Genomic DNA, 67,930 nt, shown 5'->3' with positions numbered 1-67,930 from the left:
TTACAATACCATTATCTCAAAATCAAATAAATCCGAGCCCGATTGCATTTCTAATGCTTGTTTATTTTGAGAGGGAGAGTACCGATACTTATCAAGAGTGATGTAATACTTTTAATTGGAGAGTACCGGCACTTCTCAGAAACAAGCAGGTATTCTGGTTCAGAGTACCTGAGTAGTAAGCCGGGATACCACTCATCAAAAAATCCTGGTCGCAATTTTGACATGTCTGGTCGCAAAAGGCTGGTCGCAATTTTGACAGCTTTTGACATGTCTGGTCTTAAACTTCTGGTCTCATTTTTGACAGTTTAAGACCAGGACTGTTTAAGACCAGGGTTTGATCTGGCCTTAAACAGTCTGGTCTTAAACTTCTGGCCTTAAATTTAACAGCTAGGGCAGCAAAAACATGTGGTAATTGTGTATGTGTTTAAAAGTGCATAGAAAAACTGCCTGGTTGCAGGCTGGAATGTCTGGGCACTTTTAAAACTGGGGGTTTGCAGCCTGCTGCTGTTTGAACAGCTGCTGGGGCAGGCCTGAGTTCCCCAGCCCAGGGCCTGGGAAGAAGAATGTGTCATGTAGGTGTCAAAGCTGTAAAGGGTCCTCACAGTCTTAAACTCCTGGTCGCAATTTTGACAGTTTAAGACCAGGACTGTTTAAGACCAGGGTTTGATCTGACCTTAAACAGTCCTGGCCTTAAACTTATGGCCTTAAATTTAACAGCTAGGGCAGCAAAAACATGTGGTAATTGTGTATGTGTTTAAAAGTGCATAGAAAAAAACTGCATGGTTGTAGGCTGGAAATGTCTGTGCATTTTTAAAACTGGGGGTTTGCAGCCAGCTGATGTTTGAACAGCTGCTGGGGCAGTCCTGAGTTCCCCAGCCCAGGGCCTGTGAAGAAGAATGTGTCATGTAGGTGTCAAAGCTGTAAAGGGTCCTCACGTCTTAAACTCCTGGTCTCAATTTTGACAGTTTAGTTCCAATTTGACGTGGCTGGCAGGAAATTTGACATATGAGTCCCAAGGTAGATTCTGTTCCCGGGCTCCCTAATTCCCAGGAGAAGGGGTCACGTAGGGGTGAAGAGTTTTACACCGGCCCCCATTGTCTAACCCCACTCTTCCCAGGATAGGCCTTGAGTTTGAGTAACAGGTGTCAAAGTAAACAATGTTGTACTGTTTATACTGTACAAGGATAGAAAAAAAGGTTCCCATCCAAAGGCCACCATGACATTGTTCTAAACACCCCTCAAGTCATAAAGGGGTGTGGGGGGCTTCTAATTAGCATGCTAGGACAGGTATAAAAAGGCCCCTCATGGAACACTGCCAAACACCCATTCAAAAAAACCCCTTTGAGGAGCGACTGGCGTGGATTGTTCTGCTGTACCTGGAGGACTCCTGCATCTACAACCCAGTCAGAAAACCTTTGTGGATTTCTACACCATCAAGCCCTTCAAAACCTTGGGGAGTGACTGGCCTGGATTGTTTTGGAGCCAACCCAAGGAACTTAAGGCAAGAATGGACCGGAGCAACTTTTCCCAGATTGACACCGCCTGTCAACATGTAGAGAAGGTAAATAATGGATGGCGCAATGGTGTATTAGGGTGTACATGTAGTTTGGAAAAAAGTTGCACTTTTAAAAAATAGTACTATGTAGTGTGGATTGTAAACTGTTAATCTTTAAGGCGATGTGCTGTGTTTAATGTGAATAAAGGTTTTGTTGAAGGATGGAGTTTAAAAAGACCTGAATTGTAATGTAAAGGTATTTAAAATGAATAAAGGTTTTGTTGAGTTTAAAAAGCTATGTGTGTAGGTATTTAGTGTTAATGGGGTGGTGACGTAGGGTAGAGTTTGCAGGCTATGTATTTAAGGGGCATAATGTTGTAGGCCTTAGGAGGGTACATGCAGAGTGGAACAGGGTATTTTACAGCTCATAGAAACATTTAACCACACTGTAACGGTACCATAGGGGCTTTAAATAATATACAGGGCATATAATTAAAAAATTAATAATGCCTGGTTGCACTCACCAAACCGCTGTAGAGAGTTGGAGGGGTCCATGGAGGGCTCCGGGGTCCTTGCTGCTCCTTGGGGGGTCCTGAGGGCCTTGTATTTAAAAAATAAATAAACCCTGGGGCCAGTTGTCCAGGGGGGCTCCTGGTGGGGCGCCATAGTCCCTTGGGGTGTCCTGGGGGTCTCTGGGTCCCTAGTGCAGCGTTATTTTTAAAAATATGCCCCCAGAGCCCTCGTGCCTCGGGCGCTGCTCTGGGGGGTGGGGGTCGCGGTGTCTCTGGGCCTCCGCGGCCGTTCCTTGTGTAAATAAAAGGCCCCCAGAGCCCGCTTGCCTCGGGCGCTGCTCTGGGGGTGGGGGTCGCGGTGTCTCTGGGCCTCCGCGGCCGTTCCTGGTGTAAATAAAAGGCCCCCAGAGCCCGCTTGCCTCGGGCGCTGCTCTGGGGGTGGGGGTCGCGGTGTCTCTGGGCCTCCGCGGCCGCTCATGGTGTAAATAAAAGGCCCCCAGAGCCCGCTTGCCTCGGGCGCTGCTCTGGGGGTGGGGGTCGCGGTGTCTCTGGGCCTCCGCGGCCGCTCCTGGTGTAAATAAAAGGCCCCCAGAGCCCGCTTGCCTCGGGCGCTGCTCTGGGGGTGGGGGTCGCGGTGTCTCTGGGCCTCCGCGGCCGCTCCTGGTGTAAATAAAAGGCCCCCAGAGCCCGCTTGCCTCGGGCGCTGCTCTGGGGGTGGGGGTCGCGGTGTCTCTGGGCCTCCGCGGCCGCTCCTGGTGTAAATAAAAGGCCCCCAGAGCCCGCTTGCCTCGGGCGCTGCTCTGGGGGTGGGGGTCGCGGTGTCTCTGGGCCTCCGCGGCCGTTCTTTTTAAAAAATAATCCCCCACGAGCCCGCTTGCTGCTGGCGCTGCTCGAGGGTGAGGGGTGTAGGGCTCCGGTGTCCTTGGGGGCTGTGAGGGTATATACCAGCCCCGGGCTCCACGTGGATCCAGCAGCAGGCAGCATGGCGGCGTGAGCTTCTCCGGGGCTGCTGTGTAAGGACCGCCCCCAACAGTGATGAGTTGGTGACATCACTGAAGGGGCGGCCCTAACCCTGCAGCCCCGGTGTGGTTTTTTATTGAGAATTATCTAGCGCTGGGCTTTACCCCGAATGTGTCAGGGCGCTTCACAATAGCGGGACACGCCTGGGGCATAGCGCTTCACATAAGAACTTGCTGCAAAAACATAAGGACTAAGGATTACATGCACTACATAAAAAGATACAAACAGGAAAACACACCACGGAGCTGCAGGGCAGGGTCCGCCCCTCCACTGATATCACCAGTGATGAGTTGGTGATATCACTGGAGGGGGCGGACCCTGCACTGCAGCTCCGAGGTGTTTTTTTTTTTTTTTTTTTTTTTTTTTTGTTTTTTTTGTTTTATTAGCTAGTGCGAACTGTACACGAAGGCTGGCAGAGCGCTTTATATATGACCCATTTGTAAGACATAAGCACTAAGAATTGGATGAGTTATATAAAAAAGATACAAGTAGAAAAAATGTAGCGCAGACTTTATCCCAAGTTGTCAGAGCGCTTTACACAAGAACCTGTTTGCAAAACATAGGGACTCAGGATTACAGGTGTTACATAAAAGATACAAACAGAAAAAATACTGCTTGTTAGCGCAGACTTTACCCGAAGGTGTCAGAGCGCTTTACATAAGACACAGTTGCAAAACATAAGGGGAGTGACATGTGTGCCGGTTACAAAAGCAAACGTTAAGTTACATGAGTAATAAATAAAGTGACAAGTGTGCAGGTTACAAGAGAAAACAAAGTACAGTTAGAGCTATAATACTGTGATATAAGGCAGACACTCGAGCACAAGAATAAGCATTATGTAGTCAATTGTGGCAATGGCGCAACTATTTAAAGCACTCAAAATGTGAGAGTTATTAAACAATGTGTTACAAGAGAAAAGTGGCATGTACATGTTACAAAAGAGTAACCGGTATATAGGGTAGTGGTTAAATGTCAGAAGGGCCATGTGTACCTAAAGTGGTTTACCCCATAAGCAAAGGATATGGCGCAGGTTGTTTTTTAACATATGTTTTAGCGCAGCACTTGCAACGCTTTTTTAAAAATGTGTGTTGGTGCACCCCGCTTATCAGGTTTTAAATGTATACAAGAATTGTTTGAAGTTGTGATACTTTTGTTTAAGAAAGGCGTTTACTAAAACCGCTGCTTTTTTTTTTTTTTTTTATTTTTTTTATGTTTAATACAGGTGCAAGACCTTGCAAATGCAACCGTCACCAATGTGCCCCCTGGGCTGGCCCCAGCTGTAATAAATAGCAACGCTGGGCACTTGTCAGCCCCGCAGCCTGGTATATATATATTTAAAGCTATGTAGTTCTACGTAGTTTTGTACACCAGTCTCTCAGAAGTTCTCTTTTTTCTAATGGGCTCTCATGTGTGTATGCTTTTACAGCTTATGACCCTGACCTACAACAAGCTTTTGACGATTTTATGGAGTACATCGAGGCTCAAGACGCTCTGAACACTGTGCAAAACACTTCAGTTCCTACAGGTAAATAAAAAGACAGCTGTTATTTAAACTGTCTAAGACGCTGGGTAGTTGGTGGGGTAGGCCAGAGTCCTGACCCTGAGGATGTATAGAGGTAATCATCAGAAAAGATGTCTAATGTTGGGTATTATTTTTTTTTACAGGTGTCCCTACGCTATGCCAGGACGTCGTCAAGGTCCAAGAGGCGGCGCATGGTTCAAAAGAAAGCCCCTTGAAGAGGAAAGCTTCAACTTCTAAAGTGGGACCACTGTCAAAGAAAGGAGCTGCAAAAAGACCTCTTTCAGGTGTGTTTTTTACAAAAGGGTGTGAGAAGTACTAGAGGTGTTACAGCTGCTTGTAGCAAAGCCTATATCAAAAAAGGTGGTTGTGTAGGACGTAGTCCGCTGGTGCTTGTATGTGTTGTTTTTTTTTATGCTTTCTCTAATATATATATATTTTCTGTTTATATTTTAGAAGCGGCTCAGAAACATGCGGCTGAAGAGAGGTCGGTGGCGCCCTTAATGGACATAACAACATCCGTCCAGAACAACGGAAGCGGCGCGAAAGGCGTGAGTAGGCGTGTACGCCAGGAAAAACTCTCTACCTACTACACACCAAGCAACACGCTGAACAACCAGCTACAACAATCTATTCTGCACAGGGGTGGGGTCAACACTGGCGGCCTGCCTACAAACCAGGCCTCCCTTAAGAAGAAACATAGGGACTCAGAGAACCTCCCCAACCCTTTAAAACGTGTGAAGGCCTGTAAGGTATTCACAGATCCCCAAACAGAACAGTTAAACATGAAGAAGAAGACACCGGAGGTGCTCCAAGAGGGTCAGGCAAAGCTCTTAAGTCCTGAGAAGAAAAGCCCTAGCACCCCTGAGCCCCAAGCTAGCCCCTTAGATTTATCTATAAAAAAGGATGCTAAGCCCTTGAATGAGACCTATACAACCTTGAGCCCCAAGGAGGTGTTAGCTGCACCTGTGGGTGTAGAAGAGGCGTCGCCACCACAACCCCCTAAAACATCGCGCCTCTCAAGGAAACATCTGAAGCTGAAACCGGGGGTCCCTAAGCTACAGTTAGCAGAGTCCCTCAGCAGCCCTAAGGCAACGGCGGATCCACCAAGCGTCCTGAAACCCCAGACAGTGCCAAATAGAATAACTGTACATGTAGAGGTGCACGCCCCTGAACAGCCCCCAAAACCGGTTGTAAGTGTTCAGGCACAGCCTAGGGTCTCAACAGGTGATACTGCGCAACCCCTAGAAGGTCCTTCTACCACGATTAGCAACTCTCTTGAGGCATTGAGGGGGTTGGTAGACAACATAGGTAGAACCCCAGAAGCGGTGTACCAGGGGTCTTTGAGCACAGAGGGTTTACAGAACACAGGTAACCAGGCACCACACCCTACCACCGACATTTCAACTAGGCCCCAGGATTACAACGACACCTCCTCACAATCCTCATACCCTTTGTCCCCGAGTACCCCGCCAGGAGCATACGACCCTACCAGCCCCACGGCCATCCACATGTACACCCCCGTGTCCAGCCCCTCTGCCAACCCCGTGTACAGGCCTGTGTCCAGCCCAGCTGCCAAGCCCGTGTACAGTCCCGTGTCCAGTCCCGTGGCCAGCACCTATGCCAACCCTGTGTACAGTCCCGTGTCCAGTCCCGCGGACAGCACCTCTGCCAACCCTGTGTACAGTACCGTGTCCAAACCCGAGGCCAGCCCAGCTGCCAATCCCGTGTACAGTACCGTGTCCAGTCCCGTGGCCAGCACCTCTGCCAACCCTGTGTACAGTCCCGTGTCCAGTCCCGCGGACAGCACCTCTGCCAACCCTGTGTACAGTACCGTGTCCAAACCCGAGGCCAGCCCAGCTGCCAATCCCGTGTACAGTACCGTGTCCAGTCCCGTGGCCAGCACCTCTGCCAATCCTGTGTACAGTACCGTGTCCAAACCCGAGGCCAGCACCTCTGCCAGCCGCGTGTACAGGTCCGTGTCCATCCCATGGGACATGCCCGTGTACAGACCCGTGTCCAACCCCGTCTTTGAGGGTTGCAGTATAGATGGGACTGGGGGGGTGCCTCCATTTATAAGACCTCGCAAGGTGTGCCCCCCTAAGCAGGAACAAGATGGGTCTGTAAACACAGAAGATGTATTGAAGACACACGTAAGAGAGATACAGATGGCGGTTCGAAAATTAAAACGGCAGGCGAACCGTGCACTCATAAGAATGGATATGGGGTATTCCAATCTCATCAACAAGAGGGAGGCCCAACATCTGGTCGTGGCCAGGGTTGGGGTTTGTAAAAAAGACATCATACAGATGTGTCAGGCGGCTGTGGCCGACATACAAGGTACACATTCATGACTATGTAAGTACCAACCCCTAAAGACCCCCACAACCACTGGTGCTCATAAGAGACCCCCAAAATATAGCCGTACGGTCCAGAGGTTAGTGACAAAGTCTGCACGCTTCTTAAAACTGCTCAAGCAACGCCCAGTTGGTACCCCACAAACCTTCAAACAAGACCCCAATGTTTCCATAGAACCCTTCAAACAAGACACCCCTGTTTCCCTAGACCCTTTCAACCACGGTACCACAGCTTCAAGATCAACGCCTGAAGCATATAAGCCAGCACTTCACCGCCGACAATACATAGGGGCAGGGTCTAACATACCTAGGGTCGGCCATTTAAAGGGGGTAGGGGGGATGGCAAAACTCCAAACAACGCAACATTCAGAAGGACCCAGGGGTGGAACTGTAGCGGGGGCCTCCATGAACAAGACATCCAACGACAGCGACCTACCTGTTCAGATAGGCTGGGGCTTGGTATCTAGAAAAGCCTGGGCCCGTAAAAAAAAACAAAAGTGGCTTAATAGTACAAAGCAACGCAGGGTTTTAATAAATAAGCTCAAGAAGGCTAGAATATGCGCTACCCGCAGGTTTACAAGGACTCCTGAGACAGGGACCACCCTGACCTCCCAAAGTGACACATCAGAGAACACCTCCACAAATCACACTCCTACTGATGAGGGCCCAGAGCCCTTGTTTTTAGAGAGTGTTAGGAGTTACACTCGCAATGTAGAGAGGTTTAGGGCCGTAGAACACTATGAGGAGTTTAGATTTGTTAACCTACATCAAATAACATCAACCACTCACGGTGTTCTGGCTATACATCAGGCTGTGCAGGAGCTCATAGTAAGGTTGTTACACGATGTGGGGCCTAATGACTTTTTCCAACTCCGCTTCCAGGGGCAGGGTTTTGACACACCGTTGTTCACCAGGCGGAAGACCCGAGATGTTTTTGATGCTGTGCAATTTTTAGAAAACCTCTCAAGGCTTTTACAGAGTAAGGCTGAACTAGTCGCCTATGGCACGTTTAGAGTCATAGCCCTCATTGTACGGGGGCGTGAGGGGGGTGTTTCCAGACCCTTAAAGAGCGTACTATACAGTAAAATAATTGGCAAGAAACAGAGGTGGCTGCTCAACTTTAGCAACGCCACTGCCAATACATGTCTGGCGGCCAGCATCGTGGGTCTGTTGATGACTCGCAAGACCCCTGACGCTGTCATCATGTCTAGAGCTGCTGAAGCCCATGAGGTTCTTGAAATACCTCCTGACCGAATGGTCGGCTTTGGTGATATAGGTCTTTTTGAGAACTATTTCGCCGTGACGGTGAAAGTTCTCTATCACAGCGGTTCCTGGAAGTACTTTACAACCGGGGAACCTGTGAGAAACAAGACCGTATATGTCCTCCACATGGAAAATCATTTTTACGGTATCTTGAACCTTAAAGGTTTTCTGGGGGCCAAATATGTGTGCGCCCACTGCGATCATATATACAACAATAAAACATACCACCAGTGTGAAATGTGTTGTAAGATGTGTCAGAGGGACGGCTGCATAGAAGACGCTACCCTAAAGGTGAGGTGCGGCATCTGTAGGTTGTTTTGTCGCTCGCAAAACTGTTTGAGCATACACGAGCAATCTTACAGCTGCGTCCCTAAAAAGGACTGTAGCGAGTGTGGGCGGTATGTGGCAGTGAATCACAAGTGCAAAGGTATGATATGTCCCCGTTGCCATGTATCTTACAAAGCCGGTACCAACCATCAGTGTTATATGGTTAAAGGTCCATCTCAGACCAAGACCGAAGACTATATAGTGTTTGATATAGAGTGCACACAAGAGACGGGGGTACACCAGCCTAACTACATTTACGCGCACCATCTAACTTCCGACGACAGTTGGGAGTTTGAGGGACGAACGTGCGTTGGTGATTTCCTGAGCACTTTCATTCAGGCCAAATTCCAAGGATATACCATGCTAGCCCACAACTCGAAAGCCTATGACTCCTTCTTTATTCTACGAGACATGATTCGTGAAAAGATACAGGTGGAACTCATAACCCAGGGGTCTAAACTGATGCTGATGACGGTATGTCCTTTAAAAATACGCTTCATAGACACCCTGAATTTCCTACCCATGAAATTGAGCAAGCTGCCAAAGGCCTTTGGGTTCCCAGGTTGTAAAGGGTATTTTCCACACTTTTTCAACACCTGGGCTAACCAGAATTATGTGGGACCCATGCCGCCTCCTGACAGCTACGGGGTTGAATACATGATGCCTGATGAGAAAGTGAGCTTTCTAGAGTGGTACTCTGAAAACCGTGAAAAGGAGTTTCACTTTCAAACAGAGTTGAAAGCTTATTGTCAGGCTGATGTAATGATCCTCCGGCAAGCTTGTAACCTTTTCAGAGATGTTGTGGTGTCTATGACTAAAGAAGTCAAGGCCTTGAAACCTAAGACATTGACTAAGAAAGTCAAGGCCTCGACATCCAAAACCCCTGAAATACAGCATGCGGTCGAATACATAGACCCATTTCAAAACGTCACTCTGGCATCCATGTGTATGTCCATCTACAAACACATGTTTTTGAGGCCAGAAACTATCGCTCTAGTACCGCCAGACCTCTATAACGGTAAACAGAAACGTTATTCAACCCCCTCTATCCAGTGGCTCATGTACGTCTCTGAGAAGGAAGACATCCAGATTCAACATGCATTACAGGCTGGTGAATTCCGCCTGGGCCCCTATTACCTGGACGGGTACTCTGTAATTAAGGGTGTGCCGACAGCCTTTGAATTCAACGGCTGTTTTTACCACGGCTGCCCCAAGTGTTACAAGCCCCACGAATATAACAAAATGCTGGGTGCCAAATTTGAACACTTATACAGACGTACTCTGACAAAGGCCCAGTATGTTGAAAACAGTGGCTTTGCTATGAGAGTTCTTTGGGAGCACGAGTGGTTAGACATGTTAAAAACCGACACAGCCCTCTGCTCTTTTCTTAAGACTCATGATTTACCCACACCTTTGGAGCCCCGAGATGCCTTATTTGGGGGGCGTACAAATGCCATACAACTGTACAAGGCCGTTGGTGAGGGTGAGAAAATACACTACTATGATTTCACCAGTCTGTACCCTTTTGTGAACAAGATGAAGTTGTACCCGGTGGGTCATCCCACCATCATCTATAGAGATTTTAAGCCCCTAGACGAATACTTTGGGCTTATCAAATGTGAAATATATCCTCCTAAGCAGCTTTACTTCCCGGTGTTACCATGCAGAGTCGATGGCAAGCTAATGTTCCCCCTCTGCCGAACCTGTGCGATGCTTAAAGAGGTTGACGGCTGCACACACACCGAGGAACAAAGGATGCTCACAGGGACCTGGTGTAGCATCGAGGTACAAGCTGCCTTAGAGAAAGGGTACAGGCTAGGTAGAGTACACGAAGTGTGGCATTTTAAGAGCACTACAACACAACTCTTTGCCCCCTACATTAATTTGTTTCTCAGAGACAAGCAGGAGGCCTCAGGGTATCCTGACTGGTGTACTAGTCAGGATGCAAAACAGAAATACATCGATGACTACTACGCTCACGAGGGTATCCGTTTACGATCCCATCTGATAGAGGTCAATCCTGCACGCCGACAGTTAGCCAAACTCTGTCTCAACTCCTTATGGGGAAAATTTGCACAGCGCACAAACCTTTCAAATACTACCTTAATATCAGATCCTGATGAACTGTTCAAGTACCTGTTTGCCCCATGCTACGAGGTGTCCAGCTGCGAGTTTATCGATGACGATACCGCGGCTTTGTGTTGGAAATATGCCCAAGAGTACCCCACATCGAGTAACAACATAAACATTTTCATAGCCTGCTTCACGACAGCCCACGCTCGTCTAGAGCTTTACGGGGTTATGGATAAGCTCCAGGATCGCTGCTTGTATCACGATACAGATTCTGTGATTTTTCTGAGCAAGCCGGGGGATGAAGACCCTCCTCTAGGAGATTATCTGGGTAACCTAACCAGTGAGCTAGATAAGGACGAGTATATAAAAGAATATACTTCCTCAGGGCCTAAAACATACAGCTACCGTACCAACAAGAACAAGGTGTGTATGAAGGTCAAAGGGATAACATTAAATGTCAGCAACACCCTAAAAATCAATTTTGATAGCTTGAAGAATCTGGTGCAAGAATACGTTACAGCAGACGATTCTGAGAATGCTAAAACCATAGTCGTGAACCAACCCTGCATAGTCAGATCCAAAAAGAAGTGGGAAATCACAACCGAGCCTCTACATAAAACATTGCGAGTTGTTTTTGATAAAAGGGTCCTGACCACCGACTATAAAACACTGCCTTATGGTTATTAGGCCCATTAGAGAGACAGCCGCCACAGCATGGACACCAGGTTACAGCATCCATTCTCCTGCGTGCTAGCAGGACCCTCAAACTGTGGTAAAAGCTACTTTATAAAAAAGCTCTTAGAAAATGCCAACTCTGCTTTATCACAAACCCCTAACAACATTGTGTGGCTTTATTCATGCTGGCAGCCTCTTTATACAGACTTGGGCAGTCGGTTCCCACATATCAAATTTATAGAGGGTATACCGAATAACCTCAACGATGATGAACTACTACCACCAACCCTTGTAAATATGATAATTGTTGATGATCTGATGCGTGAAGGTGGTGATCATCCAGAGTTAGAGAGAGCTTTTACTCAATATTCACATCATCGCAATCTAAGCATCTGCTACATTGTGCAGAACTTGTTTTACAAAGGCAAGAACAGTAGGTCTATAGCTCTCAACGCTTCATACCTTGTTTTATTTAAAAACCCTCGGGACAAACAACAAATAGCTGTCATAGCTAAACAGATGTACCCCGGAAACACACACTTCTTCATGGAGGCCTTTAACGACGCTACATCAAAACCCCACGGGTACCTGTTGGTAGACTTAAAAAACGAAACTCTAGAAGACTATAGACTAAGGGCCGATATTTTTCCCCCAGAGCTACCTGTAGTTTACACACCAAAGCCCAAGACCAGGCCCTATAAAAAGCAGCGGTGAAGTCTTTTAGAACCATTTACAGGCCAGCCCTTATAACGCTCAGTGGTGACCATGTCTACACACCTACGCCGCAATTTAGCTCTCCTGAAAATGCTTGTTACAGCCAGCCCCCAACACCGAAAGGCCATCCTGGGCACCGCTTCTGACGATTTAGTGGCCGCCATTTCAGAAATAGCCCTAAACACCCTAAAAGGCAACGTCCCTATATCAAAGCGTCAGTTACAGGTTCTGAAGAAGAAGAAGGGGCTCATCAAGAAGCTCAGTAATAAAAGGGGCTCACTCATAACAAAGAAGAAACTGGTGAAACAGTCTGGAGGTTTTATAGGTAACTTGCTGGGCATAGCTATACCTGTAATTACAAGCCTCCTCTCGGGTCAGTGATGGATCATGCCACAAAAATGTATCTGGTTCCTAGGCAGCAAATGGAGCAGCTGGGGTCCACCACGGACAATGCCTGGGATATTCGTAGAAATGAGACTCTACGCCTGGATACTGAAATTAAGGACATTTTGAGCAGGACTGATCTAAACCCCTACGACAAGGCTAACCTTTACAACAGCACTCTAAAAAAATTCTTAAATTACTACACCCAGTGGAATACTGAGAAGAACAAGTTGACTCTATATACCCCAGACTCTGAACAACCAGCTGCTCAGGCCCCCGACCCTCAGCCCCTACAACCGCCTCCCGATGGGGCGACAGCTTCAGATACCTTTGCTGGAGACCTCCTAAAAAATATAGGTCAAAGGCACAGAGGGGCTGCGCAGATGCTGATGAGTAAACTAGCCGCTTCTAAAGACCTAGCCTCTTGGAATGAACGCGGTGAGTTTCTCTACAAGGGCCAACCTGTTGCAGGGTCGCATATGTACGATCTAGTCAAAGGTCTGACCCACCCCAAAATCCTAACGCCTCAAAATGCACCGAGAGGCTGGGAGCAGTTTCTGAGGGCCGCTGCTGAACTCAATATACCCTCCACGCTTGTTGGTAATAATGAACACCGGCGCCTGCTAGACAATTTGAAGAGTCCCCTACTGCCATCGCCTACAGGTTCTGAAGGCCCTAGACTATCTCCTACTTGGTCTACCCCTACCCAGCCGACGACATCTCGAAAAAAAAAAAAGACATTGACCCAGCCACCCATCGCTTGGATTTTTGATTAATTGTGTGTGATTTTTTATTCCTAGGTTTCTGCAGTAAAGTTTTGTCAACTAAATATTTGTAATAAACACCTTGTTATAACTTTACAAACCGTCTCAGTCGTCTTTCAAAAATCATTTCATGTTGCATGTATATTGAAATAACGAGTCTGAATGCATGTTTTTAAAAAAAATATAATGTCTTTTATTTTAAACGTTCAACTTTAGACATACAACTGTTATAAACCCTTACAGTTTTGACAAGGTACATATTCTGTTTTCACAGGTCTGACCGACACCCAGGTGTTTTCTTTTACATATTTCGCAACTATACGGTCATTGTTAACAAGATCCCCCGGATATAGATTTAAGAAATTTCTAAACGAAAGACCCTGTGACATTTTACTGATAAAATAAATACAATGTTCCCCGCATGTGATGGCCATGGAATCCTGCACCCTTAGTTTGTTATACTCCACCACAGCTGCAGCTTTTTTCACAAACTTGAATATAGGAGTTGTATAGAGTCTGTGCTCAGGGAACTCTGCGGTACTGTCAAACACTATAACCTTATCAACATCTATAAACATGGCCGCCCAATGTGTCCCAGCCTGGTCATGCGGGTCTGTGTTAAAGACTAGGGTGCAGGGCCTTTCTGCCCCTATTTCGCCTGGTAACCCATCGCTAGGGAAAACACCCAAAAAGTATTTCCTAGCGTATTTATGTCTGCTTAAGAAGTCACGTATCTGCACCGTATCCATTTCACCAATGTTTTTAAAGATAGTCAAACAAAATCTGCCTTGCGTGGTTGATCTGAATGATGCTGTCGAATACAGAGAATACGACCATGTTCACATTAGTCTGTAGTGGAGCTGCGAATCGTATTTCAGCTTTTAGATTCCCATTTTTGACCAGGTTGTAGTGATCGCCATCTTCCATGTCCGGTGTCAGGTCGAATGCGAACAGCGTGTATCCACGGCCATAGCCTTCTCTTGACACGGCTACACCGCAGTCCCTTTGATGCTTTCCTGTTATCGAAACCAGTCCTTGATATTCCCTGATGTAATGCCTTGCTTCAAAACTGGGGGTGTAGGGTTTTGCAGGAATCACATTGCCCTCGTGGACCAGCGCTGCGTAGTTGATGTTGTAGTGTTTAAAATTGAAGGGGTTTGAGCCATAGGTGCCACTAAAAGCTGTATTGTCCACAAACCCTATGATGATGAGTTTTGGTAGCTGTCCCAGAAATAAATTCTGCTGTTGTGTTAAGCGGGTACCTGCAGGGATGCTGAATACCTTCAGAGCTACTCTTTCCACAGCGTACTTGGCGTTGGATATTTGCAAAGCTTCGGCGTGCGCTAACCTGACGCTCGGGGACCCTTTCACTCTCTTTACAAACAGACTCGCAGACAGTATGTTCAGCTTGTACTGTTCAGCATCCCCGTTGATGAGGCAGAATGAGTCCTTGTTGCGATTGAGCTTGATCTTAAGATCAATTCCGTTGATGAGCAGTTTATCTTGGAAGAAGAGGTCCGAATGTATGCGCCCCAGGAGGTCAAAGGTACGGCTGGCTGCAGCATGCCCCGCTCTTTTTATAAAGCCCTTATTATCACCATCCAGAGCTGTGATTTCAAACTGACCGTGTGTATCCCTGTGAAAGAGACCCGCTGAAAGTTGTGTGTCAAGGGCTTCGCTACTGTAATTTAGAATGCTTTCTATGTAGGCTCTGTAGGCGTACATGTTATCGTTCTGGGTGATGAGTCGGTCGCCCAGGGTGATGTCCACTTGATTAAACATGGTAGCTAGAGGGTAAGCGATCGGTGCCACTTTAGCGTCGTCGGCAATGTCGGACCCATCCGCTTTTACGATTTTACACATAAGATGCAGCAGAGTGTTGTTGAGATCCAAATACATATCCGTGGCCCCTGACACATAAAACTCTATAGGTGCCAGAGGTGTCAATGCTGCTAAAGGTGACACCTCCATGAAGAAGCTGTTTTCGATGCTTGTCTGCGTAGGTTTTAGACTAAACAAGTCTAACTCTGATTTGGCGCACTCTCCAGATCCACAATGTACGAAGGCCATGGCTGTGTTTACAAGTCTTTAAAAAATATTTACTTTAGAGCCGGTTCGTTTCTTCGCAGCTCTCTTCCGTCTTGGAGCTCTTCTTTTCTGAGGACGTTTTGAAGAGGTCCTCCTTTTTTTATAGGGGGCTGGGGGACCCCTGCGTCTGGAAACACGCCGTTTCCTTTTGACACTAGCGCGTGGCTTATACATCAAACCAGCTCCTTCTTGAGGTTGCTTGTTCATGCGCTCTGCAACCGCCGATGTAACAGACCCCACCACCTCCTGGGCAATGTTCGTGGCAGCAGCCTTAACATGAGGCTTTGCAATTTCATAGCCTCTTCTCAGGAAAGGCATAGCTCTTCTAAACAGACTCCTAAAGAATCCCCCTAATCCCGCCCCGTACATAACAGGTGAACCTTGAAAGTACGGTGGTCCTCCATAACCGGCTTGACTTCTGTAATAGTCTCTGTACATAGACGGATCTCCGTAGGTTTTCATAACCACCATGATGGCTGCTTAATACCCTCTGTCGTGTCTAGGCCTTAAATGAAGCTTGACAATAACTTTCCCGTATTTAAAGGCCACCGGCTCAGACTGATCATCGTAGATCATAATTGAAATAGTGTCAAAATGGTTTTTAGAAACTGCGACGTAGTCGGGTTTGTTAAATTGTATGTTGACCATGGTATTATTATCACCCTGTACATGCACCCACCTTAACAACGGCGAGTAACTATCACCTATCCTCTGAGACTCTACAATATCGCTGTACACATAGAGCGTGTAGAACCCCCCATTAATATCGGGGCACGTGTGATCTTGTTCCACGGGGCTTTTCACATGTTGTACTGTCCCTAAAATCCTTCTTAATTTACCTGAACAGTTAAACAGGTTGTTTCGATTTATGGATTTAAGAAACACCTTCCTTCTCACATTATCTAGCGCCAGATGAATATTCGGATGTGGTTCTATACTGGCTATGGATTTGTTGATGGCTTCGATAATGCTTGTTACGTGTGGGTAGTAGCCTGGTGGGAAGGATGTGTGTATGCCCATGGGGTCCTGGTCCCTCTTGATGTAAAACTTGGTTTCAGCCGCTGTAAATGTATTCCATGTTCTAGGGTATTGTATTTCTGTTAGGGCGACCTCCCAGTCCCCCTTCAGGTCCACAGCCTTAGCCAATTTGACGGTGTAATTAGAAATCTGATTGTTGGGGAACATGTCCTTAGAAGCGTTGGATGGTAAGGTTATATAAAAGGGTGTAGTCTCCATCGTCGCAGCGGCTTTTAGTTCACACACCCTTCAGGGAGCTGGCCAACACCCAACTGTTAAATTTCTCAGGCCATCCGCGCCATTTGACATATGCCTGGCTCTTAGCACCGGTACCTTTCCTTTTCAGAACCTTTTCAACCCTATACACGCGGTTTGGATCATCGGGCACCTTTTGTAACTCTTCCTTGTAAAAGGATCCTGACACCGTTTCCCCATCGTAGTCCTTTAGCCTGTAAATATACACCCCTTCCTTAAGCTCCACACTTTCCACTATAAATATTTCATCACTAAAGGTCTGTTGGTAACCCTTCGTGAAGACTCCTTTCAGTTTTGAAATCCTGACGTGATCACCATTTTTAAAAACAGACTTCTTCACCTTTGTACCAAAGTTAGACCCATACACGTTTCTCCAGGCAGTTAACGAATTATCAGTTGTTACCTCTTCAGGTGCCATTTTGATGGTCCTATGATAACTGGCATTATATACAGCTATAAAAGCCTGTAGAACATCCACGTATCTGTATGTATTGTTGGCCGTAAAATACCGCCACATCTTAGACTTTAAAGTTCTGTTAAACCTTTCTACAACCGCTGCCTTTACCTCCGTGTGTGTTACAAAATGTTGAACATTATGCTGCTTTAATAATTTCTGAAATGACTTGTTTAAGAATTCTTTTCCTGCGTCTGTTTGTAGTTTTTGAGGAATACGCCCCTTATCGAAGATGGCTTTAAAAGCGTCTGTGACGCTAGCTCCACTTTTATCACGCATCGCCTCTGCATACGCATACTTGGACAACACATCTATGACTGTTAATATATAACACACACCGTCGTTATGTTTTGCTATATCTTGAAGGCTGATTATGTCCGCTTGCCACTGATAATCTATACACGCATTAACGATTGTGGGTCGCCTCTTAAAACGTCTTCTGGCAGGTTTATGTAGTGAATATGCCTCCTCTCCTGATAACCATGTCTTCACAGCTTCTCTGCTTACAGACTCCTTTTCAGCCGCAGCCCTTCTATATAGAGCTGCGCCGCTTCCAAAGCTGCCAACCCCTCTTGTATCATAATAAAGTTTTCTTAACAGGCCCTCCGACATGTTAGCGGGCATTACAGTACAGGAAATGAAAGACGCTTGTTTTGTGTAAGAACATTTTATTAAAAAAGAATGAGTATTACCATATCACAGACATTTTACATTATTACATAGCAAGTATGGTTTACATAAAGGTATCTTGAGGGTGTAACATTCTACTACATTACTTTAAATGCACGCTATAAGGTCACAATACATCAGGCCTTATCTATTATAAAACAGCCTTTGTGGTGCCAAGGATACCACTTTTCTGTTTTTTAGATACAGATTACACATGCGCCTTTCTATAAGTCTCTGTGCCATCTTTTTGTCACAGCACACACCTGTGCCTGGCATACTTCTTAGTTTTGCGTAGGGGTCGTTGGCATAGCGTATCTCCTTGACTGCCGCTATCATGATCTTCAGCATGTTCGGATGGACAAAACTATTTTCAGCGCTCAGGCCGTGCACAACCCTTAGCAGTTTATGCATCTTGTACGGGTCTAGCATACTACATATGTACCGGATTACACGGTCTCTGTATGATCCGGATAGACACTCGTGCGCCCCCTGTTCAGGGTCGTTAATACGATGGCCGAAACACAGGCTGTAATAGTCCCTTTTGACGCATGTGTATACAACCACAGCTGCGAAACCTTTAACACTTGATATGTCATCAGTGGTGAACCCAACTCTGGTGAACCCTGGCGTTGGTTTTTCAGAGTCGTCGTTCTTAGAACACTCTTCACACTCCTTAGACATAGGTGTCCCCAGATTTGTGGAACTCCCCGTCTGGTTTGCACAGCATATACAAGACAGATTCAAGCTGCGACCTTTTGCAGTCTGCCCCTGGGCATCAGTTCTTTTCGGTGTTTCATCCTAGGTTCAAAAGACAAATATTGACAACCCGTTAGCGTTAGAAAGACAACAAACGTTCATGTAAGGGGTCTACTCCTAACATTTTTTTTTTTACTTACCACCACATTTTCACCATCCTCTGCAGCGCCTCTGAAATCTTGAGAGTCGGTAATATCCATTGGGGACCCTTCATCTTCCACGCTTGTACCAGGCTGTTGCACAACTACTTCCTGAGGACTCGTCATGTGAACATCCGGGGTTTCATAGATGGGTGTGTTAGGAGCTGGTGCTCTCTAGAGGGGCCAAAAGTAAGATTAACGTTTGGTAGTTGAAGAAATAAAATACATCCTTATGCAAAATAGTTGCTCCTAACATTTTAACTCACCTCCACATTTTCAAACCCTGCGTCGGCTACTCTGACATCTTGAGAGTCGGTAATATCCATTGGTGAGCCCTCATCTTCCACGCTTGTACCAGGCTGTTGCACACCTACTTCCTGAGGACTCGTCATGTGAACATCCATGGTTTCATAGACGGGTGTATTAGGAGGAACTATGGATTCTTCCTCATCCTCCAACTCCAAGAGCATGCTTTGCTCACACGCCAAACCGTCACTCGAACACTCGCTAGAGCTGCTGTAACGCTTAATCGGGTCCACCCGGCTCGGCCATTGCTTAACAAACCCCCAGCCAGAAGGTTCTCCTGGTTGAGCATTATGTTCCATTACCGCAGGTCTGGTTCTGTAAAAGCTACTGACGGGGATCTCTGAGCCACCAAACCAATGTTTTCTCTCAAATGGTTTGTAGCTCTTCCTTTCTGCCATGGTGACCCTTCACGTTGTCCAGCGGCTGCTTGCTACAACAGGCTCCTGACAAAGGCTTATATGTATTCAAAGAAATCACCACCCCTAAAAGAGGCGTATACCTCTACACCACAACAGGGACACATGGCCATAGGGCTGCTTTGCCACGCCTCTACCTCCAAAAAACAACCCGCCCCCTGTGACTCATACGCCCCTTCCGGGGCACCTGCCGGCCCTTGTCAACACTCGGGCCACCTGTCACTTGTTTGAGACCAACAGTTTAAGGCCAGGACTGTTTAAGACCAGGCCTGAGCACTCCTGGGCATGTCCATTTTTGCAGCCCTAGCTGTTAAATTTAAGGCCAGAAGTTTAAGACCAGACTGTTTAAGGCCAGATCAAACCCTGGTCTTAAACAGTCCTGGTCTTAAACTGTCAAAAATGAGACCAGAAGTTTAAGACCAGACATGTCAAAAGCTGTCAAAATTGCGACCAGCCTTTTGCGACCAGACATGTCAAAATTGCGACCAGGATTTTTTGATGAGTGGTATCCCGGCTTACTACTTACCTGCACTTCTATTTTTCCATTTCAAGAAGTGGTTGTGACATCTGGATCACGGGAAGTAACAGAAATACCATTACCAACGAAAAGTCAAAAGAAACTAAAGCCGAACCGGAAAAACCTGTCCAGGGGGTCGGGAGCAATTCACCCGAGGACGGATGAGTCGATGCGTCTTAAAAAATGTGTGTGAAATTTGCAATTTCCACCTCAGCTTGTCTCTGAGACAGACAGGGACTGGGGCCTCACAATACCGACAATCAAACGTAGAGGCGGGAGCGGAATACCACAGCGTAAAACTACGCGCATGGTTTACGCGTAAATGCGCCAATAGGGTTTTCCCATGCAAATCCCTCTTTCAAATCCCAGTTCATAGCTCGACGGGTTGCAGCGCATGCTGCGGACATGTGGGTGGAGGCCAGCTGCGTGCTAAAGGTTTAAAAGTCGACGGAGGCGTATCCGCCTTCCAACCATCCGATGCCGACAGAACGAGTACCCCAGCATTGTTTATAGCACCTCGAAGCAGCACGCCTTCAGGGTTTTTTTGCACAATGAGCACTTATAAACGTTAGGGGCACTTCTGCAATTCCTGTCTTCTCCGTTAGGTCCTGCGCAGTACGCCGTGCGGTGCCCTCATCATGCAGACACTACCTTCAGTGGGCTGCCTCCTGGAGACGGACTTCATTCACTAACCGTAGGCTGCAGTGTCAGGGAGGGGCCGCTGGGCACGAGACGTGCGCAGGAACACACACCTGTCAGGGGAGGGATAAGGTGGGACCCACAATTCCGCAGCAAACCATAGAATCTATCAACAAAGTGTGTTCATCCATCACTAAGGCGCAGGAGAGGCCAGCCACCATAATGTCAATCAAATCAAGTACATTGCGAAAAGAGCCCAATTACATTTGAGGATGATACCAAACCATGAAAGCTTAATTCCCTAAGAAGGACCGCAAAATATTGTTTTTCAGGCCCTGGTTCTCAAAAGAATTAATTACAGAAACTCACTCTTTTCAGCTCTCCCCATATCAAGAGTAGATTAAGATTATACCTGGAAACTTCAAAATCTCTGAAACAAAAGCTTTCACAACAGCTGTCCCATAGCACTGGAGCTCATTTCTTTTTAAGTTCAGTGATAACAATATTGTCTTGATAAGTTTATGGAGACTGTGGTTGTTTCTTTTCTTAACTTTTTGCTGCAAATTCACAAATCTGTCACGGTTTCAGAGAAACAAGTTAAAAATTAATGCTTTTTGCCAGGGCGGGGTCCCTGGGGACCCCAGCACCAGAGCTAGGGTGTCAGTGTATTCCTACCCTGCCCCCTTATCTTTATTTGTTGGGTTTATTTGGGACGCGGCTGAAGCCGAGTCCCAAAATGGCTGCCAACACTTTCTGATTGAAGTTTTGCAGCCAATCAGAACCCTGCACGAGATAGGGAGGGTTCGCAGAAGGTTTGCGTCCCTAGATATACAAATTCAGATTTTTTTTATACTGCTCTAAAACACAACACAAAACAAAAAAAAAACATTTTTCAGGACCAAGAGCTACCATTCTGCGAAATATGGTGTAATTCCATCCAGCAGTTCGGGCTGTAGTTGTATTCAAAATACCTATGGGAATTAAAATGGTAAATACATTTTTTTGACCCCACCCCCCTTTTTCTTATCCCCACTTCACTGATCACTCAAAAACTTTCCATGCACAATTAGACCCAACAGAACACTTTTATGGGAAATTTTCGTGAAGATTCGTCAAGTTGGTGCAAAGATCTAGAAAAGTCAAAAATAATTTTTCCTATGGAAACTAGGTCCTAACTATAACTATCTATTGGTGACTGTTGGACAGGCCACATGAAGGGCCGCTCTCCCCCGGCCCAACCAGGCCCGAACCAGCCACGCAAGTACCACACACCACCATTGCACGTCCACCGTCCCCGCAGGGACCCCTACACTCGAACCTGTTGACCGCGTAGGCCGACCCACTGCCGGCCTGCGCGCCCATCCTGGGCGCCATCTTGGACACTCCACCACGAGGCCGCCTGGCCCCCGATCGACCTCAACCCTGGGCCTGGCCAGGCCTCAGACATTCCGGCACCAACATCCACCCAGGAGGTGAGCGGGCTACTTGGTCAGTCAATGGGAGCAAGAGGTGTCGATGGCTCTCCCCCGCCAAGTACCGCTCGCCCATCGCCTCCCCGGGCGCTGGCTCCACCCCCCTGCTGGGTGTCTGAACCCCCTCATCCCGGACCTCCCGACCTCCAAGTGCGAGGGTCCGGACATCAAAGCACACCAGCCCTATAACTGGGGCAGCTCCAGAGCAGGACGGGAGTTGTATCTTGGAGTCGAGAGACGCAAAGAAGAACTCATCCTTGACGGACTACTGGCGCTGCCGTAGCTCTGTCTTGTGCACCTTCGTCTTGCCTGCTGGCGCTGCCGCGGCTTTTGGAACTACCCTATCCTTCATCGTCGTCGGGACCTGCTGGCGTGGCCGCGGACCGGTTGTAACCACCACCTTCATCGGGACCTGCTGGCTCTGCCGCGGACCGTCGTCTTCCTTCATCCATCTCGGGCCCTGCTGGCTCCGCCGCGGCCCGTTCATCTACACCACCGAGCTCGAGGATTGAGAGCTATTTCCATCTCTTTGGTAACAAGACTGTCCCGCTACCCTTTTCCCAAACAGAGACCAGAATAGAGGGGACCCCTGAGTCCAGACCTCCTTGTACCATTCTACCGTACTTGAAGAATTGCCTATAAAGTATCGTTGAACTTTATCATTGTGTGGTGTCCGTCTGTGGGGGGGGGAGTTACTTGTCTGTACGATTCACTGGAGACGGCTCTCCCCGGAGACCTCTCCCCTTATCCTCGGCCGACCCTCCCGGTCCGTCTAACATTGGTGGCAGCGGTGGGATCCGAATCACCGCATAAACCGTACAGAGAGTAGCTCACCCCACGGCGAATCACGATGTCAACTAAAGACAGCGGATCAACGGAGAAATTCCAGATGGAGAAATTGGACGAGTACAGCCATCGTGAACTTAAACAGTTCTGTATCGAATTAGGTATCGCTACCACCGGACTAAATACCAAAGATGACTTTAAGCAGGCCCTGGAATCTTGGGCAGAAACCGGGGCTGCCGGAACCCCCGATCAAGACATCGCAGCACAAACCCCCATGGCCCCTGAAGAACGAAGAACGGGTCTCTCGCCAGACGAGATCCAGGAACGAGAAAGAACCCGACTACACGAGCTGGAAATGGCCCGGCTCAAAATGGACGTTGAACTAAAGTTGGCCGAACAGAAAATCAACTTAGAGCACCTGCGTCTCCGAGAAGAAAGAGAGGAGAAACAGAGACAAAGGGAGCTCGAGGAAAAGAAACTGGCATATGAACATGAGCGGAAATTAGCTGAAATCGACCTACGCAAACAGAATAAAGAAGCAGGGGTGCCCGAGCAACCCCACACTCCAGGGGCAACAGAGAAGAAGGTACACATCCCCAAGGATGTCGTTCGAGAATACTTCCGAGAGGACGACATCCAGCAATGGTTTAAGGCCTATGAAATCGCTATGACTGCACACCGGATCGATAGAAGCGATTGGGGGGCCGGTCTGTGGGGGAGATTCCTCAATGAGGGCCGCGACGCCCTGCTGCAACTCCCGGACCACCAGATGACCTCCTATGACCATATGAAAGCTGCACTCCTCACCCGCTATGGCCTCACACCCGAGATGTACCGTCAGAGGTTCCGAGACTGCACCCGCATCCCAGGTACAACTTGGGTGGACTATGTCAATTACTTTAGCCGAGCCTTCGAGGGCTGGATCAAAGGAAGCAAGGTCACAACCTACGAACAACTGTTCAATCTTATGGTATGGGAGCATCTGTCGAACAATTGCTTCATTGAACTTCGCCAGCACCTCCTCGACAGCAAGTTAACGGATCCCCGGCAGCTCGCAGCCGAAGCAGACCGGTGGGAGATCACCAGAGTGAGTCGAAATGGGTCCTCCGAACAGAACCGGAACAACAATGGTCAGCACCGTCCCCGAGGAGGTGGAGGCCAAGGACGCGGAAGAAGCAACGCTCCGGTCACCCCCACTACCAGCCCCACCCCCCCGGCCAACCGGGGCAGCACCCCAGCGCGACCGGGACATCGAGCCAATGTTACCTGCCATCGATGCCAACGAGTCGGACACTATGCAAACGACCCAAACTGCCCCCAGTACCAGAGCCCAAGACCCCGCCAAGTAGCCGCTGCTGCTCTGGGGGAGGAACAGATCTCAGAGGAACAAGAAGAATATGAACAGGAACACCAAGAATGGGAGCCAGCCGCCATGGCTCTCGCCTGCCTAGGGGGGAGAGACATGGTCCCGCGGGTCCCCCTACCCGCTAATACCCAGAAGTACAGCCAATGGGTGGGCATCAATGGACGCCGGGCTGAAGCCCTTCGTGACACTGGGGCCAGTGTAACAGCCGTCCGCTGTCACCTGGTGACCCCCGAACAATACTTACCAAACATTCTCTGCCCTGTACGTTCAGCCGATAACTCAGAAAGTCTGTGTCGGATGGCCTGCGTCCCCTTCGAATGGGGAGGGGTCTCCGGCATGTTGAAGGTGACGGTCCGAAATGATGCCCCCGTAGACTGCCTCCTGGGTAATGACCTGGAAAGCTCTCCATGGGCAGCAGTCGAACGAAAAGAGCACCTGGGGATGCTGGGCGTCCCGGACTGGGCGTGCGTCACCACCCGGTCCATGACCGCCCGTGCCAACACCCGCCCAGAGGAACTCGAATGGCCGGCGCCACCGCCTCCGGTCGCCCCCGCCGAAACCACCGACCGTGACGTCCCCCCCGAACCAGCTCAACCTCCAGACCTCGCTAACCTCGACCAGTGGCCTCAAGAGGGGGGGCCCACGCAAGAACAATTTCGCCAAGAACAAAAGACCTGTCCCTCCCTCGAGGGACTCCGCCAGCAAGCGCTAGCCCAAAGCGCAGGGGATACCTCCGGAACTCACTGGGTCTACTGGGACAATGATCTGCTGTACAGTGAGCAAAGAATCGCGGAGCTGGGGGCCAGCCGAGTCCTAGTGGTACCCCTCCGTTTTAGAGACTTTCTGCTAAACCTGGCCCACGATGTCCCCCTGGCAGGACACTTGGGTCAAGACAAAACCTATAGCCGCCTGGTGACCCACTTCTTCTGGCCCAAAATGAGGGACAATGTACACCAGCATTGCCGATCTTGCCCCACGTGCCAAGCCAGTGGGAAGAGCGGCCGCAAACTGAAAGCCCCCCTGCAACCTTTTCCCGTGGTCACCACCCCGTTCGAGAGGGTCGGAATCGATATCGTAGGGCCCCTGGACCCGCGCACAAAACAAGGCCATCGATTCATCCTGGTGCTAGTGGACCACGCCACCCGCTACCCGGAGGCTGTTCCCCTGCGGACTGTGACAGCCCCGGTAGTCGGCCGGGCTCTGATGGGGATCTTCTCCCGGGTAGGCTTCCCCCGGGAGGTCGTCAGTGACAGAGGCACGAACTTTATTTCGAAATATATGAAATCTCTCTGGCAACAGTGCGGGGTTACCTACCGGTTCACGACCCCCTATCACCCTCAGGGAAACGGCCTCATTGAGCGGTTCAACCGCACGCTCAAAGGGATGATCGGGGGGTTGGAAGAGCCCCTCCGTCGCCAGTGGGATGTGCTGCTGCCGTGCCTCCTCTTCGCATATCGAGAGGTTCCCCAGAAGTCCCTGGGCTTCAGCCCATTTGAACTGCTATATGGACACCCCGTGCGCGGGCCGCTCAGCCTAGTTAAGGAAGGCTGGGAGATGCCCCCTCTAAAGAACCCACCAGATGTTTTCCGCTACCTCCTAACACTCCGCAACCAGACCCGGCGATTCCGAGAACTAGCAAAAGCCAACCTAGAGGCCAGTCAAGAGGACATGAAAAGGTGGTATGACCGGAATGCCTCCTCCATCGAATTTGAACCTGGGCAACAGGTATGGGTGATGTCCCCCACCGAACCTTGCGCCCTACAAGACAAGTGGACAGGGCCCTTCAAAGTGGTCGAGCGCAAGGGTCCGGCTACCTATCTCATCGACTTGGAATCTTCCCGGAACCCCCTCCGGGTCCTCCACGCTAACAGACTGAAACCGCACTTTGTACGGACAGAACTCAGCCTCCTGATGGCCACAGACAATGGGGCTGAAGAGGACTCCGAGCCCCTCCCGGACCTCCTACGAACGCGGGAGAAAGACGGTTCCGTAGATGGGGTCCGACTCTCAGAGGCCCTCACCCGAGAGCAACACCAGGAGTGCCAAGTTCTCCTGTCACAATTCGCCAGCCTGTTCTCCCTCACCCCAGGTGTCACTTCCTGGTGTACGCACGATGTGGACACGGGGGACAGCCCCCCTATCCGCCACCGGGCCTACCGCGTGCCAGATCGGGTACGGGCCTGCATCCAGGAGGAAGTAGCCAAAATGCTCACGCTCGGGGTCATCGAGCCCTCAGACAGCCCCTGGGCCAGCCCTGTAGTACTGGTCCCCAAAGCAGCCGCCCCCGGCACCACACCAGAACTCCGGTTCTGCGTCGACTACCGGGGCTTGAATGCGGTCACCAGGACAGACGCACATCCCATCCCCCGGGCAGATGAACTAATCGACCGCATGGGAGCTGCCCGCTACCTCAGTATCTTCGACCTGACGGCGGGCTACTGGCAAATCGGCCTCACACCCCGGGCACAAGAACGTTCTGCCTTTTCCACTCCCGATGGCCATTACCATTTCACAGTCATGCCCTTCGGCATGAAGAATGCCCCAGCAACCTTCCAACGGCTCGTCAATCAGGTCCTGGCGGGGCTCGAAGGATTCAGCGCCGCCTACCTAGACGACATCGCTGTATACAGCAACCAGTGGTCCGAGCACCTCCACCACCTCCGAGCAGTGCTGCACGCCCTTCAGCAAGCTGGCCTCACGATCAAGGCCAGCAAATGTCAAATTGGGCAAGGGTCTGTAACCTACCTCGGGCACCAGGTGGGAAGCGGCCTGGTGGCCCCTCTGCAGCTAAAAATTGCCGCCATCCAGTCCTGGCAGCCCCCCATTACCCAGACCGAGGTACGAGCCTTCCTGGGCCTCACGGGCTATTACCGAAGGTTCGTGAAAGACTATGGTACTATCGTGAGGCCCCTCACAGAGCTCACGTCAAAAAATCAGCCCCAGAAAGTCAACTGGACCCCAGAGTGTCAAGCTGCATTTGAACAATTGAAAGCCGCCATGTGCTCCGCCCCTGTGCTCCAGGCCCCCGACTACAGCCGGGAGTTCATCGTCCAGACGGATGCCTCCGACCATGGCATTGGGGCAGTCCTGTCTCAAGTGAACACCGAAGGCCGTGATCAGCCGGTGGCCTTCATCAGCCGGCGACTCCTACCACGGGAACAACGCTGGAGCACCATAGAGAGGGAGGCCTTCGCGGTGGTATGGGCCCTCAAGAAGCTCCGGCCCTACCTTTTTGGCACACCCTTTCGGGTACAGACCGACCACCGACCCCTGCAGTGGCTGATGCAGATGCGGGGGGAAAACCCGAAGTTACTACGCTGGTCCATCTCCCTACAAGGGATGGACTTCACAGTTGAACATCGGCCTGGGCCAGATCACGCCAACGCAGATGGCCTGTCCCGGTTCTTCCGCCTCGACGAGAAGAGTCCCCAAGAGAATGGGTAACTCTCCCCGCCTTCAGCTGGGGGGGACGCATGTTGGACAGGCCACATGAAGGGCCGCTCTCCCCCGGCCCAACCAGGCCCGAACCAGCCACGCAAGTACCACACACCACCATTGCACGTCCACCGTCCCCGCAGGGACCCCTACACTCGAACCTGTTGACCGCGTAGGCCGACCCACTGCCGGCCTGCGCGCCCATCCTGGGCGCCATCTTGGACACTCCACCACGAGGCCGCCTGGCCCCCGATCGACCTCAACCCTGGGCCTGGCCAGGCCTCAGACATTCCGGCACCAACATCCACCCAGGAGGTGAGCGGGCTACTTGGTCAGTCAATGGGAGCAAGAGGTGTCGATGGCTCTCCCCCGCCAAGTACCGCTCGCCCATCGCCTCCCCGGGCGCTGGCTCCACCCCCCTGCTGGGTGTCTGAACCCCCTCATCCCGGACCTCCCGACCTCCAAGTGCGAGGGTCCGGACATCAAAGCACACCAGCCCTATAACTGGGGCAGCTCCAGAGCAGGACGGGAGTTGTATCTTGGAGTCGAGAGACGCAAAGAAGAACTCATCCTTGACGGACTACTGGCGCTGCCGTAGCTCTGTCTTGTGCACCTTCGTCTTGCCTGCTGGCGCTGCCGCGGCTTTTGGAACTACCCTATCCTTCATCGTCGTCGGGACCTGCTGGCGTGGCCGCGGACCGGTTGTAACCACCACCTTCATCGGGACCTGCTGGCTCTGCCGCGGACCGTCGTCTTCCTTCATCCATCTCGGGCCCTGCTGGCTCCGCCGCGGCCCGTTCATCTACACCACCGAGCTCGAGGATTGAGAGCTATTTCCATCTCTTTGGTAACAAGACTGTTCCGCTACCCTTTTCCCAAACAGAGACCAGAATAGAGGGGACCCCTGAGTCCAGACCTCCTTGTACCATTCTACCGTACTTGAAGAATTGCCTATAAAGTATCGTTGAACTTTATCATTGTGTGGTGTCCGTCTGTGGGGGGGGGAGTTACTTGTCTGTACGATTCACTGGAGACGGCTCTCCCCGGAGACCTCTCCCCTTATCCTCGGCCGACCCTCCCGGTCCGTCTAACAGTGACCATCAATGGATAATATATGTATATGTATATATAGGTAATATAACTTCAAGGCACATAGATGTGGATATAAGAATAGTAAATCTTTACCTCCCCCTGTGCACTTATCTGCTCGATATTTTGTCCCTCGATATCCTGCTCATGATACCGTCACATTCGATATTTTGTCTTTGATATTCCTTACCACAGTCAATTTGGAATTAACACAGGATGTCACTCAAAGTGAACTGAATGCATAAATGACATGAACATGATAATCTAACGCATATACAATCGAAAGAAGATACTGCACCCGTTAAATGGTTTGGACCATTTCAATCAGCAGAAAGGGGATTACAGAGAAGAGATCTGATTTAGAAAAATAATTTGCGATTTAAAAAGTAAATTGAGATTAGAAGCTGGAGTTGGTTCCTGGTCCTCGGTTGCTGAACACTGTAGACAACCCATAGTGCCATCAGAGCGTATAGAAGGCAGTTTCCGCTCCAGGCATGGGAGACACAGGTAACAGAAGAGCCGAAGAAAGAAGCATACTGCCTGAGGCTGGGACTAGGCCATCACATGCACCTGCGGACAGCAGTTGATATACACCTGTGGAGTGAAGGTATGAAATGCATATATGCTACTTCATGGAGCAGGTACCCCTCAAAGAAATGCTGAGTCCATAGTAACAGGGATGGACAAAATAAAAAACTCCTATACACAGTTTTGTAATGGTTAAATATGTATGACTTTGAAACAGTCGCAATGTGACGAAATTGGGTTGTTGCTTGCGGTGGAGGGTGGGGTGTGAGCCCTGCCCAAGCAGCATCTGCAATCCTTGTCAGGGTGAACCACAAAAAGTCACTAATTTAACCTGTGCTTAACCCTCTGGTAGCTTGACACAAAAGCTGTCAGTCTTAACTTAGAGGCACAGTGTAAAGCATTTAAGCAGCACTTGAACAATAATAAAGTGAAAACACATCATAATAAAAATCCCTCACCAATTTAGAAAAATGGAGTAAAATGAAATAAATTATTTAACACCTAAAGAACAAACATCTAATCAGTAGAACAAAAGCTATGAAATGTGAAAGTTTAAAGTGAAAATAGTGCCTAAAAGATCAACGCGGCAACCACGGGCATCTACTCACGCAAGACCAGAGCAAAATCGAAAGTTATGGCTCGGATACACGGAGTGGACTGAAGCCTGTCTCCACTCACCTACGGACTCAGGAAATTGTGGGAGAAAAATGTCTAACAAGGTAAAGTTCAGCAAGGCAGCTGGCGATGTCCACGGAGGAGGTATCGTTGTCTGGGAGCCGCTGGACGAAGTTGCTGTGGAGATTTTTACCTTCAGACTAAGGGCCTGATTTAATCTAAGTGCATGGGTTGCTCCGTCACAACAGTGACGGATATCCCGTCCAACAAAATATAAATTCCATTATATCCTATTGTATTTTGGTGGATGGGATATCCGTCACCGTTGTGACACAGTAACCGGCCCACTTAGATCGAAATAAGGCCCTAGTCTCTTTTATGGAAGTCAAAAATCTCCAGCTGGACGAAGCTGCAGGATGTAGCCAACGAGGGCTCCAGGAGGCCGGGTACCCCTTTTGTGAGGAGCCACTGAACAGGATTTGCTGTTGCAGAGATGAATGTAGCAGAAGCTACAGCAAAATCAGACATCTCAGCTTTGAACCATGTGCTAATCGGTGAGCAGGTAAGCTCTGGTCTCTTATCAGTTATCAGTGCACTTTTTGACAGAAAATTGCCAGGTGTTGGATTAGGGCTATCTGGGAACATTTAGCACCCCTTCCAGGGGGTGAGGACTGAAGGGGCACCAATAGGAGGGTTAGGACTTCCTCAGGCTGGGTCCAGGTTGTAGACTCTTGGAGCTGGTTGGAGACTCTTCTGTCCCTGTGGCTCTGATCAGGAGGCCCGCCAACTAACCTTTCGAGTCACTCTGGATGTTTTGGGTTCATGCAGGAAAGCAGGTCTCAAGCAGCAGGGCAGTCCTCCGGGGCACAGGGCAAGCTTCAGGCAGCATGGCAGAAGAACTTTTTGTGAATGTTTAGTGAAATGTCCTCCAGGTTGGTCTTAAGGGCCACTCATGAAATAATCTAAAAACATAAAGTCCTGCCAAAGTGCAGATGCAGATTTACCCATTTTCTTTATTTCCTACTATTTTTTTCACTTGCTCCTCCCACCTTTCTCCTGCTTCAACCACTTTCTGCTGCTTCAACCACATTCTGCTGCTTCCTCTTTACCGACTGCACGGATAAAGATCTGCTCCTTCCTCCCCTATTGCCCTGCCAGGCCATGTCCTCCTCTTTCATGCTCATGCCCTCCCCACCCTTACAAAGACCTACGCAAGATCATGCCTGCAAGGCTGGTTCTAAAACCATGGTTAGAGTGGCAGACCCTGATGCAGAAGTCTGGCCCGGGGCCAGGGTTCAATTCCCGCCTCGGCGGGTCTTGGGCTCAATTTCCCGGGACCTGATAATTCTCGCCTCAGTGCCTATTCTAATCAAGGGTCCCACTCTGGGCAATAGCTTGCTTAATCTCCACAACAGCCCCAACAGCGCTTTGATGCCTGGCTGCACCTTGGGGGTGCCCAGGAGTGGACATTTCACAGGGAAAAGCCAGGAAGGTTTCCACAGCGATATGCGTACAGCGCCAAGACACCTCAGGGTATAAGTGTGCTATACAAGTACGTATTCATTTCATTCATTTCATTTCATTCATAAAATTCTTTAACGCTAGACATTTATTTATTTTATTTTTATTTTACTCAACATATACAGTACAAGTACTTTGTTCTACGACCCAAGATTATAAGGGTGAGTTTCTTTGCAAAACTTACCCTTAGATTCTTGGGGCAGATGAAAAGGCACCAATACTGTATATGTGCAGTAATCTAAACCCCCCATCTCTTGAAAGTAGGTGTGAATTGTCAAAGCCGGTAGCTCAGCCCTTACTGTGCTATTACATGCAAGCACCGTCTTTGCATGTCAGTCTTTGGAAGCATTAACATACTAAAGCAAGACTTACTGGCTTTGTACATTCAAGGCTTTTGTCACTATAAAGAGTGCAGAAGGAAAGATGGGTATTGAGCACTGGTCCCTGTTTATTTGCAGAAACCTGTGTCCACATTCAGAGAGGCCAATCTACAGAACAGACATTTGAGCAATATTTCTCAAATTGAAGTACCTAAATAATTTGCAAGACCTTCTGTGGTACAAATTAGGATTGGAGGAATCTATACTCAGTTCCTTCCCTCAAATCATTTTCAGTCTTTTAATGGAATGCGGCGTAACTCAGCATCAAAAACCTTCTCAGTACCTGTCCTCTCAACCAGGATTAGCACTAGCAACTAATGCAACATCAAACCCAAATAACACAACAAACCTACTGAGAGTCTTCAACCAACAGCATTCCCTCAAGGCAATGACTATTTTCTACAGAGCTGGATTCTCCATTGCCAAGAATGAGTCTTCTCACTCTGGAGGACGGGCAAGAACAACTCCCATCCAAAGTCACTTTTCCAAGTGCCTGGAGTGAGTTTCTCCCACTGGGGTTTTTTATACCCATCTTCGAGCCGGGCAACAGAATGCCCGCTGTGATTAAGAATGGGAAGTCCCATTCCGCGGCTTGGCCTTTTACCAACTCCCATCTTTCTCCTCCAACAACTCAGTGACCTATATACTGTTTTATGTTACTTTCCTTTCGATAGCGCCATCTATCATTCTTATGGCACCGCAATGCTTTCTTGAACTTGGCATCCTTGTCACACTGTTGTTGGATTTCCATTGGTTGTTTGTGACTATTTCTTTGGGTTTTTCACAAGGGCTTTGTCTAATAAGGGTTTGTGTAAGGTTACATGAACGAACAATAAGTTTGAGGGAGATACAGGTCTTACATACAGACATGGAGTCTACCCACCCCTTCTCCCTGTGAGCCACATCTGGATTTTATTCTGAATTTATATAATCATGCACACCTGGGTCCTGCACTGATGATAGGTTGATAAGCTAGGCCTCTCCTTGGAACAGAAAATACTATCCTTACTTTAATGACAAGGAGGTTCTACACCACATCCCTGAGCTCACATTGTAGACCCTCAGGAAGTAAAATAACATACACATACACAGCACACGCACACATCGAAAGTGCCGCTAAGGCACACAAATGCAAAGTATCAATTTATTCATCAAATGCAAATGTGATGATTTTCAGTTCTTTAGAGAAAGAATCCACCTCTGGGAGGAATGTCTTTTCCTTTGTTGCCACTCCCACCAGATGAGGACATGAGGATATTGCCCTGGGTAATGGTGGGTGTTCTCCATCCCACAAATAAATACCTTCAGACGTTGTGCTGCATCTTGGAGCCACCCACACTCAAGCAGTGATTATAAATGTTGTGTTGGTGATTAGTCTAAAATGAGAAATCTTCGCCGATGATCTTTGTGTCCCGTCTATTATTAGATCATTCAGACCTACTGAGCTCTCACAAACAGAGGTGAGTGGAGGAAACATCTCAATGGCCACCAAGTACCCATCAAAGGTGTGATCCTTCTTCAGTGCCTAACTCATATGTGGGGTTGTTCTTGGGATTAGTAAACTGGAGACTGAGGGGTAGAAGTGAGGGTTGGAAGTCTCAGAATGAAGGAAGGTTGGGTTAAGTGATGAAGAGGAGTCTGGATGATAGGAATGATGACCTCATAGTTGATGGGTGAAGTGATCATTTGACCACAGACAATATAAATCTTATAATGGAAGCAGACCCAAGATAATGAAGTCAGGTCCGCAGCGGTCACTCGACTTGTGTTAGCCTGACAGAATATTGTAATTTTTTTTTTGCTGAAATGAGATTTATGGATTTGCAGGAAAAGATTAACTTTCAAACCTCTCAGTTTTTATTTTGACCTCTGAATCACCCAGAAATACTCTTCTTTAGGGGGAGTTCATAGTTTTCCAACTGGTATTGATTACAATGTTTTGACCGGGGAAAGTTGAGAAGGACTTACTTATCCGGTGTGACCGAGAAATGTTAGTGATATACAGGAAAATCTATGATCCATTATGAACATTAGAGACATCAGAAAGAACAGATCAGACACATTGAATAAGGTAAGGAATAATTCACAGTCATTGCCCTCACCGGGTTTGCTGGGCACCATCTCAGTGCACTCGCTACCTCTTGATGGGACCGGCCTCTTTTATTGTCCATCAGCCTCCTCTCATGGAGTCTAAAATTGTGACACCTATTTTGTTATTCAAAACATCTTCGGTAGGCTGTCTCTCGATCGTGTTTATCTTTCTTGGGTGATCTTGCAAGCTTTCACCCTGCTCTGGTTATTGTAAGGGGGGCTATGTAAGCCATTAGCTTCATTATGTCTTGGTTCACCACATGGAAGTAAATTATCTCTCTGCTAATGTTATTGGCTGTTTGGTTATATGTTTCCACTTCCAATCCAGTGCTTGCATTGAATGCCTGAGGTACTTCTTCAGACGTCTATCCCTCTGTCTCCTCTCTACTGGCTGTTTCACATCTGTTCTCTTAGCACAAAGAGAGTACAAAGTTCCCCGGGAAGAGTGTAGGAGGAGAAGTGTGTGTGCTAGGGAGTGGGGGAATCCCCTGGTTGGGACTAGAACCCTCACACACCCAGCAAGCTAGGTGTCATGCTTCATCATATGGGTTCTGCTCCTCGTCAGACTGGCGCTGCAATGTCTGACGGGCTCCCGAAATCGGGGCTCTTTATCGGAGATCTTTTGTCCCGGCCATATGGTGCATGCGTGTGAGAGGGTGGGGGGGGTGTGGTCGTGAAGTGAATGGTAAAGTTAAAAAAGGTCAGTCAGTCCACAACCTATTATTTTTATTCTTGTGGTAGATTGCCTTGGTTAAAAGGGGGTGGGAAGGGAGCTAAATGCCCTGGAGCTATCCTAGCAAGTTAGCTACTACCCTCTTGTATGGTCGACATGTTTCTTGCCGTAATGGCAATTCCTCAGGACCTCGGTGTAGTGTACCACACGGTGAAAAAATAATTAAAGACGTGATAAAACTTGCAATATGGTATACAACCTTCTGTGGGCGGTAATACCGACGAGCAGGCCGATTGGTCCTGCTCAAGTTTTAAGACCTGTGAAGAAAATAAACACAGTTCACAGATGGCATTCTCAGTGTGCTGATCCCATCTGTTGGATTTGTACCAGCATAATCCAAACACACACACACACACACACATCAACCTCGGTGAGAAATAAAAACAAGCATAAAGATTAGCGAGTTTGGTGATAAATCACACAACCGGTAGTTTGTGCACATGAATATGCTATAAATTAGCGATAAAATTGGAAGAAGTCAAAGTCTGTTAGTTTGAGGAAGGGGGCTGGGTAAATCATGCTCACCCCAGAAGGCGTCTATCCCTCTGTCTCCTCTCTACTGGCTGTTTCACATCTGTTCTCTATCAATTATGCATATGCTGCATGCATTAGCACGTTACACCAAGAACTATTGGCTTCGCCAATGCTTGTTTAGTACAGTGTTTGGTGGGTGACTGAAAAGGGGTGCTACAACCACTACCTCTCTAAGCTCCTTTAATACCATTGGAGCAATCCATTGGACTTCATTGACATGACAATTTCCAACATCAGGAAAACATTCTTTTGTAAATGTCCTGAAAGTGACTCATCTTCTGTTTGTTCTTTTGTGGCCTAACACCATCATTCTTTTTTGTCTGGAGCCCGAAGAACTGCATTCATTTAGTAAAGTAGCTACACCCTCTAAACCAGTGCTTCACACAATCTATGATTTCTAGATTGGCGCCTTTATCAGGATTAGCACATTTCCAAGAAGTACGTCTCTGAAATTGACACCTCACAGACTACTTACCCTACATTTACGCCCGTTTGTTTTACAAAAAAATTGCATTTGATGTGAGTTTGAAATGTGCCTATACACATTTGACCTTTCTGTACTTTGACATTGTGTTTTTTTCAATAAGCAGAACCCCGTAGCCTTAGAAATATGGGGATTGTTGGGGGAGACCCGCCGCCCCCTGCTAGGTGATCTGTGCAAAAAGGGTAAAACAAAAAAAAGGCCTCTGGGCATATCAGTGAATCCCCACTAAGTTATGTCACAAATGTATTACTTTGTGGGGTTTGCCAGTTTCCAAAAGCTGCTCCATCCGGAATACCAATTTTCACCTTGCTAAGTTACTAGGGTGGAAAATCCCACCATCTTGGTGAATATTCTTGTCTGTTGAGCATCGGATGCAAGTGTGGATTCACACACGATGCAGATTCTAAAACCGCATGGAAGCTCTGGACCGTGCTCTGCTCAAAGTTGTTTCTATGGTAACAACACACAGGCACTGGAGACAGAAGGACCACGTGTAGATGCTGTCCAAAGGTCATTTGATAGCTTTATGGTGAACGCTGTGTTAAATATATAATAGATGTCAAGGTCGAATTCGCATTTTTTGTCATTTCCAGGTATGATTTTTTTTTCGTGTAGAGGTGGGGTGAGGCTGATGGTCTGCGTGTACCTGTATGTTTACATGACTGTGCACACACGTGTGCCCGGTATATGTGGTGTGTGAATGTGTGTGCGCCCACGTGAAACTGTGTATAGTCTTTCTTTGGCTGACTGCAATAGATACTTGCAGTATGTGCTTGCTTGCTCACGTGTTTGTATGCATGTACATGAGGTTGCCTTGATTCATTTTCCATTTTTAGGGTAAGGGACTGTTTCAAAACTGAGGAGTTCTTAGATGAAGTCGAACCAAATCTGGCCAAAAAGCTATAGGGTCAGTTTAGGCATAGGAGTGGGTGGAATTTGCGTAGTAGTGCTTCGCAAAGCTCAGCGAACCGGTAAAAAATCTCCGCAAGTATTCAAAAGTTCAGCGAACACGCGGAATTGCTTGTTCCGCCCGTTTGCAATGCTTTTTTCCTGTTCGCGAATGCTGTTTGCGTGCTCGGGGAGAAATATCTTGCGAACGCGCATTTTGAAAGCACAAACAAGCAAAAAATTCCGTGACGCCGCGGATCGCGGAATTTTGGCAATTCCGCGTTCTTTGCGGAACGTGAAATTACCCGAATTCCGCAAATTCCACGAGCGGAACAGAATTTACCGCCCAGACCAAGTCACTACCAACTCGAACAAACACGTCAAAATGGGAGAGTTCAGATGGACTGACTGAGATCCTGTGACCACGGCAAAGAAACGGTGGTTCACACCCTGCTTCTTTGGCCTGAGTACAGCAGGGCCGGGGCCAAATGGACAATCCCAATAGCAGGAACTTGGAAACCCCCCAGTGCGTGAAGTCCCTAAAGAATTTTACAATCGGACACTACCAAGCACATTGTCATGGTTTGTATAGAGGGTTGACTGAAAACGGTGGGAGGTGATTTTTTTATATTTTACAAAGCAGGGATAGTTATCAGTTGTTTCAAGAAAAAGAAAGCAATTTAATTACCAGGCAAGCTACTGGGTTTAAAAAACTTACATTTTAGGTATATTCTAACCTCCTGTTATATAATTATCTGCTGAGAGCTCTGTCATTTGGTCCGCGCGCTTAAAGTAAAATTGTAGTCCTTTTTTATTTTCTTGAAATGTCTCGTTTTTTGGCTTTAAAATTCTGCTCACCCTACTGTTAGGAGAACCTCACATTTGGAAATAGTGGTTGGACAGACACCCAAATTAACCTTTTAACTCTCACCTACTAGCCTAGCTTACTGAGAGCATTGGTGCCCTGTATTAAGTTGATGGATTTACTGTTTGGCCACTGAAAATCAATGCTTCTTTTTTAACATGCAGCGTAAGTTTTGTATATACATAATGATGGTGGATAATGTTTTATTGATTGCTTTTAACTCATTTTAGTGTATTTATATGACGTTTGTAGGCCATTTTTATTGTTTTTGTATATTGCATACGGTCACCTTGAATTGGTATTTTTAAAGTCTTTATTTGAATGCCTTTTTTATGGCCGAAAAAAGTGTATTAACTGACTGATTTTCCATTTTTGGTGAGTGTTTGACTCTCTGTGTTGAGTCTGTATTTGTTATTGGACTGTGTGTATGTTTGATGACGCTGGTGCATGACTACGTGTGTGCCTACTGCTGCCTAGCTTAACTCTTTGTATTTTTTATTGACAATGTTTTTATCATATTTTTATTTAAGGTAGAAAAGAATCTGCCCACTGTTAAAGAAAACTGATGCCCCAATTAAGAGTACCAGTAAGTCGATAAAAATGCATGAGGTGCAGATATCTGTATAGTTTGCTTGTGATTCTCTTGACCAGTGTCTCAGGTTCCGGTTGCAACTGTGGCTGAAGAATTGGCTTTACGTGTGTCTTTCAGGGCCTCTGGAATTATGCGGCTAGGGATGGCTAAATTATATGGCAAGAAAAGACAAACTATGCAGTGTGATGGGCCACGGTTTGTGCTAATTAATTAAAAATATTATTTTTACACATGTTAACACTGTCTGGGCAAAAGGTTCACCTCAGCAGTGCCATTTTAACATCCAAATATAGTAATAAGCAACGGAAAGGCGACCAGTCAACTTTTGCATAGAGCCTTCCACTCCTTGGCAACCGGTCCCCGCAATTTTAGTAACTTTTGATCCATAAGAGCCAGATTTTTTGTGGTTAAAATTAGGCCTGGGCGGTAAATTCCATTCCGCTCGCGGAATTTGCAGAATTTGGGTAATTTCGCGTTCTGCGGAGAAAGCGGAATTGCCAAAAATTTCGTGATCCGCTGCTATGTGGAATTTTTTGCTTGTTTGCAAGATATTTTTCCCCGAGCACGCAAACAGCATCCGCGAACAGGAAAAAAGCATTGTGAACGGGCGGAACAAGCAATTCCGCGTGTTCGCTGAACTTATGCGTGCTTGTGGAGATTTTTTACCGTTTCGCGGAGCTTTGTGTAACGCGACTACGCAAATTCCGCCCACCCCTAGTTAAAATCTGTAGATTATGCAGCAGATGACGGAATATGTGGCAAATGCATAACTATGCAGACAACGCCGCAGCTAAAGAATCGCATGATTCCAGTGGCCCGGCTGTCTTTGTGTCATGCCTCATTTTATTTGTGCATGACTCTGAGCTTATGCAGGATTTACAAATAAAGTGGCCTTTTTGATTGTTCACCAAGGACAGGTATTGAAGAGCAAACAAAGGCTAGCTCAGGGCTGTCCATGGTTGGCTCAGTCAAAATAAATCCATGCCAGATTTTCAGGCTATCCACACAAAATACATTTGCATAAAATTAATCTAAATTGAAATCATTTACATAGCGGTGAACATGATAATCTGGTACAGGCCTACAGTGGACACTGAAGATGTGGTCCAAGAGAGATACATGTAGTACTTAATTTGTGCTGTTTTCGCATATAGTGGGCACTGGAACAAATTTTTAGGAACCTGGACCATGAGCAAGAAAGGCAGAAATAGGAGACAGAAGAATGGAAATAAAGGAAGAACATTTGTGGCAAATGGAGAAAGCGGGGATGAAAAAGAACCTGCAAGAATTACATAAAGAACCAGGAAGTGTAAAGGGGTTGCAGAAAAGGGCGTGAGGTGGAATACCTTGATCTTCCGCAACCCCAGCTTTCAGCACCGGAGGTGGTGGGCTCCTAAGAAAAATATTTGGTCCTTTAACTTACCTTATCACAATTGAAGTACTGCACATTCTGAAAACTCCTCAAATGATCATGTGACCATGTGGTCTTTGTTCTTTTTCCCCCTCAGCAGGCCACTCATAGAACTGCAGGTGGGCAGGGTCTTTTCGTTGTTCACCCAGATGAAGCTGACCCTACACAAGGCGACTCTCATGTTCCTGCTCACCGCGGGCCTGCCGACAACCAACCAGCACTGCGCTCTACCCATGGACAACCCGGAGGCATATTCAGTGGAGGGGGATATCATCTTTGGTGGCCTGGTCCCATTATATGGAGAATCAGGGCGTCCCTCAACCACCTTCGAGGGACCCCCATCACCAAGGAGGTGCCAGATGTGAGTGACAGATATGTTATTCCTGTGATGCTTAAAGATCATGTCCTTGTTCATTGGGGTTTGGTTGGGGGTGGGGGGGTTCTCTACACTACAAACAGATTTTTGGTTGCTGTCTTTTTTGTCAAAAGCGCTGATGCTTGTGAAATAGAAGATTTTCTTTTTTGTGACACCGCGATTTATAGTGTGTATGTGCTTGCTATCTGTTTGTGCATCTGTGTGTATCGCGTATTATATAAGAGAAACAACGTATCAGTGTACTACATCAGGGTGTATCAGTTACTTACGAATGGCAACCCACCTTTTTTTACTGTATTTGATTCTATTCTGTTGGTGAAAAAGGGAATAATGCATAATTTACAATTAATAAACAATACACAATAGCAATATTTGCATCGTATTTGTAAAAGTATTCTAAGCTTTGTTCAAGTCACAAAAGACTATGGACCCAAATAATGTACAAACTATGCCCTACTCAAAGACATCTCTAAGAATAGCCCCTCTGTAAAGAAAACAACAGCATTATCCTGATTCCAGATTTTTTACAGAGAAGTACCAGAATGCCCTTGCCATGGTATTTGCCACAGAAGAGGTCAACCGTAATGAAGAATTGCTCCCTAATCTGACTCTGGGGTTTAAGCTGGTGGACTCCTGCTACGTCGAAGCCATCGCCATTGGGGCCACTATGGGTCTCCTATCAGGGCGGATACAATTGGTGCCGAACTACGACTGCAACCGGGGTCCCAGACAGGCGGCCATCCTTGGAGACTCTTCCTCTGCCGGGTCAATTCCAATGGCCAGAATCCTCGGACTCACAAGGTTCCCACAGGTAGGAGTATTAACACTCTCACTCCTCAAAGCAAATGTTGCAGGTCTTGGGTGACTGTCTAGCTATGTTTCATTTGATACTCTGCAGCAGCGCTAAAGCATATGGCATGGAACCAGGGTCGGGATGCAGGAAGGCCCAAATCCTTTAGGGTCCCAAACCCTTCAATGAGTCTCCAATCAGCCCAAGGCCAATGAATATCTGTGAGATATGGGAGACTCTGGGGCCACTCTTGACTTTCGTGGGGGGAGGGAGAAATACCATAATTTTGTGTGACGCCACTGCATGAATTGAGCTGGAAGTCTGGCAACTGCTTTTAGAAGATGGCGGCTACTTTGGTTCACTAAACTGGCAGAAAGCCGGCTAGATGTTTTAGTGGGTTAAACCCTGGCCACTGACATCTGCTGTGGCTTGCAGATGATGAGTTTGAATCCCAGAAAGGTCAATTCTGCCCCTCTGTCTTTTCCATGGCCGATAAACTGTGTACTATTACATTGGACACTTTCCTTTTCCAAAAGCCGTGAGGTGAACGGCCATCGAGGTCAGCAGAAAACAGATAGCTTACCACTATAGCGCTCCAGCGCTCTACCGACGCCGTGAGGGAAACGGCCAGCGTTACCAGCGCTCAGCTCCATAGCGCTCCAGCACTACAACTCCCAGGTGCCCCGGCGGCGGAAGTGACGCCGCACGAGCGCCCGGAGGCGCTTGAAAGAACGGAGCGTCCAGAGCTCCGGCGGGACACTTTCCTTTTCCAAAAGCCGTGAGGTGAACGGCCATCGAGGTCAGCAGAAAACAGATAGCTTACCACTATAGCGCTCCAGCGCTCTACCGACGCCGTGAGGGAAACGGCCAGCGTTACCAGCGCTCAGCTCCATAGCGCTCCAGCACTACAACTCCCAGGTGCCCCGGCGGCGGAAGTGACGCCGCACGAGCGCCCGGAGGCGCTTGAAAGAACGGAGCGTCCAGAGCTCCGGCGGGACACTTTCCTTTTCCAAAAGCCGTGAGGTGAACGGCCATCGAGGTCAGCAGAAAACAGATAGCTTACCACTATAGCGCTCCAGCGCTCTACCGACGCCGTGAGGGAAACGGCCAGCGTTACCAGCGCTCAGCTCCATAGCGCTCCAGCACTACAACTCCCAGGTGCCCCGGCGGCGGAAGTGACGCCGCACGAGCGCCCGGAGGCGCTTGAAAGAACGGAGCGTCCAGAGCTCCGGCGGGACACTTTCCTTTTCCAAAAGCCGTGAGGTGAACGGCCATCGAGGTCAGCAGAAAACAGATAGCTTACCACTATAGCGCTCCAGCGCTCTACCGACGCCGTGAGGGAAACGGCCAGCGTTACCAGCGCTCAGCTCCATAGCGCTCCAGCACTACAACTCCCAGGTGCCCCGGCGGCGGAAGTGACGCCGCACGAGCGCCCGGAGGCGCTTGAAAGAACGGAGCGTCCAGAGCTCCGGCGGGACACTTTCCTTTTCCAAAAGCCGTGAGGTGAACGGCCATCGAGGTCAGCAGAAAACAGATAGCTTACCACTATAGCGCTCCAGCGCTCTACCGACGCCGTGAGGGAAACGGCCAGCGTTACCAGCGCTCAGCTCCATAGCGCTCCAGCACTACAACTCCCAGGTGCCCCGGCGGCGGAAGTGACGCCGCACGAGCGCCCGGAGGCGCTTGAAAGAACGGAGCGTCCAGAGCTCCGGCGGGACACTTTCCTTTTCCAAAAGCCGTGAGGTGAACGGCCATCGAGGTCAGCAGAAAACAGATAGCTTACCACTATAGCGCTCCAGCGCTCTACCGACGCCGTGAGGGAAACGGCCAGCGTTACCAGCGCTCAGCTCCATAGCGCTCCAGCACTACAACTCCCAGGTGCCCCGGCGGCGGAAGTGACGCCGCACGAGCGCCCGGAGGCGCTTGAAAGAACGGAACGCCCCTCGCACCCGCGAGTCGCGCGCGGGAGCGCCCGGGCGAAGCCCGGGACAAGGGCGGGACAGTCTTAGACAGTCCTAGACTGGCCGGGACTGGACTGGGCAACCCCTCTAACGTCTGCAACCCAAGCAAGTAAGAAAATCCCTTTCTTTACTGACTTTACTTTATAGTGTCATTACGTAAGGCTCTATTCAAGTATCCGGTGTGTATTGGTAAAGCTTATATAATCCCTGGTCAATCGATTATATAATCTTAATATGTCTAAAAAGAATTCTAAAAAACAGCCTCCTGCTAGCTCTAAGCCTACAGTCAACTCTAAGCCCATTGAAAACTACATGCTTCAAGTCATAACTAAAATAAATAAAGACAGAAGAGAATCTTTGGGATTAAGTCAGTCGCCTGACTTACAGTTACTAAGTCCAATTCAAAGTCCTCAGCATTCAGGTTCTCTAGTACTGGATGATACCCCAAACCTAATAGACATCACGGTTCATCCTACTCCCAATTTGGATGATCAGATTAGTCTTAATCTGGATGATGCCGCTAATGCTATGCCACTAGACCAAGGAGTAAATATTGAACATGACCATGAGGCTCTGGTGCATAATGTTGATGACTTACCTTCTCCTGAGCAGGAAACTCGACCTACGAGAAAAAACAGGAGAACTCATCAAAAACGGATGGGGTTACGTTCCAGTAACAGGAGGAAAAATGTTTCTCCAACAGGGCAAAACAAGTCAAAAACTTTAGATGATGGTGATATTAATGTCCTTGATAAAAGCAATCATGAAAAAAGCTATAACGAAGATGATTTGCTTCAGAAAATAGCAGACATTATTGATTCCAAAATCCAAACTATCATTAAGCCTTTGATCGCCAAGATTGATAAATTGAATGCGGAGGTAAAAAAGATGACTATTCTTCAAATCAAAGCTGTGGAAGGGGCTGAGACGGTCAATACTTTAGTGACACAAATGGCAAAATTAATTGAACCTAAGGCAAAGAGCTCTATAGAAAAGGAGATCAGTCCTATGCTCCCAGAAAGTACACTCGGGAACGAAACTCATCCTATTAATCGACCACCAAACATTGCCGGGGTATCAGGACCCAAAAACTTGCCATTAAACTGTCAGGAAACAGATCCCCTCCAATTTATTGAGGAAGCGTCTCCTGTGGTCCTGGTTCTGGCAAATGTTCCCGCGCCAGCAGATGCACAACCCGAAACCCCGGAATCTTTGTCCAGTAAAGCCCTCCATTGGCTAACAAATAACATGCAAATGGCACCAGGGGGTAAACATCAACTTGCGTCTGAGATTAAATCCGCTAAGAGGGTGGCGTGGATTGGAAATCGACCGAAAGTATTCAAGGGAGATTGTGTTATAGTGACTTTTTTCCATCCAGGTGTTCTGCCAAATCTCCTAAAACACATCAATCCCCCCCAAAGAAGAGCAGGATCTGTCGTTCCCCTTACGTTAAAATTCTTCTATGGTGAGCAAGAGAATGTGACTTTTCCTAGGACCCCCGGACCTATGTGGAACACTGTGAGAAACAACAGAGGCCAAGGTGTTCCCCAAAAAGACTGGGGTATGGTTCTAGGTAATAGATATGATGCCCTATCAGGGCTAAATGACTGTGATTGACTGGGTAATAGTCTTGAAAGTTTTCTAATTCCTGTTGTCACTTATGAGGCTAGGGAAATGGGCACTTGTTTAATTACTGGACTAGCTGATGCTTTGACCAATGTAAGTAGCACTCAGGTCGAGTCTGGTAATGTGATTAATGTCGAACAGCGTATCGAATGTCCCAAACTTACTACAAATAATGATATACTTGAGTCATATGAGATTCTCTCCCCTGAACTGGGTACTATAGAAGGTAATGCGTGTGAATATATTTCTACTCAGCAACATGGTAAGGGTTTAACCAATAGTACAAAACCTACCAGTGACAATGCTGACATACAAAGTACCTTGTTGTCCTGGAATGTGGCAGGGTTAAAAAACAAGATTTTATCACAGGATCTGCTAAATTTCCTGGATTCTAAGGATATAGTCCTTTTGCAGGAGACTTGGCAGTTAGAACCGGATCCAATTCAGGGATATCTACATTATTTTATTCCAGCCACCCCGAGCTTAAGGGGAAGGGCAAAAGGTGGCTTGGTTACATGGATTAAGCAGAGGAATGACTACACAGTGTTACAAATAGATACCAATAGTTCTGATATATTACTGGTCAAACTACAGCGACCGCCAAGTAGGGACATCTTTATTTTTAACATCTACTCAAGGGGCCTTCCGGGTGGTAAATCCACCAAGGCGGTTGAGCTATTGGATATACTATTAAATCAACACTGTTTGAATGCTGATATTATTATTGGTGGTGATTTTAATTGTTGTTTTGAACCACTTGACAACCAGGATGTTGACCTCACTACTGAAGAGGACTTCATTTGGGAAATCCCACAGCTTTCCTTGATACCCATCAAAAGATGGACTGAGGCTGCATTACAGTTAAAAGTATCATGTGTTGAGTCTGGGCTGAGGGCCACTAATGGAAGAACGCCATCGGACAAGCAGGGCGCCCCTACTTTCTCTAATGGAACTACGCAAAGCCGTATTGATTATATATTAACTAATAAAGAGAATTGGGGGAAAGTTCTTGATATGAGGGTTGAGACTAGGGTGGAAAGTGATCACGACCCACTGATTTTAACCTTTAAATTGTTCGATCTGATGGCAAAAGAGGAAGAGATGGAAACTGTCCAGATAAACCTTTCTAACGATCAAAGACACATTAGATGGGCAATTTGTGCAGCAAATGAGGAAAGCTTGGTAGCCATAAGGGATCTAACAACTTTGGCCATTCAAGAAGTCCAGGATATACTTGAAAATAATACCCCGATAGATGAAATTAGCAGGATCCACGATAAATTTTTTAACAATTTAAAATTATTTTTTGTAAAGAAAGCTAAGAAAAAGCCACGTAGACCAATTAGAAAGGAGGATCAGTGGTATGACAAGTCCTGCAGGACTGCCTATAGACTACTGTCAGATGCGGTAAAAACTCGAGATAAAATTAAAATAAGGGAGGCTCGAGCTATGTACAAAAAAGTGCAACTTAGTGCAAAAAGGGATTGGGAGGAAGGCTATTGGAGGGACCTACTGGATGCCAGTAGGGAAAGATCCATGACACCCTTCTGGAACATCGTCAAATGGGGAAGGGGGTCTAGCAGAGGAGAACCCACTAACCATGTGTTACCAGAAGCCTGGGTATCCCATTTTTCTACCCACTTTTCTGCTGAGGACGAAGTCGAAGAGGAATGTCTAGCTTCTGTAGATATCCTCGAGAGCCCCTTAGTCTTTTCAAAAGATGATATCCTAAAAACTCTGAGCTGTATACCTAAAGCCAGAGCCCCGGGCTTAGATTTTATCCCTGCAGATTTGTTTATGCATGACAAGGATCTATGGGCCACCTATATTCAGCTTTTAGCCAACGCTATTGCAAAGGGCTCGCCTATCCCTGAGACCTGGAAAGGAGCCGAGATTATCCCCATCTTTAAAAAGGGGGCATGCTCGGATCCAGGCAATTACAGGCCTATTAGCCTGATTGCATGCATGCAAAAAGTTGTGGCAAGGCTATTATTACAGCGAATTCATGGGTGGATAGATGACTATGATATATTATCTCCCCTGCAGGCTGGTTTTCGTAGTCATACCAGCACTATTGATCAAATTTTTAGATTTGTTTTATTATATTGGCGCACAGTTTTATTAGAGGGCGGGATGCTTTTTGCAGCTTTCGTTGATTTAAAATCAGCTTTTGATTTAGTTCCCCGCCACAAACTGTGGAATATCCTACATGACCAGGGCATTCCTATAGAAATCCTCTCTTTATTGATTAGGATGCATGAAAATAGTTTTGCACAAGTCCGATGGAATCAGCGGGGTAGTACTACTGAGAAGTTCCCCGTAGCGAGGGGTGTACGTCAAGGGTGCGTGCTTGCACCAACACTCTTCTCGCTATACATCAACAGGGTGATCGGTTATTTTGAACAAAAGCCCACGGATGCCCCTAGGTTGGCAGGAAGGCCGATCCCCCTGTTGATGTTTGCGGACGACACCTTGCTGATATCAAAGACGCAGCAGGGGCTACAAAAGGCCATTAGGGTGTTTGAAGGATTTTGCAAGGATCATGGTCTTGTAATTAACACCAGCAAAACTAAATTTATGGTTATGCATAAACGAAAACACATTAGAGGCAGAGTTATTATGGATGGGGTCCAGCTTGAGCAGACCCAGGTCTTTAAGTACCTTGGTATCAATCTGTCATACAATCTAGATTGGAAACACCATATAAACGAACTAGACACAAAGCATGCTCAACTTGCAGGAGTTCTCACAAAGGAGCTTTTTTCATCTCACACTAAACCGATTAGACCTGTCTTAAAAATCTACAATGCTAAGGTCGGAGCAGCTGTTCTTTATGGAGCAGAACTATGGGGGTCCAGTAATCTGAATAAATTGACGGTAGCACAGAATAAATTTCTCCGCAACATTACTGGGCTACCAATGTCAACCCCATTGATACCTTTAAAGTATGATCTGGGAATCTATAGCTTTAGTGACATAGCCAAGTATAGAATTGTGGCCTACTGGAGAAGGCTATGGACAACTCCTGAGCTCTCCCAGTATGCCCAAGGCTTCCTGGAGGTGAGATCCCTAGATACTGCTAATAAGATAGTCTGGTTGAAAGAGGCTAAGCTTCTATATAGGGCACTGGGTTTATCCCAAATGTGGGATGATCCGCTAAATAGTGTTTTTCCACCAAAAAAGATACTTCGTGAACTCTACTGGAGTATGGTGGAGATCAAGTGCTTTAGGAATCATATTGACCGTTCCTTTACATATGATTATTTGGAGCTCAAGCACTCACCGGCCCTCGAATTATACTGGGATTGGATTACGGTCCCAGGGGACCGGAAGAGGTATCATCAGATGAGGGTGGGGACACTCCCGTTGAATGCCCTAACAGTGAAATGGCATAAAGCACAAACTCCAAGGTGCCCTTTCTGTCCGGATCATAATGAAAACATTGGTCATGTGTTATTTGCCTGCCCTGAATATAGAATACCGAGACAATCATGCCTCAAACCAATTTGCATCCAGTTAGGTATAAAGACGTCAAATGAGGCTGTCAGGATTTTAAGAACTGATTCCTCCCAGCCTGTTGTTATAGCTATGGCAAAGTTCCTTCACTGGATGTGGATAATTCGGGCACGCAAAACCTGTCTGGAATAAGTTAGGATTGCTATTTAATGTCGTACAGTTTGCATTTATTTAAACTTCTTTTAAGTCACATTTTACGTGAGAAAATATGTAATTTTTAACTTATAGTTGTTGTTCTTCTATCCTTATTTGATTGGCTTCTAATGAACTTAGCTGGATATTTTAAGATTATGTAAAAATGTAAATAGGATATTGTAAGATTGTGTAAAGATGTAAGTAGAATACATAGTAGTAGTGTAAATAGTATGAGATAGGAAGATTTTTTATTATTTTGCTTTTTTCTGCTTATTTATTGTATTAACTTGTGTGGATTCTGTATTTCTGTAGGGTGGGGGGGTGGGGTGGGACAAAAAACAACGCTTTTTATTTTTGAAAAATGTCTTTTATGATTGAAATATATCGAATAAAGACTAATTAAAGTGAAGTGATAATTGTTATTTATACTGCACATGGACAGCAATTATGTTGGTAATAAGTGCTATGTAAAAAGATCAAGTTATTATTATATAATGATATATAGTGTACACCAGTGGTTCTTAACATGTGGCCTGGGTACCCTTGGGGGTCCGCAACCGCTTAGAAAATGAAATAATATTAATGGTTAGTAAAGTGTATGTCATTTACATAAAGAAGGAAAATTGAAATTTTTTAAACGTTAAGTAAATGTGAAGGGATTTGCAGTTGAAGACTAAAAAGTACATTGATGTTCTGAGATTGGTTCATGTAGGCAGTGCAAATACATCCGACAGAATATAGTATAGACGATGCCTGGCCTTAGCTGAATTTAGAAAAGCCTGAACCTTCCCATCAAAATGAAAACGTTGATGTATTTATATTTGTTTGTGAATTAAATTAAATATTTCCTCATTTGTGCATTTGCATATTTGTTTGACGAATTCTTGGTCGAAATAATCGAAATTCCTTTTGCCAGGGTGCCGGCATCCCGCAATGACGCAGTGGGGGTCCCAGGACTCCATTAATGCTTCAGTAGAGGTCCCTGTATTATGATGATGATTCATTGGGGGGGGGGGGGGCTCAAATTCCAGTTATGATTAAGTGGAGGTTAACAAAAGTCAAAAGGTCAAGAACCACTGATTTACCCCCAGTCCTGGCCCAACTTGTGAATGTTGAAATCTCCAGCGCTCCAGGCCCATTTGTGTGTGATCCTGCAGATCATGGTTCAAACTTAATCAATACAGACCTTGCTTTAATAGACCCTACTTACATGAACCCTGCTTGCATGAACCCTGCTTGCATGAGCCCTGCTTGCATGAGCCCTGCTTGCATGAGCCCTGCTTGCATGAACCCTGCTTGCATGAACCCTGCTTGCATGAGCCCTGCTTGCATGAGCCCTGCTTGCATGAACGCTGCATGCATGTGCCCTGTTTGCATGAGCCCAGCTTGCTTGAACCCGGCTTGCATGAGCCCTGCTTGCATGAACCCTGCTTGCATGAACCCTGCTTGCATGAACCATGCTTGCATGAACCCGGCTTGCCTCAGCCCTGCTTGCATGAACCCGGCTTGCATGAGCCATGCTTGCATGAACCCGGCTTGCATGAGCCCTGCTTGCATGAACCCTGCTTGCATGAACCCTGCTTGCATGAACCATGCTTGCATGAACCCGGCTTGCCTCAGCCCTGCTTGCATGAACCCGGCTTGCATGAGCCATGCTTGCATGAACCCGGCTTGTATGAGCCCTGCTTGCATGAGCCAAGCAATGATAGACCCTGCTTGCATGAACCCTGCTTGCATCAGCCCTGCGTGCATGAGCCCTGCTTGCATGAACCCTGCTTGTATGAGCCCTGCTTGCATGAACCAAGCAATGATAGACCCTGCTTGCATGAACCCTGCTTGCATCAGCCCTGCGTGCATGAGCCCTGCTTGCATGAACCCTGCTTGTATGAGCCCTGCTTGCATGAACCAAGCAATGATAGACCCTGCTTGCATGAACCCTGCTTGCATGAACCCGGCTTGCATGAACCCTGCTTGCATGAACCCGGCTTGCATGAACCCTGCTTGCATGAACCCTGCTTGCATGAACCCGGCTTGCATGAGCCCTGCTTGCATGAACGCTGCATGCATGTGCCCTGTTTGCATGAACCCGGCTTGCATGAACCCTGCTTGCATGAACCCTGCTTGCATGAACCCTGCTTGCATGGACCCTGCTGGCATGAACCATGCTTGCATGAACCCGGCTTGCATCAGCCCTGCTTGCATGAGCCCTGCTTGCACGAACCCTGCTTGCACGAACCCTGCTTGTATGAGCCCTGCTTGCATGAACCAAGCAATGATAGACCCTGCTTGCATGAACCCTGCTTGCATGAACCCGGCTTGCATGAGCCCTGCTTGCATGAACCCGGCTTGCATGAGCCCTGCTTGCATGAACCCGGCTTGCATGAGCCCTGCTTGCATGAACCATGTTTGCATGAACCCGGCTTGCATGAGCCCTGCTTGCATGAACCCTGCTTGCATGAACCCTGCTTGCATGAACCCTGCTTGCATGAACCATGTTTGCATGAACCCGGCTTGCATGAGCCCTGCTTGCATGAACCCTGCTTGCATGAACCCTGCTTGCACGGACCCTGCTGGCATGAACCATGCTTGCATGAACCCGGCTTGCATCAGCCCTGCTTGCATGAGCCAAGCAATGATAGACCCTGCTTGCATGAACCCTGCTTGCATGAACCCGGCTTGCATGAACCCTGCTTGCATGAACCCTGCTTGTATGAGCTCTGCTTGCATGAACCCTGATTGCATAAGTCCTGCTTGCATGAGCACTGCTTGCACGAACCCTGCTTGTATGAGCCCTGCTTGCATGAGCCAAGCAATGATAGACCCTGCCTGCATGAACCCTGCTTGTATGAGCCCTGCTTGCATGAACCCTGCTTGCATGAACCCTGCTTGCATGAGCACTGCTTGCACGAACCCTGCTTGTATGAGCCCTGCTTGCATGAGCCAAGCAATGATAGACCCTGCTTGCATGAACCCTGCTTGTATGAGCCCTGCTTGCATGAACCCGGCTTGCATGAACCCTGCTTGTATGAGCCCTGCTTGCATGAACCCTGCTTGCATGAACCCTGCTTGCATCAGTCCTGCTTGCACGAACCCTGCTTGTATGAGCCCTGCTTGCATCAGTCCTGCTTGCATGAGCACTGCTTGCACGAACCCTGCTTGTATGAGCCCTGCTTGCATGAGCCAAGCAATGATAGACCCTGCTTGCATGAACCCTGCTTGTATGAGCCCTGCTTGCATGAACCCTGCTTGCATGAACCCTGCTTGCATCAGTCCTGCTTGCATGAGCACTGCTTGCATCAGTCCTGCTTGCATGAGCACTGCTTGCACGAACCCTGCTTGTATGAGCCCTGCTTGCATGAGCCAAGCAATGATAGACCCTGCTTGCATGAACCCTGCTTGCATCAGTCCTGCTTGCATGAGCACTGCTTGCACGAACCCTGCTTGTATGAGCCCTGCTTGCATGAGCCAAGCAATGATAGACCCTGCTTGCATGAACCCTGCTTGTATGAACCCTGCTTGCATCAGTCCTGCTTGCATGAGCACTGCTTGCACGAACCCTGCTTGCACGAGCCCTGCTTGCATGAACCCTGCTTGCAAGGACCCTGCTTGCATGAACCCTGCTTGTATGAGCCCTGCTTGCATGAACCCTGCTTGCATGAACCCTGCTTGCATCAGTCCTGCTTGCATGAGCCCTGCTTGCATCAGTCCTGCTTGCATGAGCACTGCTTGCACGAACCCTGCTTGTATGAGCCCTGCTTGCATGAGCCAAGCAATGATAGACCCTGCTTGCATGAACCCTGCTTGTATGAGCCCTGCTTGCATGAACCCTGCTTGCATGAACGCTGCTTGCATGAACCCTGCTTGCATGAACCCGGCTTGCACGAGCCCTGCTTGCATGAACCCTGCTTGCACGGACCCTGCTTGCATAGACCCTGCTTGCATGGACCCTCCTTACATAGATCCTACTGAAGTTGTCAATGTCCTCATCAAAATAGCAAACTATGTCTTTGTACCTTGATGGAAATAGATACTATCACTATACAAAATGAATCATAGAGACTGACAATAGGCATTTTCATTTTTGCAATATCAGCAGGGCATTTTAATGTTGCCAATATCAGTGGGGCTATAGGGGCATAATATAAGGGGTCAAGAATGAGTCCTGAGGGCAGTCAGGTGTGGCTTTTTCCTATGACTTATAGAATTTCCCTGTTGGTCTAGACTTAGGACACTGAAATCACCCCCTGTATTAGGAGTCTAAATATTTTTTTCTGTACTACTTAACCCCTAAGTTATTTTCGATCACATTTATTCTTGAGATATATCATACAGTGTACGAAAGTCACTTGATATGTCAGAGTCACCACAAAGATTGAAGAACAGCTAAGTGATTTCAATTCTCGCCGGTAGGTGATCTACAGGTCCCTAGTATGATTCCCAGCAAAGCTGACTTAACTTTACATCCCTTCAAGAGCTATATATTAAGTAGCAATACTTTGAGGTAAATAACAAATGTTATTTACATCACCCAGAAATAGCAGAATTGCAGTAGCAAGTGCTATAAGAAAAGCAAGTCATTATTCTAGGAGGGGTAGACAAAATCTCTGTACCACAACAACATTTATAAAGGAAGTGAAGTAGCCCGCCTGTAGTACTGCTTCAAGTACTCGTAAATGCTATTTTGAATTGGCTCCATATCTTTAAGCTATCTCTAAATTACTCCTTTGGATTTGGTGGCTTTCGATTTAGCACACTTAAACATGCATCGTTCATACTTGCCGAAATTCCAAACTTGGGGCCAATTTATAATGGCGTAAGTGAAATTAGTACTTTTTTATTTAGTTATGTGTTTTATAGAGAGCGAACTTTATTAGTTAGGGTATCAGAGAGCTTTACAGGAAAACATAGCCATGTACAGAATAGGCATAGCATCATCCAGTTACGGATCGAATGAGAGAGGGCAAGGTGTAGGATACATAAGGGAGATAGGGCACTTATTTGCAGATTAAATATCCAAATACTCAAGACGAGATAACATATTTACAGATTACGTTAACCAATGTTCGCGACAAGGCCCCAAGTTTCTGATGGGTGAGCTAGATAATCCGAAGGGAGGCAAAGGCAGGGCCATAGTGGTGGAAGAGGCAAAGTTTAAACGAGAAATTTGCCCATAAGGAATGTTTTGGCATCTTTTTTAAGCGAGTTAGAGAGGGGATTCTTCTTTTGTCAGGTGGGAGAGAATTCCATATTCTTGGAGCAGCCCAGTTGTAAGTTTTTTTCCCCCGAAAGCGTGCAGGTTGGGGCAGGAGGTCTCTGGCAGATTGGGAGTTTCTGATTCCTCCGGAGATCACAAGTTTCTGCCTCAGATATGCAGGGGAGTTATAATATAAGGCTTTGTGCGTGATGCATGCTACTTTGAGCTGTATTCTTGCCACCAGGGGAAGCCAGTTGAGAGCTTTCAAGCGCGGGAAATATGGTCGTATTTCCTTGTGCCGGAAAGTAGTCTGGCGGCCGCATTGAGGCAGGCCTTTAGAGGTGCCAGGGAGATCTTAGGTAGACCCGAGAGGGTAGAACAGCCATATTCCAGTCTAGAGATGACAAGTGCTTGGACTGCCATTTTAGATAGGGAGCATCGAGGAAGGGTTTCAGTTTCCTATGGTGGCCCAGGTGGAATCTGGCTGATTTAGCCATTGAATTGATGTGGTCCCGCATGTTCAGGTTGCTGTTGAGGGTGATTCCCAGGGATTTGGCCGAATACACGATGGTTGGTGGGCAATTCAAGGCTGTGATAGCCTTAATCCATGATTGAATCTCAAGGTTGGTATTGGGCGGGGCGATCAGGAGAAATTCAGTTTTCTTTGCATTGAGTAAGTGAAATGAAAATAAAATTGTAGAGCGCATATTTACCTGAAGGTTATCAAGGCACTAACCTCGAAGAGTAGAGGAACTGCTGACCCAGGAAAGGAAGATGAGTTATTGGTTGAAAAGACAGGTTTTAAGGGATATTCAGGATGCCAAGAGATCTGTTTTTCTTTTTAGTTCCAGAGGGAGAGAGTTCCAGAGACTAGGGGTGCCCACCACAAAGCTTCTTCCTCCCCAGTGGGACTATTCAAATCTGGGAAGTGAAATAGTACTACTGGAGTAACGCTTGGTCTACTGATAAATGCCTTGGTGGCTTGGGCCTCTAGATTGCAATTGTGTTGATCTGAGTTATGTGTCTGCTTTCATTACCCAGATTAGCTACGGAGCAGGTCTTCCACTGCTCAGCGACAAGGTTCAGTTCCCGTCCTTCCTGAGGACCATCACAAGTGTTGACATTCAGCCCTACGGGGTGGTGGAACTACTACTGCACTTTGGCTGGACATGGGTAGGGATGCTGGCTTCAGATAATGACTATGGACAGGAGGGCGGTCACGCCCTCCAGGTGGAGATGGCAAAGAAGGGTATATGTGTAGAATATTTTTACATTTTGGCCCCTCACACGCCTAGAGATCGAATCATTACGATCGTTGAAATGATGAAGAAGGCCACCTCTACGGTGATCATCCTTTACACATTTATTGCTGAAACGACAGCAGTTTTGGAGGAGGTCAGCTTAGCGAGGATGCCCAAAAAAACCTGGATTGCAGTTTCCAGCTGGATGCCCTCGCCCGTGTTTGCAAATAAGCATTTGTGGACGACTTTGAATGGGACATTAGGACTTGCCATTGGCAGCGGGGAGATCCCTGGCTTTAGCAGCTTTTTGACCAAGATTCACCCTTCCAAATACCCCTCTGACATCTTTATCAACGCCTTCTGGGAAGAGGCCTTTGGGTGCATCTGGCCAGGAAATGGAAGTACCACAAATGCTGAGGACCCAGTCCCAGGGGATGCTCCATTCTGCCTGGGGACTGAGGAGCTGACATCCCTGGATAGCTCAGTTTACGACGTCACCAACTTCCGCTTTGCATATGCTGCTTACAATGCTGTCCATGTGGTGGCCAATGCGATGCATGCCCTTCTCCGGTGCAAAGATGGGCAAGGACCATTTGCTCATGGGGGTTGTACAACTGCTCAGAATTACCAACCGTGGCAGGTAGGTGGATTTTCAATTTACTAAGCTATTCTCTCACTAAATTTAAGTTGAAGACGTTTTCTAGTAGAGTGGGACTGTACGCTTCAAGTGAGATAGGAAATGTTTAGTCTTTGTGTGGGTGGTCACTGAAAATTGAAAAATCAATTAAAACTATTTTTCAAACACCAAGTGTGAAAGTTACATGTGAGCTAATAAGAGCTCAATCTAGACCTGCTGCTAAAGACATGTTAAAAATGTTGTGAAAAATGAAAGCAAGTGACAATCTCCTTATTTTACACAGTTCTGTGGCATTCTTTAAAAGGCATATAAGAGTGTCTAGGTCAACATAAAATGATAGATGGAAATTCTAATGCCAACCTCTTTCAACCACTTTCAATTACTTTGCATGGCATATCTTTCCATCATTAATTTTTATTATCTCTGTTGCATTATAGATGAGGACCATATTTTTTGTTTTGTTATGATATGATATACTGTCTTACCTTATCTGAATTTTTGCTTCTAAAGAACCCTTTCACTATGGTTCCTTGGGACTAAAATAATAGAAGACAATGTAAAACTGTCACCAGACCATAATCTGCACATGTTGTTGACTAAGTCCAATAATGCAAAAGATCTTACGTACAATACATATTCACATTAACAATACCATACTTGGAGCCAATGGGGGCGTGAAAGTATGTCGACGGTAACGCTGATCATGTGCAGCACCAATGCAATCAGAACAGCGGCATTTTGGAATATGTGGAGTCACATCTATGCCAGGTCTGGTTAATCAAGGGACTGATGCAATCACTCCGCTGCAGGAATCAGTGTTTGACCCATTGCCACATGTTCAAACCACAATGTGTCAATTCAGCCCACCAGCCTCTGCTGACTGATAAAATGAGTACCATTTAGTTTGGTAATATTTAATTTCATTAATATTCTGTGACAAGATGCCCTGAAATAAATTTTTATTATATTTTGTAGACTCCTCATTTAAAAGCACTGAAGTTAGCTTGCATAAGGGAAATGCAACAAGTACCCAAAATGTAAACTGATAAAAGACACAATCTAATACATTGTTTTTGGAAATGATGACTTGTTTCCAATCATTTTAAACCAGAGGAAATAAAAGAGAATTCCGTTTTTGATTTATTTTTAATTTGGAAAGTATAGGTGTTTTTATGTTGCTAGAAGAAAAATGAGGCTAGATGGTATTTCAGGGTAGAATGCCCAACAGATGTGTCCATTGGTTTGAAAGTGAGGTTAAATTGTACTCTATATATGACTTATTCCTGGGATAGTGAAGTGATGTTTCTCTAGAGGGGATCCAGAATAGATTTATGATTAATGTTGAATAGACCAAAGCCCCAGCTGTGGTTCTAATGCCGAAGAATATTGCGCTTAGATTTAGATCTATGACTACGAATAAGGACCTGATGTCAGGACAGCCACTTTCCAAACTCAAAATAACCCCTAAGCGGTTGCTTCATATGTTTATGACACGTTTGTGTGTTGGTGCCAGTTCATGAAAAATATATACTCTTTGTCCCAGGTGTATCTGCATGTCCTAAACATGTTACTTTGCTATTCTTACCTTTAGTTTCTCCACTACTTGAAGAATGTAAGCTACAGGAACACCGCTGGCCAAAGGATTTACTTCGACTCTAATGGCGACTCCCCAGGATTTTTTGACATCGTAAACTGGAGGATGTCGGTCAATGGTATTAGCAGCTTCTCCAAGGTTGGAACATTTGCTACTCAGGCTACTGGATCCCATAAACTCATCATCAACAACAGCACCATATTGTGGGGTGATGAATACACACAGGTCAGAAACTAAACAAAGGCATCTAATAACAAACACTCACTTTTTCCATATCAAGGCAATTTATGAAGGTCTATTAAGGTATCCATTTGTATTCATAATTCATTAAACTAGTGTCAAACTCAGCTTAGCAATAACTCTATGGCTGACAGGAGGGCTGCATGTTTTTTGAACTATGCATGAATTTTTCTCGAATAAGCATGGTGAGTTTAGCATCTGAACACTCCAATGGTGAGGTTAACTCATTAAGGTAGGCAGTGAAGACAGACAGTGACTGAGTAAAATGGCTAATTGCAATTGCTAAAATATTATTATAAAAGACTCTCATAACAAAAGGTCTTATATATTGTATGTATACAACCATCAGGCCCCGGTTTCAGTGTGCAGCAGAAGCTGCGTTGCAGGTCAGAGAATCTTGATAAGGGAGGGGCGGCCTAAATGCTGCTACGACTGCGTTCCGTGCCCAGAAGATGAGATCTCCAACCATAGCGGTGAGTTGATTTAACGTATACTGATCAGTCTGCAGGAAACTTTGCTTCCAGCTCTAGGTTGTCCTTTTCCATTTCTAGAAGAAGCTATCATGTCATATGTTATCATTGTTAGCCGAGTTGGTCAGGTGTCATTGTTAATCCAAACGGTCAGTTATAACCCTTGTTAGTCCAACTGGTCAGGTGTTAACCATTGTTAGTCCAGTTGGAAGACTACAAAGCGAATAATATGTTGGGTTGAAAAAGCACAGACCAGAGTAGCTAGTAATGTAGGGTGACCTCTAAGGCGAAAATTGTTGTCCAAAACTACTCCATCCCCAAGTATGGTCAAGAAATTGCTATAAATATGTCTAGGAAGATCTTCAATGCCTGAACTTTGATGTCAATGCATTTTATTACTTACATTCCACATAACTGTTGTTCTGTGATAAAGCAGTGGGGGGATAGCGTCATGATAGGCCACACACAAGATCAGGAAACTGCTATGGGCAAGCAATACTATAGGATGCTGCACTGGCGATGTTCTTGCGATTGGATCATACGATGTACAGAGGACTTACTACTCATTTTGTAGCTAATTAAGCGATTAATGTAATTACGCACAGGGGATGCACATTTGGATTGAACAAAGTATTAAAAGACGAAAGAAGGACACAGACAATGCAGGAAAGAGAGGGTAAGGATAAGAGGGGAGAGAAAAAGCAGGTTAGAGAAAGGAAGAGGATGGAGGCAGTGGAACAGAGACAAGGATGGTCGAGAAAAAGAGGAGGATTTTCAAAAGAGAAGAGAAGGTTATATGTTGAATTGAGTAAGTTTGCCTTACAGAGAGTGCTGTGTTCACCTAGGTTTAATGTAATTCATCTGGTCAAATAGAAGTTGGGGAAGAAAAAAGTTATGACAACGTAAGTAAAGAACTGGGAAGGGGCTATATGACAATCGGTTAATATACAGTTCTTAAAAACACAGCCACAAATTCTCAAGCTTAGTCATATATATATACCCTGACCGGCTACGGATGGAGATCCACGCCTCCACTTAGCACCTGGAGGCCTTCCCTGTGAACCTTCCCCCTTCCCTCGTGCATGATGGCGGCGAGCCGCGGCTGCGGCAGGCAGGCTGGCGTTCTCGGACCTTCCGAGTGTGATAGAGCACTAGGAGCACTAGGAGCCGTGTGTTCTGGAAATGGTGAGACGACGCTGCCAGTAAGCGTTATATCCGAGGCTGGAAGGGCTGCAGGACCGTAATCCGGGTAAGCGACTTTCCCCCGTGGTTGCGGTGTGCAGCGAGTGTTTGCGGCGGCGGTGGATTCCCTGATCGGACTTTGCAGACGAGGGGCCGCTGTAAGAGCGTATAAAACCGCGAGCTGGAAAGTTTTATCTGCAGCGTGTTTGGGGAGGAAAAGGAGAACGAATAGAAAGTGCATAGAGCTGTATTACTGCTGAGGCGGCCTTTCCTTTCTTTAAACTGCCTTGACTTCCTTATTACTGGCCAGGTTCTGGCTTACAAGGATTGGAGAACTGTATAATTGATATTAAGGCTGGGAAGGAAAGGAAAAAAAAAAAGGAGCGATTCGAAGACTACTTAAATACGGTGACTCTATCCTCACTGAGTGGTCAGAGGGGATATCAACGTAGTTACATACAGAGACGAAAATTTTCACAGTTATCCAAAATCAAGATGGGAAAGCTTTTGAACGCACATAATAAGGCGAAAGCTCGCCGTCAATAGGCCAAGGATGCAGAGAATGCCGCAAAATCGATGGATGAAGGAAAAGATGATGTTTCTGGTGGGAGCTCGGATGAATTGGAGGGATCCCTTACTGAGCATCTTTCTCAGATCACCCTTGCAGGTCAAACAGGCTTACCTGAGCTACAAAAAATGGATGGGGGTCACGACGGTTTACTGCCTGGTCAGTCCAGTTTGAGTGGGAAAACTTCAACGCCGGCACCGAAACAGTTCCCTCTGTTTGGAAAAAAAGCAACCACCAATCCTACTAATCCCATATTTACTTTGTTAGCGCCTGGGGTTTCCTCAGGCAATTCAGAAGTGGGAGAGCCTTTTCGGGGCCCGGCCCGGTAATTAACAATGGGACTGCTACCAGTTTGGGCCCTTCCCTGACCTCACCGCAAGAGGAGAGACTCCCAGATCTTTCGGGTCATGGACGGGAGGAAGGCGCAGAGTCTTTACCACTCCAAATGTCACAAGACGCAGTTAAGTCAACGAACTCCTCTGTCCCATTCAGTCCTCTATTAGATGCGCACACTGAGACCGTGGGAGAGATGCAAATGACGGTAAAGGACGTGCTAAACCTAATTCTGAACGAAGTAAGGGAGGTGAAGAGGTGCCAAAAGGTAGAACTGTTTTCAATTCAACAACGTTTGGAAAGAATTGAAGACATAATCTCCTCCCTTCCAGCTCATCTTCAGGAAGCAGAGGGTCGAATTTCTAGCCTGGAAGACCAGATGACAGAGACAAAAAAATGTTAAAATTATCTCTAAATCCACACGAACATTGGAGGCAAAGCTAGACGATCTTGAAAATTATAATAGGAGATCTAACTTGCGAATAGTGGGAGTCCCCGAAGGCATTGAGGGGATCGATATGATTCAGTGGGTTACGTCTTTCTTACAACAAAGAGTGGTTCCAGGGCATGAACGAGATTTAATGATAACAAGAGCACATCGGATCCCTGCTCAACCACTACCTAATTTGACATTGCCTCGCACTATTTTGTTGAATTTCACCGATGTTCGAATAAAAGAAACTATTCTGTCTAAAGCTATTCAACAAAGACAATTTGTGGTGACTGAGTCAAGTAAATGTCGGATATTTTTGGACATGTCTGCTGCGGCAGCGCGCAGAAGAAAAGAGGTCGTAAAGCTTCTTCACCTTTTCGAAGCCAAGGGCGCTCAAGCTATGATTGCTCAGCAATCTAAGCTTAAAGTCCTGGTCAAAGGAAAATTTTATATCTTGTCAGATGTGGATGAGGCACAGGATTTGCTTAGGGAGATTTCACAGGGACAAAGGAGTTAGATGTAGCTAGGCTGCGCAATCTGTTAGGAAACTTACTTTTTAGTCAGTTTGAGGAATCAAAATTTTTTTTGTCTACACTGCCATACTTGTATTTTTGGGAGAGGTGAGGGGGGAGGGCAGGGGGCCTCTGGAGGGGTTAGGGGGTGTAATTACAGGACACCCCAAGGTTAGGGGGTAGGATTCTGTGGCTAGCGTGGGTAAGGTGTTAGGGAATCGGCCACAGTTGGGGGGAGGGGGGGTGGTTATAGGTGTGGGTGGTAAAAAAAAGTATTGGAAAAATGAGGCGCTTGGTGCAATGCTGGTTAAAAACGTATTTCTTTTTTTTTTGTCTGTCAGAAAGTTCCGTTGGAGTTATGTAAAAAAAAAAAAAAGGGGGGGATCATTTACAAAGAGGCTGGTCGAATAGAAAATGTGTTATGGGTTTTTTTGGTATAGAATATTCAGCTACATGACTACTAGAGAAAGTTTGAAAATAGTTTCTTTTAACGTGAATGGGTTAAATAATAAAAAAAAAATGCGTGCTATTGAATTATGGATTAAATCTGAGAACCCCTCTGAAGAATTTTTTATGTTTAAAACATGGGCATCATATCGGAGCTTTTCGTCATTTTCTGAATCACAGCGGGGTGTCGCCGTCTTCTTAAATAAGAACATACAAGTTGAAATTTTGCAAATAGATGAGGGCGGCCCGGGTCGTTGGTGTTGGGTAACATGCAAAATCCTAAACAGACCAAGACCCATCACTTTTGTAAGTTTCTATGCCCCGGTCGATGACAACTCTAGAATGTATGAAGACTTATTTCAATCACTATTGATGGTGGGAGGGGATATTATTATTGGAGGTGACTTCAATGTTGTTATGGATCCCAAGCTAGACTCTAGTTCACACTCACGTAAACAAGCTAAACCCAAATCACTGAAATCTATATGCAATTATATAAGAACACTTGACCTAGGTGACCCCTGGCGTAATCAAAATCCATTTAAAAAAGAGTATTTGTGTTGGTCAGGAAGGTTCAAGTCTTCCTCTCATATTGATTTTTTTCTTGTTTCAAGACAGTTGAATTTTAGTTTTTTTAAATTTTTACATAATGGATTTTCTGACCACGCTATGTTAGTGGCTGAACTCACATTGGGGATAGCTACGAAAATACCTAACCGCTGGGTGTTCAATAAAGCATATCTGAATGAGGAGTTATGGGTTGCTTCGCTAAAATCAGAGATCACAGATTTTATTGCACGTAATACGGGCACAGCCCCGCTGAGCATCATTTGGGACTCACTAAAAGCGTTCATTTGCGGTATAGTTATTGGGAAGGATGCCGCTACATTGGCCATTTCTAGGTCTATTAAGAATTTATTGCAGCATAAAATTCAGACACTGACAGATTTAAGACTACAGAATTCCTCTCCCGATATTCAAAATCAGTTAAATAAAACTAAATGTGAGCTAAACACATACTTTTACGCCCAGAGCGAGGAAAGGTTTAGAAGGCATTCTCAAAAAATCTATGAGGAAAGCAACTTTACGGGGAAGTTCCTTGTCTGGCAAGCTAGAGAGCTGCGGCAAATTTGATTCGGTGTTACAATGCCCTGTGACTCAGGCTGATGTCTCAGATTCGGCAGATATAGGGAAAATAATGTTAGCTCATTATAATAATATTTACAGTCAGCAACACAAGATTGATTACTCTAAATTAACCGAATTTTTGGGAAAAAATGTCTTGCCTACGCTCTCCCACACAGAATATTTGGCGATGATTACTCCATTCTCGATGGAAGAATTGGAGCTCGTAGTGAAAAACCTCCCGTATGGAAAGATGGGCTTTCCGTTGAGTTTTTTAGGGCTTTCTTTAGTGTTTTTTCTGCTCTGTTTTTGCAATTAGTTAATTCTGTGTTGGAAGGGGTCCAATTCCGGAGACATTCCGAGAAGGCACGGTGGTGAGTTTTTTGAAGAAGGGGAAGGTAGCTAAAGACCCCAATTCTTATCGGCCTATCACACTACTAAACTCCGACTACAAAATCATTACAAAATTACTCTCAATTCGTTTCAATAACATTGCAACAACTTTGATACATCCAGATAAAAATGGCTTTATCGCAGGACGACAACTGATTACCAATACACACTATCTTATTGAGGCTTTAGATTATTTTGAAACACGGGGGGTTCCAGCATTGGTTTTATTGTTAGATGCGGAAAAAGCTTTTGATTTGGTAGTATGGGAGACTCTTTTTATTATTTTACACAATTTTGGGATCCCTGGGAGAATTATAAATCTAATTCGAAACTTATACTCTGACGCGAAAGCCAATATTATTATCAATACCGCCATGGTAGGTAGAGTGGCAGTCAAGCAGGGCACGAGGAAAGGCTGTCCATTATCACCTGCCTTGTTTGCATTTTTTATCGAACCGCTAGCAGTAGCAATTAGGAATTGTATGTATATCTCTCCTCCCATTCCGTCCATGGCAAAGATTAAGCTTTATGCGGATGACATTATGCTGATAATTAAGCCTAATGCACAATCTCAAGCGCAGGCTCTTCAGATCTTCGAAGAATTTGAGGCTCTGGGGGGATACTGAATTAATAAAAAGAAGACCGAAATTCTGGTGTGTGGGGGAATAACCCCAGACCTACATTCCGATCTTACTTCTTGTATTAATAATAAATCTAAAAGATACCTTGGGGTTTTTTCCCTCTTCATTAAATGATTTGTATAGACTTAATTTTGATCCCCTTGTTCAGAAAATACGCACAATGCTTTTACGATGGAATTCGCTCCCATTGTCCATTCTTGGGCGAGTTGCTCTAATTAAAATGTCCATCCTTCCTTTATGTAATTTTCTATTCTCCACCATCACCTGCTTTTTGCCAGGCACTTTTTTTTCTAAGGTGGAATCTTTGTTTTCGACCTTTGTCTGGGCGAAAAAGACACCCCGGATTGCAATTGGAACTCTTTATGAGGAGCTAGATCAAGGAGGCCTTTCTCTGCCCAATTTAAGGGACTACTATAATGCATATTTTGCGCAATATATATATATCAAGATTTAAAAATTATAGTAATAGTCAAGGATTGTTTATTAATTTCTTTTTTGATTTAATTTGGTCGGAATTTCAGATACCCTCCCCCCTGCAGGTTTTCAAACTCCAAAAACATGCTCGCTGTAAGATGTTGGTCTGGTTTTTATAAAAAACGCTCTAGTATGCTTAAAAGATATGCTCTTTCTCTATTTAATTTAAGAACGCCCCTAATAAGTGCGTTTCCGTTTTTAGGTATTAAAATAGGACATGCGATAGTCGCCAATTGGGCTAGGGTAGGTTTTACCACAATAATGGATTTCGTACACAACGGTTTATGGATAACTCCATCGGAGATGATGGCGCGGATTCCTGGAAATTTTTTATTGGTTGGGTCATATAATATAATTTATATCATTTTGGAGCAATTAGATCTCGAACAAATTAGCTTCCCTACCCAATTGACTAATGATATCTTTATTGACGAACTGCCAAGGAAACCTGGGTCATGGAAAAAATGCATAGCGCAGAGTCGGGAAATGGGCCCTAATTCAAAAGCGATTGATAAATGGCTAAACCAAGAGAATCATGTGTTAACTTTGAGTACATGGAGGAGTATAAATAAACTTAACTTTAGTGTTTTAAAAGGAGCCAATAGGCACAGAATGTTATATTTTGGAAAATGGTTATTATATCGTACTCCTGCAGTGATATCTAAAATGTATCTTACCTCTGCTAATTGTTTTATATGTTTGAATTATACCCCGGCCAATTGGTCTCACACTATTGCCTATTGCTCTAGAATTAAGCCATTCTGGGAAGATATCTTCTCATATTGTCAAAGTTATTTGAAAACTCCTCTGAATGTTAAATTAATGCTGTATGGTATTGATTTAGATCTTGCACTTTCTGATCAGTTGGTCAAATTAATGTATATTGTAATGGCGGTTGCCAGATCTTTGCTTTTGCAGAATTGGTGTTCAGTTCAGAGTCCCTGTATTCAGGAATGGCTGCAGAAAATGAAAAGAGTAAAGAAAAGCGAGCTAATGTATCCACTAAGAATCGGGGGTATGAGAAAATTTGATAAAATATGGGGGAAAATTTCGATTAAAATCTTAGACATGATTGTATGATGTATATTGTGAAAACTATAATATGAATTTTGTTTTCTGTATCATGATTAAGCATTGCACTTAAGAATCTCAATAAAACATTTTTTTTTAAAAAGGAAGCTTAGTCATATAGTGTCACAGCAAGACATTTCCCATAAAGGCCTGATTCTTTATGTTGGTGAGCCAAGTCCCTACTTTAGGTGGATGCCTCATCTTCCATAGTCACAGAAAATATATTTTTTGATGTGTGTCTACGTTGCTTTGGGGTTGGGGGCACGCATCACTTTGGTTAGGTATTTTTTTGTATTTTCTTTATCTTTGCTAAAAAATAATATGAAAAATCTTGTTAGATGGACTAATTACATTACAACCTCTCTATATGTTCTTTTTTTAATCTTTTAAAGTGTATCTTCCTACATCTAAATTTGATTGTCTTTGGCGGAATACTTGAGATGATCTGAATCTTGATTTTTATTCTGTTTATTTATGTATTCCAATGTTTTGAATAAACCTCTGGGTTTGTGGATGACAGCCAGAAAGGTGGTGGACAATGCTGAAAAGAACTGCAGTGCTTGTAAGTTACTTTTAGCATGGCTTATCACTATAAGGAAAACGGTACTACTTCCCGGATACAACAATGGGTCCCTTACTGACAATCCAAGATGTTTCAATTTAGTAAGAGGCGGTACTACTTGTTTATTTATAAGGCATAATAATTTCACTGGGCCATCAAGATACCTGACAACAATATAGCATTTCATTATCAACGATTGTTTGTTCATGCTTGAGGATTTGTGTTCAGATCAAGCAAACATAAACAGCTGTTAAGAGATAATTTAAAGTGCAAATCCTATTAAATAAATTGTTTTACAAGCATCAAGAATCGCACAATGGGTCTGATTTAGAGTTGTCTGGTAATCAAAATTCTTTAGATTTTTAAAGGAAGTTCTAAATCCAGGGGAGAATCCACCGCTGGATCATAATACACTACAATATCCTTTTGGCGAAGGATATTACACCAAGAGTTTCCTTCCCATAAAACCATTCCGCCAGAAACCTCAATATTTTCCATTACAATCCACCTTCATATCTCCTTAGTCTAATCAGCAGTCACATGAGGTTAATGCTCTATTAAATTCTCACAGTCCTATAATATTCCACCGATAGAGAGATGGAAACGCAGTGTATCGTGGAAAGAGGACAAGTTGCAGTGTGTTTGACCATTAGGGTCATACTTTAGTGTCCAATCTTACCATACCACATGGAACATGTGGTACCTACAGAGTCTCTTATGAGGAAGTCTGGATTAACCAAGCACGGCGGTGGAAGAAAACTCCCAACACCAGGTTTCGGCTGAATGGATCCCTCTAGATCTGTGATGGGGTCAAGCTCCAGGAGCTGAGTCACAGCATGTGTGCCCTTATATGGAGGGTTCTAAAATTGGTCACAGATTCATGATGATTCAGCAATAACTATATCTTCGGAGAGGGGCGGTGTTGGAAGTTTAATGACAATTGAGAAAGGTAAATTATGTAACATTGTATGACATTTGCAAATGATTGCTACGGCTAGTGTATAGGAATGGTTTTTAGAGTTGTAATTACCCTCATTTATGATTATTTTCTGATGTATTCTCAATAGAGAGTAAAAAAGCGTCTTGCTGGTTAGCAAAACTATATCTTGTAGCTGGATGTTGAGCTCTGATTATCAGAGGAGCTCCAGAATCAATAAATCAATAAACTGGATAGAGTCATTTGGCTGACATCTCTTTCCATTAAATGGCCCCTGTTTGAAAGGCAGCTTCTTACATTTTGCAAGTATTCTCTTAGAGAGAAATAAGGAGATGATGTTTTGGTGTTTGCATAAGGACTGTATGACCAATAAGACATCATGTTTAACACAAGTTTCTTTTTCATTTGATTTTGTGCCAATCCCTACCCTTATCTTCTTTTTATTAAGATGCCATTGACTGCATGAAGTGTCCGGACGATCAGTGGCCCAATCAGAATCAAGACCTTTGCATCCCTAAAGTTGTAGAATACCTTTCTTTCCATGAGCCACTGGGTACCACCCTATCTTCCCTTACTGCTCTGTTCTTCCTGTTGACCGCAAGTGTTCTCTGTGTCTTCACCAAGCACCGCGGTACTCCCATCGTCAAGGCCAACAACCGGACTCTAAGCTACATTCTTCTGGTGTCAATCCTGTTCTGCTTTCCCTGCTCCTTGCTGTTCATTGGTCGACCAGAGAGAGTACATTGCTGGTTGCGTCAAGGATTGTTTACGACTTTCTTTTCATTTTCTATCTCGTGTGTACTCGCAAAAACCATTACAGTGGTCATTGCATTTCGCGCCACAAAGCCAAACTCATCCTTGAGGAAATGGGTCGGGCCCACTATTCCTAACTCCATAATTACAATTTGCCCCATAACTCAGGTTCTGATGTATATCACTTGGCTGGCAACCTACCCTCCATTCCCTGAGCTGAACAAGCAGGCCTTTAAAGGGAGGATAGTGCTGGGCTGCAATGAAGGATCTCCCTACTACCACTATGGCATGAAGTTATTCCTTGGTCTTCTGGCACTCGTGACTATGGTGGTCGCTTTTTTGGCACGAAAGCTACCCAGTGGCTTCAACGAAGCACAGCACATCACCTTCAGCATGCTGGTGTTCACCAGTGTTTGGTTATCCTTCATCCCGGCCTACCTCAGCACCACAGGAAAGTACACAGCAGCCGTGGAGGCATCTGCTATTCTGTCTTCCAGCGCGGGATTGCTCTGCTGTATTTTTGCTACAAAGTGTTACATCATAATCTTAAGGCCTGAAATGAATACCAGAGAACATTTAATAGGAAAGCACTTGCCCAACAGCATGGAAAGGCTTTAACCTTATAAGTACCTTCTGAATGGAGGAAGCAGCCACTGTCTTGCAACTCAATTATCACAATTTAGAGCATTCTTGGAGTGTGATGAGATAGGCAGACCATCCTTTTCTTTGGATGATAATAGACCACAACCAGATAGCTCCTGCAAAAATGGTTAGTCATCCTCAACACTCAAGATTAAGTGATGATTTGCCCACATTATAAGCCATTTTGGATCAACTGTTTTAGCCAAAAAATCAGGACACAAGACCAGAGGGTGTCATGGTTGTGGAATTTGACATCTAAGTCCAGTGTTTTCTGCAAAATATTTCAAACAATTATTTTTTGTGTTATTACGTGAGTTTCCCTACATTTTGCACAGGTTGTTCCTGTTTCAGTTTAAAAATGAATGTTCAAGGACTGGACTTACCTTGTACTAACTATTGTATTGAATGATTTTATGGAATATGTTTGTTGCTCTAAAATGCAGTAACTTGTGGCCTAATTTGGAGTTTGGTGGACTGGGTACTTTATCAGCAGCGGAGTCCTCTGTCTGTCAAACTCTCGGTCCACCTCTCCAATTTAGATTGATACGTGCTGCCAGATTTATGCCAAAGGAGTAACATATACTGCTCTTATATTAATATTCTTCTGATGATCAAAGGGACTATGGGCCATGGAAAGTAAGTCATCAGACTGTGAGCTATCTGGATGGGTAGTTGGATTTCATTTCTTGTAGTTTTTCTTTTACTGTCTATCACCACCAGGGACAAATACCCTCTCACCATTGGAGAAAACTCTCATCGTGTCTGGGCCTTTAATGTTTTCTTTTTTGGGAGCGCGTTTTTGGAAAAGAAAAAAGACCTTTAAAAGTTTAGCTTAAGCGTGCAACATAAACGATGAAGGCACTGCCATGCGTACATAAAAATGCAGGGAGTTCACAAAAGGGCCGGCGGTGAACTCTAAATTAGGCA

General features: G+C 46.1%; 2 protein-coding genes across 2 annotated transcripts; both read left to right on the top strand.

Moving 5' to 3' along the window:
* The first annotated feature begins 1,507 nt into the window (after positions 1-1,507).
* LOC144798175 (uncharacterized) lies at positions 1,508-13,352 on the top strand. Its single transcript, XM_078668922.1, has 5 exons — positions 1,508-1,561; positions 4,250-4,349; positions 4,693-4,833; positions 5,003-6,699; positions 13,347-13,352. Exons 1-5 carry the CDS (start codon positions 1,508-1,510, stop codon positions 13,350-13,352), a joined length of 1,998 nt encoding a protein of 665 aa, XP_078525048.1.
* A 38,142-nt stretch (positions 13,353-51,494) lies between these two features.
* Positions 51,495-66,979, top strand: LOC144798174 (extracellular calcium-sensing receptor-like). Its single transcript, XM_078668921.1, has 5 exons — positions 51,495-51,563; positions 53,790-54,629; positions 56,218-56,445; positions 56,810-56,933; positions 66,057-66,979. The coding sequence occupies exons 1-5, from the start codon at positions 51,495-51,497 to the stop codon at positions 66,977-66,979; spliced, it is 2,184 nt and encodes a 727-aa protein (XP_078525047.1).
* The last annotated feature ends 951 nt before the right edge of the window (positions 66,980-67,930 follow it).

The sequence above is a fragment of the Lissotriton helveticus genome, chromosome 12 (assembly GCF_964261635.1).
Source record: "Lissotriton helveticus chromosome 12, aLisHel1.1, whole genome shotgun sequence".
Taxonomy (NCBI): Eukaryota; Metazoa; Chordata; class Amphibia; order Caudata; family Salamandridae; genus Lissotriton; species Lissotriton helveticus.
Note: the sequence above shows the minus strand (reverse complement) of the source record. Positions and strands in the feature narration are given on the sequence as shown.

Bases quoted from the DNA above. Each gene is read 5' to 3' on its own strand.
- LOC144798175 (XM_078668922.1), top strand. From the start codon at position 1,508: ATGGACCGGAGCAACTTTTCCCAGATTGACACCGCCTGTCAACATGTA. The intron at 1,562-4,249 runs GTAAATAATGGA...TGTTTAATACAG, and splicing joins CCTGTCAACATGTAGAGAAG to GTGCAAGACCTTGCAAATGC. The intron at 4,350-4,692 runs GTATATATATAT...TTTTTTTTACAG, and splicing joins CTTGTCAGCCCCGCAGCCTG to GTGTCCCTACGCTATGCCAG.
- LOC144798174 (XM_078668921.1), top strand. From the start codon at position 51,495: ATGGACCCTCCTTACATAGATCCTACTGAAGTTGTCAATGTCCTCATC. The intron at 51,564-53,789 runs GTACCTTGATGG...TTCATTACCCAG, and splicing joins AAATAGCAAACTATGTCTTT to ATTAGCTACGGAGCAGGTCT. The intron at 54,630-56,217 runs GTAGGTGGATTT...TCTTACCTTTAG, and splicing joins AGAATTACCAACCGTGGCAG to TTTCTCCACTACTTGAAGAA.